Below are 70,020 nucleotides of genomic sequence, written 5' to 3'. Positions count from 1 at the left end.
AGGGGAGGGGACTGCCCACAGAGCCCTGGCCATTCTGGGGGTAGGGAGCCCCCAAGGGCTACCTGGGGGCCTCAGTCCCTTGTCTGGAAAATGAGGATGATGAGGCCCATCTTGTGGGCACGATACTGGCCTCAGTTTCCTCATCTGTAAAATGGTGTGGATCTGACTTGCCAGGTTACTGTAAGAATTAACCACCAAATAATAACAGTGCACAATTATTGAGCACCTACTGTGTGTCAGGTACTTTTTAGGGGCTCTGTGTGTATTAACACTTCTAAGGCTCATGGCAATCTCAGGAGGTCACTCTCTCTATCACCCCCATTTTACAGTTGAGCAAATAGAGGCACCGAGAGGTTAAGAAACTTCCCCAAACACAGATCAAGGCCTTAGTACAGAGGAGGCCTCGGTAAAGGTTAGCTTTCTTTCTGTTCCATTCCCTCCAGGATCCAAAGCCAGCCCCTGCTCACACTCCTCGCCCTTCCTGTGTCTTCTGCCTCCTTCTAGACAGCGACAGAGGGTGTCATTCGTGTGATCACCAAATGGACGGAGTTGCAAATGCTTTTACTTTGCCTGAAGTTAGACAGCAGAAGGAACTTCCCAGCCCTGGGGCTTATGAGCAGAAGAGTGCGTCCCCCATGGTCAAGGCTGAGGGATGCTGAGATATAAACGTGTCCCCAGGGAGCAATAGGAACAGGGACAGGTGGCCATTCCAAGTTCCTTCCAGCACTAGGATTCTAGAAGCAGGACTGCAGTGGGGCCTGTATGGTGCCATCTTTTTTGTGTTTCCTTCTGGGGTTGGAGAATGCCAGGCTACTGTCTGGCACTGGGGGAGGGGGAGTTCCTTGGTGACAGGATCCTGGGATTGGTGAAGACATGCCCTTCCCCACCCCATGCTCGCCAGCCCCCCAGAGCAGCTGGGCAGCATTGCTGCTGTCTGTGGGCTCATTTATCACTCCGAGGGGGGCATCACCACCGAGAGGTCCCCCGGGACAGCTGTGCCGTGGCCCCGTCTGATTGAAATCCAGGCGCAGTGCACATTCGGCCTGGGGAAGTGGCCCCCCGGAACTCGAAATAAATAATACCACGGGCAGGAGGCACAAATCCGCCGCTAATTACGGCATATCCTGATTAAATGGGGTGCGTAAATAAATATTTCAGCTTGGAAGATGAATCGGCCAGGAGGGCTGCCACGGCCAGCCCTGCTCTGAGCCTCTCTTGTCCTGTTTCTTCTGACAAAGGACAGAGCCTTGGCCCCACTTGTTGGGTGGCTCAGAATCACTCACTCCTTCCCCTTGGCCTCAGTTTCCTCATCCATCAAACGAAGTGTCAATCAATGATCACCCCTCAGCCAAGCTCATAGGTCTGAGGTGAGAATCTGAAAAGGTTGGGGTCATTTGGGGTGACCAGGTTTTGACAGAGCTGAGGAAGCAGTGATCATGAATAGTAAAGAACAAAGAATTCGGGGCCAGGTGGTCTTGGGTTTGCATCCCAGCTCTGGGACCACCCCTGTGCCTCAGTTTCCCTTTCTGTAAATTGAGTGGACGTGAAGATCCAGTAAATGCTCTGAGCCACGCCTAGCACTCAGCATAAGTGGAAGCTGCTATAAGGATAATGAACACCACACACTTGAGTCCCCACAGTTATTGTCACTAAACGTGGAGGTCCCCTGAAGACCCAGCCTTGAGCAAGGTCCGCACTCTCCACACCGGCTCAGAGGCCCTGCCTAGAAACTTCTGTCCTCACAGATGCCACCTACTCATTTCCGAGAGGCAGAGCGATAATAGAATTGGGGGCCCAGGGGAGGGGAGGAGGAGGGAGGCTCATCCTGGAAAAGTTTAAATCAATTAACTCCCTTCCAGAAAACAGGCTGGGAAATGTAATGGAGAAATAATAACTTTTCTCCACAGGATGAAATGACATAGACCAGGGCCCAGCAAGGAATCGAGGAGGCGGGTGCAGGAGCCCTGTCTGTGACTGCCTGTGTGGCGTCGACCAAGTCTTTGTTCCTTCTCTGAGCCTTAGTTTCCCCCTCCGTACAAGGGGAGGGCTTGGGCCAGCATCAAGAATGGCTAATTGATGGCATGCGTCCTGCCACCCTCCCCTCCCTTGCCATGGCAGGCATCACTAATCCATTGCAGCACTGTTCTCATTGAACCCAGATGGGATCGCAAAACCAATCCAAGCCAGGGCTCCAGGCATGCCATCTGGGTGGGTCAGAGTTGACACAGAGGCACCAGACTGGTTGAGCAAGCCGTCCTCTGTACTAGGTCAATATTCACCAACAGTGTTATTATTGCTGCAGTGAACTCTGAGTCCATCAGATCACTCACAGCAAAGGTTAACACTCACTTGAGCGTTAGCTGTGGGCGGGCACTGTTCTAAATGCTTTCATATATTAACTTGTTGAAACCTCATCACCAACGGCTTAGGCAGTTCCTATTGTCATTATGCTTATTTTACAGCGGAGAAAAGCAAGGCCCAGAGAGGGGAAGTGGTTTGGCTCAAAGTCACACAGCTACTAAGTGGGGTCAAGATGTGAACCCATGCCCCTTTCTTAGGGCAAACAGTCCAGATGGGGTAGTGGACCCTTCTCTTCTCTTTTAATTGGAGTCTGGGGAAGAGAGCTACCTTTCTCCATGCCAAGCTCTGTGCCAAATGCGTCACATCCATTATCCGGTTGGACCTGCAATTATCCTCATTTTCCAGGTGGGGAACTGAAGCTCAGAGGGGTGATGGGACCTGCCCAAGGTCACGTGGCTGGTTGTTTGCTAGGGGTGGGGTGCGGTGGCATTGTTCATTTCCCACCTGCCACTCTCCCTGCAGGAGTGGTGCCCGTTTATCCTGGACTCTCCAGTGCGCAGCCCAGGCCCTGGCACACTGGAGTCGTGGAATGAGTGAATGAATGAACGACACAGCCAGTGCTAGAGGAGGTCCAGGCTGAGGGTACACACCACCTCTCCCCTCGCCAGCCCTCGGACCCCTAAGCTGATTCACTGTCCCTGTCCTTTGCTAACCCACCTGCCCTGGCTGGGTGACCTCTTACCTCTGCTCATGGCCCTGGATGACCCTGGGGGATTCTGGTCGGGGCCCAAATCCATCATTCCCGAGTGGTCTGTCCCAGCCCTGCCTCCTCCCATCCATCTTCCCAGCCCAGCTAGAGAGAACGGGGTGGTGCTGGGATGGAGGGGGAGGGTCCTGCTCTAGGAAACTCTTGGCCCCAGTGACATCACCTCCAGGATCCCCACATCACCTCCCAGACAGCCACTTCCCACCTGCAGAACCCTCTGGAACTCAACATACAAGACAGCCAAAGGCAGAGGGCTGGCTGGCGGGTGCAGGGTGTGGGAGAGCCCTGCCTGGTGCCCGACCCGCTCTCCCTCCCTCCCAGCAGCCCCCAGGGTGGAGACCCCAGTGAACCTCCAGAAAGCCACAGAGAAAACTCTGCCCTGGGGGCCAAGAGACCTGGGTTTGAATTCCTGCCCAGCCACTGGCTCACTGTGTGACATGGAGCAAGTCCCTTCCCCTCTCTGGACCTCAGTTTCCCCATCTGCAACATGAGAGGATTGAATTCAGCGATTTTCAAACCTTTATGGTTGGAATAGCGGAAACTATTTTTCAAATTAAATCGCACGCCGAGCTCCAATAGGAAAAAGAGATGAGACTGAACGTGCTCCGGTTAAAGTTGGCAAGGTGGGCATGGAGTGTGGACCCCAGAGCTCCATCTCTTCCATCTCCCCCTGCCCGCCTCCACCACCAAGTAGTGGTCCCTGATGCATCTTCCTAACACCCTAAGATTCCTAGAAAAATTTTGAAAATATAAGAATAGATATTTTTTTCAGTCATTTGATTATGAAACATTTAGAACATACAGCAAAGTTGAAAGACATTTCCAGTGAACACTGAAATATCCACTACCTGATGCTACCGTTAATATTTTACTGTACTTGCTTTATTAAATAAGGGCATCCTCTCAGCTCTGCAAAATTCCATGACTCAGAGACGGGCATGCTGTGGGGGGTTCTGAGTCCTTTCTGGGAACCGCTGTGAATATGCAATGGCAACACAGCTGCTGTAACAAATAGACCCCGGCACCTTAGTGGGGTAATTCAGAACTTCATTCCTCGCATAACAGTTCAAAATCTGGGGTTGGTCAACAGGTGGGCAACTTTCCTCCACAAGTGATTTAGGGGCCCAGGCTCCATCCATCCTTTTGCCCTACCCCGCCCTAGAAGGGTCGACTGTCTGCCTTGGGGCAGAACAGAAAACTTGTATAGAAAGGGTACATCCACTTCTGACATCATGCTTGCTCACATTTCATTGGCAAAAGCTACTCACACAGCCGGGTCTGGAAATGTGGTCCCCAGCTACGTACCCACACTGGGCTCTGCTTCCCGTGTCCACTCCATCCCGTGGAACGGGGTATGAATTTCAGGGGTGAGCAGCTGTCTCTGCCATACCCAATGTGTCTGGAAGCCCCTCCAACCATCCTGGATCATCCCAGCCGTCCCCTTGTCTCCGTGCTACCCCATGCCAGATCAGAGGCGGCCTAGCCAGCTCTCCAGAGAAGTTTAACTTTGTTCCACAAACATGTATTGAGCTCTTACTGTATACCTGGGCTCTGTACCAAGCCTTGACCATACAAAGATGAACAAGACCAGGCCCCTCTCCTTAAGAACCTTCCAGTAAATGGAACAGACAACTCTTTCCTCTTGAATCCTCCCTTCCCTAAGAGAAAGCCCATGAGATTTTCCATTTTGTGCGGGTGGGTATGTCTGACATTGGAACACTAGAGGAAGGATCTGATTTAATAAATTTTTACTAGGCACCTTCTGTCTGCTTAGAACATCCACATGGTTGAGCTCATTTCATTCTTCCTTTGCTCTTGCAAGGCACTTTCCCAATTTTATATAAAGGAATGAATGCCAAGGTTCAGAGTGGTAAAGTGACTTGCCTGAGGTCACACAGCTAGTGGTGGAGCTGGGATTTGAACCCACATATCTCTTCCTAGTTTCCTGCTCTTTTCTGCTCCATCAGGGTGGCTGCTGGAACCGTAATAGAAGAGAGACACAGAGGATTAGCTTCCTGATGCAGGACCTAAGCTAGCGGCTTCACACGTGTCCCCTCATTTCTTCCTCCCTACATCCATGAAGTTGGTGCTGTTATTCTTGCCATTTTAAAAAACAGCAAGCAGAGGCTCAGAAAGGTGAAGTGACTTAGCCAAGGCTGCACAGCCAGTTTGGTTTCATATCCTGGTCTATCTGACCCAATGCGGGCACATCTTGATGTATGGGTGTTTTATGGCTAAACATAGAGACAGCGGGATTGCTCCTTGTCACAAGGATGGCTTAAAAGGCAAAGGGATGCTTTCTCCATTAACAATGGCACGAACATATTTTAAGGCAATGGAATGGCGTCTCTGAGCAATAATGGTTTACAAAACGACTGCAGACAGCTGGCCCTCCCTGCTGGATCCCGGCCAGAAAGGGGCTCTGGGGCAAGGGCGGAGGCAGCTTCTTGGAGCTCTCTGGGTCTGAGCCAGGGGCTGGGGCCGCGGGAGGGAGCCCAAGGCGACCGGGCAGGAAGCAGGGACCCGGCCTATCGCCGACAACGAAGGGACCAATCAATGCTATCTCCCCAGGCCATGCCTGGGCAGACATTGATTTCTGCCGCTGTTGTTAACTCCCTGTTTATGTAACGCCTGAACTTTGCACAACTGAGCCGTTTCATGTGCAGAAGAGGGCCCGTTGCCATGAAAACCAGGCTGCACATGACAGCCGGGATGCGGCGGTATCCCTGTTTTATTGGCCTGCGCTGAATGTATTTTAACCTTGATAAGTCAATAACTTTTGGTACAAAAGGAGATCTGCCAGGCGGGCTGGGGAGGGCCTGCTGGCCTTTCCAGGCCAGAGGGGAGGCGGGCCGGGCTGGGTTTAATCCCCTGGAAGTCTCCCTGCCACTCAGAGCCTGGGAGAACCAAGCCCAGCTGGCCAGAGAGCAGCGACGACCTTGGGGGGACCACCCCCACTTCTAGTCACTCTGTCCTCTTTGTTAAGGCCTCCAGCTAAGTCAGAAACCCTCTACGGCAGAGAGACCCAGCAGGGTTCAAATTCTAGTCCCACCCACTCAGGAGCTTGATGCCACCATCAGCAAGGCCACTGACCCCAGCCTCAGAGTCCACATCTGTCACACGGGTCAGTGGTTCCTCTTCCCGTATATGAAGCACCAGGGGTAGTGCCTGGTCCATAGTGGGGCCTCACTAGACGGATGTGATGCTTATTCTTGTTGCTATATTTTACAATCATAATCATTGATTATATTTGTAGATCCCATTAGGCTTTTGGAAATGTTATACCTATTTTCTCATTATAGTCCTTGAGATAGGCAGGGCTGGGGTAGATGGTCCCAATTTTCAGATGAGGAAACTGAGGCCCAGGGAAGTTGGCTGACTTGCCTGGGGGTCACGTGATAAGATGGGGATGCTGATCAAAGCGTCCTGACTCCCAGTCCAGTGCTCTTTCAAACTCCACGCATAGGCATAGCCCCGTGCTGCTAGTTCCCCAACAGCCAACCCCAGACTCTAGCAGACATCACTATTCCATGGCCGCACAGCCACTCTTTCCCTTCTGAGCCTGGGTGCAGCCTCAGAATCCTACTCAACACAGAGTTGGGGTTGGAGATGAGACTCATAGGGAACTGTATGACCCCAAAGGGCTCTGGGTTCAAGTCCCACCTCTGGTCCAAACTTACTGCATGACTTTGGGCAACTGCCTTCCCCTTTCTGGGCCTCCTGACCCCCAGGGGTGAAACCAGGGGGGCATTTAATGGTTCCCAGATTCTCTGAGGGGTCTCCTAGGTGGAAGGGACCCCTACCACCTCATAGTTCCTGTCCCAACAACCCAGACCCCTTGAACCCTCCCCAACTCCATCAACAAATATTGACATCAAACCTCCTATGTGTCCGTTGACAATGCAAGGTGCTGGGGACACTGCAGTGTCCCCAGCTCTCTCCCAGAGCTGACAATCTGGACAGGGAGACAGAAAATAAACCCAGTCAACCCATATGTGCTTGGGGAATTGCTGACAGTAATAAGTGCTGGGAAGCAAAAAGCAAAAAGGAGGCGCTCTGGGGAGAATAACGGCAGATGGGGTAGTCAGGGAGGGCTTCTCTGAGGAGGTGACATTTGAGCTAGTCGTAAAGTACAATAAGGACCTAGCTGTGCAAAGAGCAGAAGGAAGAGTGTTCCGGGCAGAGGGAGCAGCTTGTGGAAAGGTCTTGAGGTGGGAAACGGTTTGGCACCTTCAAGCAACCAAGAGGAGGCCAAAGTGGCTAGACGGGAGTGAGGGTGGGGTGTGGTCAGGGAGCTTAGCAGGGGCCAGTCCCGGAGGCACCTGGGGCTCCTCAGCCCCCTCCTCTGGCCTCCTTACCCCATCCCCCTAGCTGTGCCCCAGAGAGAAGCTCCAGGTACGGGAGGGGGGCAGGGCCGGGTGAATAACAAGGTTACACGTGCTGCTTCTTTCCCCTTTTCTCCAGGAGGAGCGTAAAGAGCTCTTTCTTTCCTGCTTATTAATAGCTCTGATTAAATTATCTCTGGAAAGCCTACGTGGTGTGCACCGATGGGGGCTCAGCTCCCTCCAGGCTCTGGCCTAGATTACAGCAACCAGGGCAGGTGAGGCGATGGGGGCTGGGGAGGGAGGCTGGGGCAGGCCTGCTCCCCCACCAGCATAAGGCCTCAGTCTCTGCCTCCTGGCCTCCTTCCCCAGCCCCAGCTCGGCCCCTGACCCACCTTCACTCTAGCGACAGTCACAGCTCCCTCACTGGGGACAAGAAGCCTTTGCACTGGCAGTTCCCTCTGCCAGGAGCGCTCTTCCCTCACCTCCCCCCTTGGCTACTTCCTACTCGTGAGGGCAGCCATCAGCCTCCCCACCATCACCAGCCCACTGGCTGGGTCAGGGGCCTGCTCTGTGCTTTTCCCTCCCTGTTGGATGCTAACTGCTAGCTGCCTTCTCTGGCCCCCACGAAACTTGAATTCCATGAGACCACGGACTGTGTCTGGGTCACCACTGAATCCCCAGTGGCTGGCGCAAGGCAGGTCCTTAGGAAATGATGAATGAATGAGCAGAGTTGAAGGGGGAATAATCAGGCCTCAGCGAGTGAGGGCACGATTAACCTTATATACGTGGAGGGGTGGGAGGGAAAGTTCCACGTTCCAGGCCCCTTGAGCGCTGCCTATGTGGCAATTAAACCCGTTTTACAGATGGGGGAAACTGAGGCACAGAGCAGATGAGTCACATGGCTAGTAATCTGAAGAGTCAGGATTCAAACCCAGTCGGTCTGATCCCACTCCCTCCTCCTCTCCCTGCCCCTGCCTACAAGAAAACAAAACAAAAAGCTGGGCCATGTTCATTCACTCGGAGATTAATTTAACAAACCTTTATTGCCAGGCCTGTGCCAGGGATAAAGCAGTTCGCATGCAGCCCCTGCCCTCACAGAGCCCTCAGGTTGGTGGGGAAGACTGACAAATAAGCGGGCCATTGTAACACAGACTAGGTACCTCTGTGAAGGCGGAAGCACTCCAGCCTGGAGGATGGTAGTCAGGGAAGGCTTCCCAGAGGAGGTGGCAGCACCCTAGGTGAACTCTGAAGGAGAAGCAAGAGTTAACTACCTGCAGGAAGAATATTCTAGGTAGAGGGAACAGCATGGGCAAAGACCTGGAGGCTAGAGAGACATGTGGGAGGATGTGCAGGTATTTCCGCCAGGCTGGTATGTAGGGGGCATACAGGGGCAGTGAGGAATGAGGTGCTCTCTGCCCCCCAGCCCCCTCGGGGCCTCTTGGACCCCAGGCTGGAGCCAGCGTTCAGGAGCTGGCCCGCCTGGTGGTTCTGTGGACCGTGGCAAATATATCCTGACACTGACCCCATTCACATAATGCAGTTACCGGACATGACCAAGAGCAAGGGCAGGCTGGACAGAGGCTGGGGGCTGGGGGGCACTGGCATGTGGGCCTGACCTCAGGGAGGTGGGCATGTGAGGAGTGGTGTGGGGTGGTGGGCACTATTAATGGGGGGTAGGCATAAGTGAAGGCACAAGGCTGAGCATCTATGGGGGGCGTTCACCTGGCTGGGGGGGTGTGAGCGACAGGTGGAGGACTGAGCTCTTCACCTATGCAGCTACCTCCGAGCGTGCTGCGGCCTGAAATCCAGCCATTAGCACGGCTCACAGACCTTCAGAGATCTTCCAGGCCCGGGGCTGCACGTTGGAATCACGCGGAGATACTGAGGGGGCGGGGTTATGCCAGCTCCATAGAGTCTGATTGGCAGGGCCGGGTTATGAGCCCCACCCTCATTTTACAGTAGAGGAAACTGAGGTCCAGAGACAAGGAGAAACTTGCCCTCAAGGTCATACCCAGTCAATTAGTGGCTGGCCAGGGTGCAATACATCAAGGTCAGAGGCTCTGGTGTTTCTGACCCCAGTCTGTCACTGCGTGACCTTGTGCAAGTCACGTGGCCTCCCTCGTGTGTGAGATGTGGATAATAATCGAATAGACCTCACAGGGTTGCTGTGAGGGTAAAAGGAGGTAGAAATATGTGATATAAATAGCACTGCGCAGGAGGCCGGCACATAGTAGGTGTCAAGTCACTGTATCCTACAAGGGAAAAAAGTCCCAAACTTTGGAGAGGTGGTGGTGTGGCCCCGGTGCCTTCTTCACCCCTTCCCGCCCTCTCTTTCTCCCCAGGGTTTTGGTTGTCGCTGTCCCTCGCCCTGCACCCGGCAGGAGTTCGGCCACGCATTCTCCCCACCTGTCCACGCCCCGGGCGCCTCCAGCGCGTCGCCCCGGCAACCCGCCCTGACGTCACTGGCAGCTCAGGCGGCTGACCCCGAGCCGAAGCAGCTGGCGGCCGGATCAAGTTTCCAGGTAAATCCCTACCCCCACCCCAACTCCCGGGGGTTGGGTGGGGCGGCCGGGGACAAACAGAGCGGCGCCCCGAGGCCGAGGCCGGCAGCTGCTGGAAATGGCGCGCTTGGCGGCCGCTCGGCGGCGTGAAACAGGGCCAGCTCCTGCCCTAGATAAGGCGGCGGGTGGCCTACTTGGGCCGGCCCTGGGGCTCCCCCGCGGGCGCCCCTCCCAGGCTCTGGGTAGCGGTGACGTAGGCTGGGGCCCAGCTATAATCGGCTCCGAGTACATTCACCAGGGTCTCCAAAGCCCTCTACCTCTGGATGACCGTAGCTGGCACTTACTGAGCACTTGCTGTGTTCTGAGCCTTTTCCACGGAATAACTCACCACCACTCTGTAAGGTAAGAATTATGATACCCAGACAAGAAACTGGGCACAGAGCCACGAAGATAAATGTCCAAGGCCAACAGCTAGCAAGGACAGAGCTGGAATGCCCCCCAGGTTCCATGGGACTGGGCGGATCGCAGGGACATAGCCTGAGCCTGAGTTCTGGCTGCTGCTTTGCATTTCTCTAGGGATCCTGAGGTCTTTCCTGGAAAACTGGCTGCCCAACTTGCTGTGTGATGGACGCACAGCACCTGAGGGAACTGTCCCTCCCAGCACTCAGTTTCTCCAGCTGTGAAATGGGGACTGCTAAACGGCCACCCACGGGCTATCAGGCAGACCAAATGAGAACCTGTGAAGCTGCTTAGAAAGTAAAAGGCAAGGTGCAGCATAGTTTGATGGATTTGAAATTTGGACCCCAGGTGATACTCTGCCTCAGTTTCCCCATCTGTTAAGTGGGGGAGAATACCAATGCCTGCCTCCCATGTATGTGGTGTGGAGTCCATGAGATGGAGCTTTCAAAGAGCTCAGCACCTGCCTGGGTATATAGTTAGTGCTCCACAGATCTCAACTGTGATGCCAAAATCCAGTCTCTGCCAAAAATATGCCTGGGGGCAAAACAGGACAGAATGTCACCTTACATCTCTTAACCTCAATTTCCCCTTTAAGTTGGGAGTATAATAATAGTGCCTACCATATCAGTTTTCTCATCTGTAAAATGGAGGTGATAATAACACCTACCTCACAGGGTTGTCCTGAGGATTAAAGCACTTCCTTATATGTTAGCTTCTGTTATTAGTTTCATTATTTTTTTTTAAAGATTTGCCCTGAGCTAACATCTGTTGCCAATCTTCCTCTTTTTTTTTTCCTCCCCAAAGCCTCAGTACATGGTGGTATGTCTTAGTTGTAAGTCATTCTAGTTCTTCTATGTGAGCCACCGCCACAGCATGGCAACTGACAGGTGGCGTGGTTCCACCACTGGGAAGCAAACGGAGCCTCGCAAGCAGTGAGCGCTGAAATTTAACCACCAGGCCATGAGGGCTGGCTCCTATTTTCATCATTTTTAACAAATTCCTCAAAGGGTTTTTTTCCAAGATTAAATGAAACAATGCAGATAATGCAGTTAGCACAATGCCTTGTCCCAAATATGTGCTCAATAAATGATACTGGTTTTCTCACTCCCGCTTCCCGACAAAGGGACTACAAGTACCAGCATGCCCTGCGCCCCCAGTCAGGGCCCCCTCCGCCTGGCGGCGGCGCGCTGCATGTCGGGAGTTGCAGTCCTCAAGAGGCAGATCCCGCCTCGCCCCAGCTTGGGGGAGAAGGTTGGAGAGCCGCCCTGCCGGCCTTTGAATTTTGCCGCGAAAAGCGCGCGTGGTGGCCCCCGGCCCCGCCCCCCGCAGGACGCGGCGCCGCGTCACCCTGGTAACCGCCTCTCGGCCGCCGCTGATTGGGCCGGACCGCAGGGGGCGGGCGGGGGGCGAGACGCTGCAGCCGCTGCCGGCGCTCGCGCCTGTCAGTCGGGCCGGAGCGGAGCAGCGGGCAGGACGGCCAGCCCGGCGGCTCCGCGGAGAGGCTGCGCGCGCCTGCCGGGGGAGGCGAAGAGCCGGGCCCGCCGCCTGCGGGGCGCGGCGCGCGGCACCCGGGCCTGAGGCGAGGCGAGGCGAGGCGAGGCGCCGGCGCGCGCCAGGCGGCGCGAGGCGGAGGCACCGGGAGCCCTCGCGCGCCGCCCGGGGCCATGGGCGCGTGAGAGCCCGGCGCGCGCCGCCCCTGCTGCAGCTCGCGAGCTCGCACGCACGGTGCACCGTCCTCCGGGCCGTCCCCACGTTGGCCCTGCGCCACCCGGACCGGTTATTTCTCGGCGCCGAGGCCCCCGGGGCTGCATCCGAGGCTCCGCCGCCCGCTGCCGCCGCCGCGGCTGCCACTGCTCTCCGCCTTCCCCTCCCCCCACACCCGGGGCTCGGAGCAAGAGGAGGAGGGGCCGGTGCATTCTCGCCGCCACTCTTTGCAACCTGCGGGGGCCGGTGCATGCCCGGCGAGGAGCCGAGGCCGCCGCAGGTGCGTGCAACCCCGGAGGAGACGACCCCCCACCCCGGGGCGGACCAGGGGGCTGCAAGCCGCGGGCAGGCGGTCGAGCAAGAGGAAGCAACAAAGCCAGGCTGCAGCTGGCGCTGGCGAGAGGGGCCGCAGCCACCGGGCTCCTGGCGCGGGCGCAGAGGGCGCCCCGGGGAGCAGCGCGGGCCGAGCTGCAGCCCTGAGCGGGACCCCGAGGGGAAGCGCAGCGCCGCCCGCCGGACGCGGTGAGCACAGACCCTGGCGAGGATGCACCGCCTGAGCGCCCGCGCGGCCCAGGTCCCGGGCGGGCACGACCCCCGCTGAGCAGAGGGACCCCCCACTCCCGACTTCGGACAGCGCGGGCCGGCGCCTGGATCGCCCTTACCGACAGCGTTCCTTCCTACCTGGAGAGTGGCATCGGCCCCCAAGGGGGACTTCCTCAGGCAGCCTCTGCCACCTCTGCATGGCTGCCACCCGGCGAGCGGAGAGTCGTCGCCGCTGAGACCTGGTGCCCTTCGGCGGCCTGGCTCATCCGGTGAGTTCCGCGGGGCGGGGTTCCGGGCTGCAGCTGGGGGCACCCCCTGTCGTCGGGGCAGCCCGGATTGGAAATAAAAGGGCCTTGAGCTGTTGCGGATCCTGAAGCAGAGGTGCCTCTTGACTGCCCCTTTCCCTCCCACACACAACTTGTCTTGACCGGCCGGAGTGGAGATTGGGGGCCCTTTGTGGACACTCTGCGGAGCCCTGGGCGGGGCGGATGCCAGAGAGGAAAGGTCACCCCACCCCTACAGCCAACAGACAAAGGTAGCAGCTCTATCATCTGAAAATTCCCCAAGAACTCTTATGTTTTGAAGAGGTTGGAGGGGCACCCGGGATGGGACAGCTCGAGGTTCTCCTAAGTAGTCTCTGAGATCTTAAAGGGACATCAGCTCAGAAGGGATTGTGGAGTCCCGGCCAGGCAGGTGGCTGCCTTTGAGGATTATGCCCTCTGAGGCTAGACCGTAGCAGGGCCCCCTTACAGCCCGCGTTCCTACAAAAAACTCGCAGGGAGAGAGGGTTCCCCAGTGGGGCCGCGGCGTGACGTCACTGCCAGGCCTCTGACGTCACTGGGGTTGCCGTGGAGACGCGACTTGCCTTGACCCAAGGCCGAAGGGGGCGGGGCCGTGGTAATCAGGGGCGGGGCTGGATGCCTTTGGGTAGTGGAGGGGTGTAGGTAGACTCCCCCCACCCCCAACTGCAGTCCTCTGACCTAAATCCCCAGCGCCCCGTGAGGTGGGGGAGGGAGGCAGTGCCAGCTGTCCCTGCTGATGCTCCTTCCCCCAGGGACAGGTGTTCAGCTTTGCCCGTGCAGCCTGGCAGTGCCTGGGGGCTCAGGAATCCCAAACAGAGAAACTTTCTGCTTTCAAAAGGAATGTGACAGAGGAGACCTCCCTGAATCCCACGGTATGCCCAGCCAGCAGGCTGAAGTTCCCAGGGTCCCCAGAGAGATGTGGGCCCCCTGCCTTAAAACAGGCTACTTCTGCTCAGGAAAATGTGGGTGCCCCACCCCCAGCCAGGGAAGGCGCAAAGGAGTTGCTGCTGCTGCCGCTCAGGTCCAGGGGGTCCTCTGCTTTCAACACCAAGATGAGGGACCTTGGCCGAGCCTGCAGTCCTGATTGCCCCGCTCCGCTTTTGGTGTTGAAGATGATTTTGACATGCACAGTTGGTGCTCATTAAATGAATGGAGGGCAAGTCAGGCCCATCAGTGCCAAGGTCTGAATAAAGCGCGTCTCTGCCAGGGGCCAGCTTTGATGGGGGTCGGGCACCAGCCCTCTCTCCTCCACCACACCCCAGCACTGGCCCTGTGCCCTGTGAAAGCCCAGAGAACCCCCAGCCAGCATCCTGCTCCTGTCTCTTGGATTCCTCTGCTAAGTCGCTTCCAGCAAGTGCTGCCAGTGTCGGATGGGGTGAAACTGCTGTGATCACGTTTCTAGGAGAAGGTTGGAGGATGTGTCATTGCTTCAGCTGGGTGGGGTGAGAGCAGAGAGGAGTGTGGAGGGGTCATTAGGAGAAGCCAGGCCCCGGTCTCTCTGCAGCCAGCATTTGTTCTGTTCTCTTACCGGGCTCTCCAGCTAGATTAACAGGTCAATAAATATCAATGGAGCCGCTTTTGGGGGTTTGGCAGGGAGATGATATTTCCAGCTGAAATGGTGTCGTTAAACACACAGACTTCCAAGGACAGAGGAGCAACAGCAGATGGGGGGAAAGTGGGAGAGGCGGGCAGAAGGGCTGTTTGCGCTGCCTCTCGAAGCTTCCCAGTTTAGAAACAAACTCAGGGTGCGCTCCAGAGATCCACAAACACAGGCAGTTGGAGGTCCTCCGTGGAGTATTTACACTTCCACAGCCAAGGCGGGGGGAAAGGCTGTCAGAATTGGGCATTTCCTTCTGTTTCCTTCCCTGGGCTTGGCAGTAGCACCGAGCGCCGAGAAGGAGGGAGTGCCAGCTTACCCAGCATCTCTCTACGTGCCAGGCATTTCATTGGATCTCCGTGACTCCTTGCAGTGGCTCATGTGCTGGGGCCATTTTACAGATGAAGAAACTGAGGCTCAAACAGAGGACGTGACAGGCTACAGGTGCTCAGCCAGGCAGCCGCAGAGGTTTGGCTCTGAACTGCCCTGGCTCCAGAGTCCCCAGGTCTTCCCACCCCCTTCCATGGATGGAGGGGAGCTACCTCCACTTGTTGGACAGGGTCCCTGCAAGTCAGGGGCTGTTGGCTATGGAGGGAGTCTGTCCTCACTGAGTGCCTTGCCACACTGAAACCTGGGTCTCAATCCTGCTTTCCCATCACCTACAGAACAGTGTTGAGCGGAGCAGCAACTTTGGTCCTGGCCTTGTGGTCAGCCTGCTCCCCTCACCCCCTGGACCCCTTCCTCCAGCACTGAGGGAAGGAAGGTATGAAACCCGCCGGCCAGGAAAGGTTGAAGGAGCCGGCCCTGGGCTCCTTGTCGTCTGCCCCTCTGGGTTCACTTGGGGAAGGGCTGTGAGGCTGCCCCCAGCCATCCCGGGGACCCTCTTGGAGGGCACTCAGCTGGTGGGGAGGCAAGGATGTAGAGGGGGCCCTTGACCCAGCCAGAGGGTCGGGAAGGGCCCTCCAGGAGGGGTGCCATGTGACTCTCAGAAAGGACAAATAGGGATTCGCCAGGCAGAGGGGTGGAAAGAGAGTTCTGGGCAGTGGGAGTGGCCATGTAGGAGCCTGTGAGTGCTGGGGTGTGCTGAATGAGCAGCAGGGGTGGCCCCGGGTCGGGGGGGGGGGGGGGGGGGGGGGGGACACTGTGTCCTGGAGGCTTAGGTGGATGGGGGAGATTTAAGCAGGGGAGAGGATCCAGTTAGGGCTCCCTGGATGGGGACGGTGACCTGGACATTCCTTCTGGTCAGAGTGGGGGGGCCTTCTCAGTTCTCTGGGCAGTCCCCTCTCTCAGGGTTAGCTCCCTACCCCCAGTAATCCTCATCACTTGTCTAATTCCATGTAAGCTTGCCCCTCCCCTATGCCTTCTGAGCCTCACAGTTGCTCTGGGCCGGGCTGGGCTGGGCAGCTTAAGCCCCAGTGGTGGGCGGTGTCTCATGATTAAGAGCCAGGCTGTGGAGTGGGTTCACACTTGTTGGCTGTGTGACCTTGGGTGAGTAGCTTTGCCTCTCTGAGCCTTCGTTTCATCATCTGCGAGAAGTCGCTGATAATACCACCCACTGTCCCGGATCCTGGTGAGGATTCAATGAGGGCTTAGCACAGACCGAGGCATACAGTAAGCACTCCATAAACGCACATTCTCGTGGCCACTGTTAGCCTCATCCTTAGAACAGGGCCTTGAATGGCTCTCCCAGTCCCTCTTGGAGCCAAAGATCAAAGACCTCCGGGCAGCTCAGAGAACCCCACCCTTCCAGCTGCCTGCCTGGGTCTCCCACCCACCTACCCAGGGCACCCCACGTGGTGAGCACACGTTGCTTCCGTCCGAGCTCCTGGGAAGCTGGGGCCTGGCCAGGGGGCCCCTCTGCCCCCGCCCCCTCCGCCTTCACCAACCGGAGGAAGCGAGCGGAGGAGCTCACATTCATGCACCGTAATTCAATCAGGCGGCGATTCCTCTGGGCTCGGCGCGGGGGTGAGAGCCAGGAGGCGCGCACAAAAGGGCCGCTTTATTAGCTCCCGCGGGCCGGGAATTGCCGCGCTCCCCCGGCGGCGGCCGGAGCCGCCTTTATTGTGTTAACCCATTTGCGTGTCAAGAGCTATTGTGCGCTTTCTCCGCCGGTGCGGGGCGGGCTGTGGAGGAGGGCGCGCCGGCCGGTCACCTCCGCGGGCGCCGCCCGCCGCCCTGATTGGTTGCTAAGTGATTTGCATCCAAGGTAATCACTTTTATCTCAGAAGGATGTCGACTATAATTATAAGCTACTGACATCTTTTGAAATCTGCCTAATGACTATTTTAGTCTGCAAGGGCTGGGGGTGGGGAGGGGGATTCTGGAGGCTGGGGGGTAGGGAGGCTGGAAGGATGGATTCCTTCCACCTGGACCGTTGATTCGTTAGTTGAGAAATATCTGAGAGCCTACTGCGTGCCTCGAACAAAAGACAGGTCGCAGAGATGTTGCATTGCTGTGGGTGGAGTTAGTACCATTTCAGAGATGGAGAAATGGAGGCCCTGGGGAATGAGCCGCCTGCCCAGAATCACACACCCATTAAGTGGTGGGAACCTGAGTCTCTCCTACCCCCAAATTCATGTGCTGGCCACTCGAGTGGGGTGCAGATGGAGATGATAACGGTAACCATTCCTGGGTGGCGGTCACCTGCCTGGTACCTCCCAGAGTTTATGTCATAGCCTAAGAAATGTGGGTGCTGTTACTACTCCCATACGAAGGAGGAAACAGGCACAGAGAGGTTACATCACTGCCCAGGGTCGCACAGCCAGGAAGTGGCAGAAGTCTGAGGTCTGTTGATGGCCAGAAGTGGGGGTGCAGTGTGGGCAGTGAGAAGAGGGTGAAAGGGCAAGCCTGGGTTCCAGCTCCCCCCTCCCCCATCGCCTTGTGGTTCCACTCAGTGAACACCGGCCTCAGCCTGGGCGAGGGCACCTGCTGGCTACTGTCTGGGTGGAGAGCTCTAAGGGGTCAGATGGCCCACAGCCTCCATGGGGGTAAGATGAGTCTGCAACTAATTCAGATGCCGGACAGAGCCGGAGCAGGGCTGGAGGAGAGACACTGAGGAGGGAAGAACTGCGGCTGGTAGGGGAGGGCCTCCTGACGGAGGGGGCCTGTACTCTGGGCCCTGAGGACTGGGTGGATCTGCCCAACATGGAGTGAATGGGGATGTCGCTGGCAGAGGGAGTTTGAGAACCAAGGGGCATGACCAGGAAGGGCAGGGGGAGCTTATAAGAGCAGAGGTAAAAGGAGGGTGTGCAGGGCCTCGAGAGCTGAGCTAAGGACCCAGTGTGTCCAGAGGAAGAGCAGGCAGAAGCCAGTGCAGGTGTCCGGGAGGAGGGGTGCCATATGATCTGGGGGCCCTTGGGGGCCCTAAGGTTAATCCGACAACCTTTGCAGGGGCTTGGGAGTCGCAGATTGGGATGGAACCTCAGCTCCTGCACTCTCACTGGCTGTGTGTCCTCAGGCAAGTCACTCTACCTCTCTGGGCCCCACTTTCCTCATCTGTTCAAGGGAGTAATAGCAGTTTTCTCACATGCTTTTGGGTGGGATGAGTGTGAGTGCGCGGAGTGCTCGGGTGGGCTCCGCTGAGCCCTTCAGAGCTGGGTGGGCTCAGGCACAGGCCCCAGCCAGTCGTCCTGGCCCCGCAGCAAATCAGCATCCCAGCCACAGCAGCTGTTTGGAGCCCTGGGAGCCCCTGCCATTGTGCAGAGGGCAGAGGGGACAAAGGCCTGGGAGGTCAGGAGGTAAGGCCCAGGCTGGCTGTGAACAGGCTCCTGGGGATGGGGACTTAATGACGCAGAACTTAATGACCCAGAGTCTGTGGAGAGAGGCACCTCCCTCGGAGGAGGAGGGAGGTCCAGCTGCCAGCTGGCTGCTCCAGGATTCACTGCCAAGGCAGGGGCAGCTGCCCGCAGGGTCCAGGCCTGCGCTTGGCACGGGGGGAGGCAGAGGTGGCAGGGCCTCCTGGCCTGCAGGCTCCAGGCCTGAATGTGGGGCTTGGCCCTGCCCCTCAGCATCTGCGTGACCTCAGTCTCCTTATCTGTCAGATGGGCCAGGCGTCCACTTGGAAGGCAGCTGTGAGGCTTGGCAGGAACTGATAGCAAGCGGGCAGTAAACAGGAACTGCTATTTTTGCTCTTTATTTATCCGTTCATTCAGAGAGATTCACTGCTCCGTGCCAGGCTCCCTGCCAGGGGCTGGGGATGCAAAGATGAATAAGCCCGGTTGCCTTGAAAGGTGCTGAAGCCTCCGACACACCATCACAGGACAGTGGGTTAATTGCCACAATACGGGAATTCACAGTGTGCAGGCACTGTACCAGGAGTGGGGGGATGCAGCAATGAACAAGCCAGGTGTGGCCCATGCCCCCTGGGGCCCCCAGTCTCTCAAAGCACGCTAGGAAGTCAGAGGTGGAAACTGTTCCACCTGGGGTAGCCAGGGAGGGCTCCCTGGAGGAGGCGGCACTTTTGATTGCTGGCTTTGGGGACTTCTAAACACCTTTGCCTATTATGGAATCACAGGACACTGTTGGCGTCTGCTGTGTGCCAGACTGAGCTCCCTCCTTTGGCATTTTGTTGCCTCATTTAATGCTCCTATGGTTCTGGGAAGGGTGTTTTTATCCTTGTTGTGTAAATGAAGAAACTGAGGCTCAGCAAGGTGAAGCGACAGCCTGGGGCTACATGGCAGGTCAATAGAGTCTCTTTTGTTATCCATGCAAGCTTTTGCTTGTCCTCTGCCTGTGAGGCCGCTGGGCAGGGTGGGACTGTCACGAGAGGATCCTTGGGTAGGAGCTGAGGGGACCCAGTTCTGGGCCATCTGTTGCCTTTTTGAGCCACATGACCCTGAGCAAGTCACCCCACCCCAGCCCGGCCTCAGGTGCGTCCTCTGTAGAATGTCAAGGATGGCAAGTCCCTGGCAGGCCTGGTTTATCTTACACTGCTGTGCCCTTGACAGACATCACCAATCAATTACCGCCCTCTTCCCCTGCTGAGTTCTTCCCCTGACCTTGGATTCTTTCCAGGGCTCTTGGCAGGCAGCACCAATCAATCAGCAGGGCTTGAGCTGAAGCCCACTTGCCTGCCTGGCCTTGATGAGCTCAGGGGTCCCTCTCGCCCGTCTTTGTGTGGTTCAGAGGACCAGGGTACCAGAGTGAAGGATTTCTGGGGGATCTTCTCTGAGGTTATGGGTTATTCTTCAGCCATGAGAGCTGTTGAGGTGTGGGAGTCCATTACCTTCCTCCATCTCCCAGAGAGACCCGAGTCCCCATCCGTGCAGTGCGGCTGCTCCGGGCGGATTCTGGATGCATTCAGTCTGGATGATAACAGTGTTTACTGAGCTCTTCGTGAGAGCTAGGTCGTCATGGGCACCCTCTCATTCATCATTCTACAGATCACCTGTAGCGTGCCTCTCAGCACCTCTAGGAAGAGGTCTTAACCCATTTTAGAGGTGAGAAAACCAAGGCTCAGAGCTGTTGAGCAGAGTAGAGTCATGCCCTCACTGAGTGGCTGAGCTAGCATTCAAACCCAGGTCTCGAAGTCCACAGCCCAGGGCAGAGAGGGCAGCCTTCTTGGAGGAGGTGTCATTAAAGGCCAAGGCCTTAAAGGCTGGTGGGCTTCTGACAGGCAGGGCTGAGCTGTCTAGGAAAGGGAAGGGGGCCCTTTGAGGTGGAGGGAACAGCATGAGAAGCAGCTCAGAGGCAGGCAGGCAAGAGTGTTTAGATTGAGGGACTAGTATGTGGCTGGACTGTGGAGAGAGGGGGCTGTGGAGGGAGCAGGGGTGGTCTTGGCATTTGGACTTTGCCCTCCAATAGCAGGGAACTATGGCAGCTCTTTGAGCAGAGAAATGATCCAGTCCCTGTCTAAGTGTATTTATTCAACATCTCCATGAACGCAGGCTGAGGTCAGCGGGTGCTGGGGGCTACCTCTGGTCCACTGGAAGCTTTAGCAGAGAACAGTGCCTGGGACATAGTAGGTAGGCATCCAAGAAATGTTTGTTGAATGAATAAATGAATAAAAGCTTGCTGGGCTGAAATGCTCCTGACCTCCACATAGGCCCAGCTGCAAGGACAGAGGCCAGAGTCCCTCCCTCCAGGAAAAGTTGAGCACCAGACCTGGGGGTGGGGGCCGGGGGAGGGAGCCGGGCAGGTTCCTGGGGCAGGGGCTTCCCTCCCAGCACTCCCAGCCCTGCTGTCAGTCCCCAAGACCCCTCCTAGACCTTCCCGCAGGGCAGCCGGCCGTGCCTGGCAGGCAGCCTGGACCCAGTGCTCGCGGGGATAAAAGATGAAGGTTCGCGACCATTTTTTAACTCAATAAAGGGAGAGACAAGCTGCAGGCCGAGATATAATTAGTTCGCAGCAGTGGCGCTTTCTTGATTTAGCTTCTCAGAGAACAAGACAAGGATGTTATACCCAATTAGCAGTAACATCCAGTCGGAGCCTCAATAGGTAAGATAACAAGCTATTTTTATGACTTTTCTTTCCCAGCGTGGAGGGGGCGGGGCGAAGGACTATCAGGGCCTTATTTCTTTTCATCAGGGAACAATTATTAGCGATCTCAGGATTTCCCAAAGCCAAATGATGCATTTGTTAACCCAAACAAGCAAGGTCAAACAAGCAAGCGTCCCAGGGTGGCAGCTAGGGTGGCAGGCTGGCGTTTGAGGCCAGGAGTGGTGAAGGGGAGCAGGCCCCTCGCCCCCATTCTAGAAGCCCTCTGAAAAGGCTTCCAAATGCAGAGAGTCTGTTGGTTTGGCAAGGGACGCCCAGGCCCTTGCGATATTCTCAGTGCCTGCCTTGATTTCCCCACCTGCTTCGAAGAGGCATAAGGAGGCTGGGCCAGTTCCCCTGGGGATGAGGAAGGAGCCAGTTCGGGCCCCTGGCAGCTCTTTGTGGCTCCACTCTAGATCTTTCTGCCGACTGGGCCAGAAGTCCTGGCTCCTCAGCCTTGAACCTGCCGCTGCCCTCTGCCTGCTGGACCCCCATTATGGCTCGCAGTGCCCGACCACCCTCCTGCCTGTCCCAGCCCCGGTTTCTGGCAGGGGCCGAGTGGTGATCAGCCCCACTCTCTCCACCCTCATTGCCCCTGCAGCCAGGGCACCCAGCACTGGCCAAGTCTCTGGTGGGCAGGGAAGCTCTGCCAAGCCCCACCCCAGCTGCCTGGCCACACTCCGACTCCTGGCGAGGGCTGGGGATGCCCGGAGGGGGAGCTGGCATGGCTGTCCTGACACCCCATCGGGCCTCAAGCCCAGAGCAGGTTCCTGGCCTCCGCCCATCCTGCCGAATCTGACCCCACCCTGCCTCGAGTCCCAGCTCCCTGTCAGTGTGGAGCCCCATGCTTGCGGTTCAGACGACTGACAAAATCCAGCCATGCAAAGTGGGAGTTTAATTGCAAACAGTTTTTATGGATCATGGGCCCATCTGTGCCACCATATGCAAAAGGAAAAAAAAATCCCCATTTAAAAAAATATTTTCTCCCTGCCCCACCCCCCAGACTGACTCCAAAGAAACAGTTGCCAAAGTTTTTCTAGCTGGAGCCAAGCACGGAGCTGGACCCATCCTGGGGGCTTCCTGCAGGTGGGCCTGGCAAAGTCGGGGCCAGGTGGGGCAGGGGTGAGAGGGCCCCCTGGGGCCTGACTGCTGAGAGGAGGTATGGCCTCTGCAAACTGCCAGCAGTTCCTGAACCCACTGGATTCTTTTGCAGCTCCGGGCCTTTGCACGTGCCATGCAGCTGTCCGAGTACCTGGCGGCCTTTCCGAGGCAGCTTGCGGATGCTGTTTGCATGGCTCTAGAGCAGGATGTGGCATGGAGTGGGTGCCGCACGGTGTTGATGGAAATGCGGGAATGAGCGGTGTTATGGGGCCCGCAGATGAGGTACTTCCTCTCCCATTTCTAGTCCAGAAGGATGGGGCTGCCCAGGCCTCACAGGCTCCCTTCTTCCCAGTGGTCCAGGCCTCCTGCCATGGTGCCCGGCCCGGCAGATGTGCCTCACCCAAGGAGTGAACCCTCCCCCCGCCCTCAGAAAGGGCTCCCACCCAGGGCCTGAGTGGGCTGGTCGTCGGGGTTCTGAGGAGGACCCCCTCTGCCAGGGATTGATGGCTGGGCCACCTCGTCCCAGTTGGTGACTTCAGACTCGGTTCTCCCTCTCCGTGCCTGTGTTTTCCTCTGTAGAATGAGGATAAGAAGCGACGGGATCCTGCATATGAAGAGCTGCTGTATCTGTCTGCCATCTCTCTTCCCTGGGGAGGACCTTTGCTTGGCTCACTGATGTCTCCCCAGGTTCCTGATCAGGATACCTGATGTTTGCTGAATGAATGAGTGAGTGAGTGAGTGAGTGAATGAGTGAGTGAGGTACTTGGAGGACTCTCCGGGGAGGGACACTTGGCTTGTCAGAAATTCAGGGTTTTTACACCCTTTCTATTGGAGTCTAGAAACCACTCTGCAACTTGTGGGGATCATGAACTCCTTTCTGCTAATGAGGGAAACGGAGGCTGAGAGAGATCAAGGGACTCGCGCAAGGTCATGCGGCTGGAAGGGGGCCAGAGCTGGGCCTGGAACTGATCCATGCGACTCCAGCTGACTAAGTCCCCGCCCCTCACATTATAGGTGAAGGATAGGCCAGAGTGGGGAAGGGATTTGGCCAAGGTCACACGGCAAGGAAATAGCAGCCGGTGTTTGTGGGGCCTTCCCACCCTCGTTGTAAGATGAGGAAACTGAGGCCCTCGAGCCTCAGAGCCAGGCCAGCAGAGTCCCACTGCTCTTCCGTACCTCCCCTCTCCCCTACCTCTCCCCGGGTCCGCGCCCAGGCACACCGTGCCTGTGGGTTTCTCGGTCAACGTTATAAGCAGGTAGCTCGGCGTGTGCCAGCAGCCAGGCGCCAGGCGGAGGTCCCGGTGCCCAAGGCCTGGTCCTCCGTGCAGCCCTCCCGCAACAGGTGGCAGGGGAAAGTGAGACCCCTGGGACCTGAGCAGTACAAGCTGGCCAGACCCCTGGCAGGAGCCCAGGCCTGCCACCAGGCCGCCCAGCCCCGCCTGGCGGTGATCACCAGCTCCCGTTGTAATCATTAAAACTATTAGAAGGAAACGCTCGCTTGAAGCAAATGTCAGGCGCCGAGCTGTGCTTTGTAAACGCTCACAATTAATGCCAATCAGGCCCGGAAGAAAGCCGGCCCGGAATCCTGTCTGTTTCGTCTCATTTGTCAGCTGCTGCTGCTCCGTGTTGCACATTTTCATACAATTGCTATAAACATAAAAGGGGAACTCCACAGTGTTCCCGGGCGCCCGGATGGTGCGCGCCGGCTTAATTACTCGTATTCCGCTGTTCACTTGGCCGCCCCGAGCAGGTGGGAGGGAGAAAGGGGGACTTTGTATGGCAGGGTGAGGGCTCCTGGGGGTCAGCCAGGGAGATGGGTCAGGCTCCAGGCCCAGGTCTCCTGCCCCACCCTCAGCAGGCCCACGGAATGAGGACATCTGTGCAACAAGAAAAAACTGCTAAAATATGTTTGCGAAATCCTCAGGGAGAAAGAGGGGCTCAGAGTCCACCAGACTCGGCTTTGAATCCTGCATCCATCTCCTAGAATGATTCGCTGGCTTTATTGCCCGCCTCCTGCACACCTGCACTGATCCACTTGCCAGCGGGGCCTCAGTTTCCCCGTCTGTGAGTTGGGGTAATAGCCCAGTGGTCAGGGTTTCAAGCTTGCTGGGGCCGGGCTCCCGGCTGAGGGCCTCGAGCAGGCTTTTTCCCATTTGGTTGTTGCACAGACCCTTTGAGGGCAGGCGGCCCTTCTCAGCATCAGGGAGCGTGAGGTCAGAGTCCCACCGCTGGGAGCGAAGGAGCCGGGATTGGGACCCGGGTTGCTGGCTCCAGAGCCGTAACCATTGTGCCATCCTCCTGCGCCCTCCCAGAGTAGCCGTGGAGTTGAAAGGAGGTGATGCAGGTAAAGTCCCAGCACACAGGAGGTGTTTCATGAACAGCAGCTGCTGTCACCCCACTGCGTACAGATGGGCCAGGGGCAGTAGGGGGCTCAGACGTTGGCCTGGGGGTCAGCGCCAATACACGTGAACCTTGCTGGCTGGGGAGTGCAGGGTGGAGTGGTCCACAAGGGGCTGCCATCCCCTCCCCCTGCCCAGGGTGCTGGCCTCCAGGCTCCCAGGGTAGGGCTGATGCTTGGCCAAGGCCTAGGAAACCCCTGCCCGCCACCCCTTCCCCAGTTGCCCCTAATCTGGCTCTGAGTTGCTGGGCGCTGATTGCATCCCAGGCCCCACATTGCCAGCTGAACCCTTCACAGCCCAGAAAGTCGGGCATGTGATCATCATTGTCTCCATTGTACAGGTGAGAAAACCGAGGTCCAAACTGACCTAAGGTTACGTAGCTAGGAGGTGGGGAAGCTGGAGCCAGATTCAAGTTCATCCACTCCAAAGTCTCTTTCATGCCTTCCTAGCCCCCTCCCCATCGGCCTTGCCACCCACTGCGAACCCCACCCCAGGACCCTTGGAGCTCTCGAGCTCCCTGTGTACGGGGTCTTCTGAGGCCAGGCTGGCTCAGCAGGGACACACCGGCCTTTGTGTGGGCTTGGGTAGGCTCGGGCCAGGCGGGGCAGCCAGCGGAATGGGGAGAGGGCGGTGCAGCCCAGCCGGCCAGGGATAAATGCTCGGAGTGGGGAATAGAGGCCCCTTTGTGTGGTGCTCAGTGGGGGAGGAGGTGCTGCCAGCTGCCTCCCTCTGTGACCAGGGAGGCCCACGCCCTCCACAGAGGTCTGCTGCCACCCCCAGGGGACTGGCCAGGGTGCCTGTCATCTTCTCCCCTGCTGCCATTCTCTCCTTCCACCATTATTTGCCTTCCTCTTGTTTTCTGGGGGCCTCTGGCTGCTCTGGAGCCACAGGTGGCCATTCACCTGGTTTGCTGTGGGCCTACTATGTGCTAGCCCTGGGCTGGGCACTCCACTAACCTCCAGGTAAAGGGCAGTGGTCCCATGTTACGGATGAAGACACTGAGGCTCAGAGAGAACCGGTAACTCACTATCCTCACGCAGCTGGTTATGGGACCAGGATTTGGCCGACTTCAAAGCCTTTTCTTTCCACGGAGTCACCCTTTGTGCTCTGCTGGTCTCGGGTCCCAGGACCCAGGGCTGCAACTTGAGGTCCCTGCCTCAGTTGCCTGTGTAGCCTCAGGAAGCTGCTGGCCAGCTGTGTTCCCTGGGTGGGCCCCAGGTGTCCATTCCATCCCTCCGTCCTGGCCAGGCTCTGGGCTAGTGGCTGCAGCTTAAGTGGAGACCACACACAGGACCCTGCTGAGGGCTGCCCTACCCATTAAACCTTCTCTGAGCCTTGATCTCGTTAGCTTAAAAATGGGAATGAAATAGAGTCCACTCCCAGGAGCACTGGGGGATGTCGTGCCAAGACTCTGGTAAAGGTGAGAGGACAAGTTCAGGCAGTGGCCGGGTGGCAGGGCTGTGGAGTAACTCTTAGGAGCATATGCATGTTGCAGGGATTGTCTCGTTGGGTCCCTGCTGCAGCCCCATTTTACAGGGAAGCAGGCTGAGGCTCAGATAACTGGAGTGACTTGTCAAGGGTCCCAAGGAGTCCAGAACACAAGGAAGGTTGTTTGCCGGAAGGCCCAGCCCTTAGTTTCTTCCTGCCCGCCCCCTGGCCCATTGGGCAGCTGTCCATTGCAGACACCGACCAAGGCCCTTCTGGGAGCCCAGCCCGATGAGAGGCCCAGAACCGACCACAGGAAGCCCCCAAAGGCCGCTTGGCTTCCTGGCTTCCCACAGCGTATTCTAGCAACCTGGGACCAGCTGGCACCCACCAGGCTGTTCCCCACTCTGTGCCTCCTCTCACGCCAGGGCGCCACTGGGAGCGCCTTTGCTGTCCCCTTCCCCAACACACACACTCATGTGTGCACACACATGCGTTCTCTCCACTCACCTCTTCCCTAAATGCCCCCTGTCCAGTGGGGGCTTGGAGTCCCTCCGCTGGGTCTCGGACAAGAGCCCCAAGCCTTTTCACCTCTCTCCCAGCTCTTTCCACAGTGTGGCGCATAGTAGGTCTTCAGTGCAGTCTGAAACAGACATGCAGCCCCGGCCCTCAGGGACCTGGTCCCCGCCTAGCGGGAGAAACAGATACGGATCAGTGACAAGGCTGCCTGTCCTGGGATGGGGTGAAGTGCAGGACACCTGAGGGGCAGGAAGCTCCCACCCCAGCTCTCCCTCCTCTCCCGAAGGAGATGAACACCTCCGAGCCCTCCTATGCACCTGAAATCTCAGCCATCTCCTTTGAGTCCTCCCGAGGCAAGGCGGGGTTGTACAGATGGGACAGGAGGCCCAGGGAGGCAGACAGCTTCTGAGGGCGGAGCCTCGGACCATGGGACCCCAAAACCCGGGCCCTTCTCCAGGGTGGAAAACTCAGGTGCCCGCAGGGGCCACCCAGGTGACACAGTGAACAAGGCAGCTGCCACTTGCCTCGTGGGAATGTGGGCTCAGTGGTTCCAGAGCTGCCGTGTTTTTGTTTTTGTTTTTTTTCCCAAGAGAAACCAGACAATGAGAATTTTAGGTGGAATTTTAGTTTTTCTTTTCTTTTTAATATTGGCAACCATGTCACAGTTTTTTTAACTGCAGCACACAGGGCAAAGAAAAGATGTTTGTGGGTGGGATTTGCACTCTCCAGGGCTGTGGTATTGTCTGGGCGGAGGGCATGATGGGGGGCCCAGTATGTCTCAGCTTCCCCATCCCCAGCCAGCAAGAGCCCCCGGAACCCAGCAGCAGCTCCACGCACCCCTTGAGACGCCCCCAGATGCTGCCTTCACTGCCAGAGGCAGGAGGCAGGGCCCGAGCCCCGCGAGGGCACCACCCAAATAGCTATAATCAGCAGCCTCGCCAAGACTTCAAACTCACCCAATTATCCTGCGAGGGGAAAAAAAACACAAAATGAAAACAAATTAACATGTTTGCATAGAAGCTGCTGCAGCAACACACACAGCCGTGCGCACACACATGCTGGCGCATGCCCCGGCGAGGCTCTGAGACGCCGCCGCCGCCGCCACCTCCCCAGGCCTGGCACCCACCTGGTGGGCTGGGCTGGGGTGTGCCAGGCTGTGCCCACCGCCCTGGGCCCAGCGACTAGGTCGTTCCTGAACCTGATGGCACTGTCTCAGTCCACCAGCTTCCAGTTTCTGTTCTTTTTTGCAGTTTAATAAACACATGAATTTCATTGTGTGCCAAAGTTCAGCATCATTGATGTGAACCCCTTTCTTCAGATGGGGAACTGCCCAAGGCTGCACAGCTGGCCAATGGAAGAGCTGGGGTTTGAACCCCAGAGCTGGTAGACCAGCTCTAGAGTCCTCTCTGTAACCACCACGCCTGCTCCGTGGCTCCGTCTTGTCTGTGGGTGGTATGCCAAGACCTCAGCCTGGCCTTCAAGGCCCCTTTCCCACCTTAGGCACTCCAGCCTGTGTCCCTTCTTCTCTCACACACCCCACCCCAACTGCCGCCCCTGCCCTGCATGCTCCCTCATGCCAACATGCCAAGGGGCTGTGGGTGGGGTGGTGATGTCACGGAGCCAAATGGATATAGGTTCCAATCCCTGACCTGCCAGGGTCACTTTCTGTGCCTCAGTTTCCCCTCCTGGAAGGTTGGGATAATAATAGTCCCTACCTTGGGGAGGTTAGGAGGATTCAGTGAGTGAATGATTACAAAGTTCTACCTCTGGCATCTGCCCGTGGGGTGGGGTTCCTCCACCGGAATGCTCTCACCCCCCACCCCACACTGTTCAGTTGACCCTACGGGGCCTGGCTCATCAGACTCACTGGGCCCCGGTTGGGTGCCTTTGGGCTCTGTGCCAGGCGCTGCCCACGCCCCCAGAGCATGCAGTCAGCAGGTCCAGATGCTCCCTCTTCCAGGAAGCTGCTCCCCCTGGGAGCGACCCCTCTTCTCTGGGCTCCCTCGAAGCTCCTCTGACCTGGGGTTGGAGTTTCAGGGCACGTGCCTCGTCATCCCTGGTGCGTCTGATCCTTCTCCAGGTCCCTGCAGGCTGGCACACAGCAGGTGCCCAAGCAAGGTTTGGCGAATGGAGCCGGCCCCTCTCCCCCCTCTCACCTGGGCGTATTCGGGGCTTGTCCCTGGGAGCTGAAGGATAGACTGTGCTGCAGGGAGTTGGGGTTTGAAAGGTCTTGGAGATCCAGGGCTGCAGATGCCTCCCCAGTCCCCTCCTCCTGCTCTGCGTGACCACGGACCAATCCCTTCACCTCTCTAAGCCCCTAGCTGTCACCTCTGGCCTAGAATGGTGAAAGCTAAGGGTGAACGTGGTGGCACAGCGGGCACCCAGTGGGCAGTAGATTTCAAGGAGCTAAGAGGGCAGCAGTGAGAGTGGTCCCTGCCGTTGAGCGAGTGGCTACGCTCAATATACACGTCATCAGGCTTGGTCCTCACCACGGCCAGTGAGGAAGCTGCAGTCTAGCCTCAGGTTATAGGTGGAGAAACTGAGGCCTCAGGGGTCTCAGTGACTTACTTAAGAGAGTCCTGCTGGTAAGTGGCAGAGCCTGGATTTGAACCCAGCAGTCCTGGGTTTGTGCTTCAGCTGTGGTGCTGTTTGGCCGTTCCTGGATGCTGCTGGTCAGGGGCCGAAGTGGGCAGTGCCTCGCAGGTCTGGAGAGTGAGGACGAGTGGGACGCCGTCCTGGGGGTGGTGGGAGAGGGCTAACTTCACTGGCCTCAGGACGCCCCTTTGGCATCAGCCTCCTGGCCTATAGTCATGCCGACCACTCAGGGCATCTACTGTGTGCCTGACCTTGGAGTACGAAGAGACTAGAGATGGGTCTGTGAGGCCCCAGGCTCGGCTGCCTCACTGCTGTGCACCCCTGGGCAAGCCACGCAATCTCTCTGGACCCAGTCGCCTTGCACAGGGCTGTGGAGAGGGTTACAGTAAGATGACATTCAGTACCAGGTGGTTGAGAGCCTGGGAGTCTCACACTCAGAGGTTCAGACCCCCGCCCTGCCCCTTGGGAGTAGGGTAGGAGCCAGTTCCAGTGGCTGTCGTGGAGCTATGAGTGGCAGCGGGCATGGCTCCCTCCTGCTCACCCCTCTGAGGCTCAGAGAGCAGAAGTTAGGGGCTGGTGGGGTGCAAGAAGTAGAGAGAAGTTTCTATTTCCTCCCCCATTACAAAAGTAATATTCATCTTTTGGTATTTGGAAATGACAAGTCTGATGAAGAAAAATTCAGCCATCATCCAGCTGCCCAGAGCTAAGCACTTGGTCTCATGATGGGGACATTCTTCCCAGGTGCTGGGGAGTGTCTGAGTTCACCCTGCATGAATGACCCTCCCGGTCAGGCAGGGCTTATGTGAGTGAGCTGGTGCATGGACATGGCCGAGCCCAGGGCCTGGCCCCAAGGAAGGGCCCACTTCATGCAGAGAGCATCCTGGGCCCCAAGCTGATCGGCACGTTCTGGCCTCGGCCTCTGGGAGCCACCTGCCCGCCCGCCCGCCCAGCAGCCCATTGTCTGGCATGTGGGGGCTCGGAGCAGCCGTTGTTCTGCACACATCTGATCCCGTCTTTTCCACATCAGATCATTTGTAACCGTCACCAGGCAGTCGGGCCCGTCGCTGATTCAATCTCGGCTTTGTGCTGTCACAGCCGTTTTTCTGCACCGGGCTGATTTTGAAAGGAGGCCCATCTTCTGGGCCTGCTTTTCAGAAGCGGCGGGGAGAGCTGGGGGCGTCTTTATGTGTGTGTGTGTCTGTGTGTGTGTGCACGTCCCCCACACATGTGCATATACACACACACACACACACACACACACACTGGCCTCTGCTGCTTGTCACTGAGAGTAGAGTTGGGAATGAGGTAGGTGGACAAGCGCCCCAGGCTGCCACCCCCATCCTCATCCTCTACTACCTGCCGACCCAAAGCACCTACTGTGTGTGCCAGTGTGCCAAGACAGCAGAGTCGGTGCTCCAGTAGAGACAAATGCTAAACCATTTATCAATAAGATAATTTCAGAGTGGTAATGACAATGAGGGAACTACAGTGGTGATGGGACAGTGGCCAGGGCAGAGCGTTGCTGACTTAGACGGGGTGATCAAGGAGGGCCTCTTGGAGGAGGTGATATTTGAGTTGAGGCATAAATAAGGAGACGGAGCTGGCATGGAGAGCTACCCAGTCTGAACTGAGATGTCCTGTAAGTGTAAAATCCACCCCAGATGTCAAAGTCTTAGTATTTATATTAGTAATTTTTGAATATTGATTACATATTGAAATAATACTATTTTGGATGTATTGGATTAAATAAAATATATTATTAAACATAATTTCCCATGGGTACTAGAAAATTTATAATTATATTTCTATTGGAGAGTATTGGTGTAGAGTATTAGGTAGAGACAAAACTGTAAGTGCAAAGGCCCTGGGGTGAGACCAAGGTTGGCCTATTAGAGGACCAGGGTGAGCAAGGGGAGAGGGACAGTGTGGGGAAGGAGTGGGGAAGGGGTTCACACAGGGCCTCAGAGGATGTTGTTAGAAATGCTGTGGAAGCCAGTGGAGGAGTTCTGAGTGGGGAAGGAAGTGAGTTCCACGTGGAAAAGCTCAACCTGGCCGCTGTGGGATGGACAATATGGTGAAGGGGCCCGTGTGGAGGCCAGGAGGTGACAGGGCGTGTGGTCGGAGTAGGGGTCTGTTGTAGAAGAGTCCCTGACAGGACCTGCTGCAGGGTGGCTAGACCGGCTCTGGCTCCCCAGAAAGCTCACTGCTTCCCTCAGCTCCTGGATTTCGAAGCCTCTGGGCCTTCCCGTTCTCTGCCCCTCTCCCCAGCCATCCCCACCTTCCCTGGCCACCACCGCCTCCTCCCTGAGCAGCTTCCCCCGTCATGTCAGTGAATTTACAGTGCGCCCAGCTCCTCGTCTCCAGGGCGTCAGTGGTTGAAATCCCTTTCGAAAAGTTATTTTAAAAAAACAGAAGTGATGCAGGTTCACTGTAGGAAAATCAGAAATACAGAGAAGCACAAAGAAGAAAAACCAAACTCCCCAGAGACAGACACAGTCACAGAGCCAGGCTGTGGCAGAGCTGGGGTTTGAACCCAGGTAGTCTGGCCCCTGCACCCCAGCTCTAAAATCACGGTGCCCTGCGGCCAGATGACACAGAGGGAGCTCATTCACCAGAAAAGAGCTCAGAGACCCTGCACCCCGCAGCCCAGCTCACAGCCAAGCGTGACCCGGAGCCCTGGCCCACGCATGAGTGGGGTTTGGCTCTTGGGGGTTAATATATATATATATATATATTAGCGCTGTTGCTGGGCCTCAGTGTCCTGTCCTGTTTCCCCGCCCCTACCTGGAAGCCTCCACTCATTTCTACGCCAGCCTGACCCCCAGAAGCATCTGTTAGCCTTGGCTTCAGGCTAAAAGTCAAGACCAGCCTTCACCAGCCACTTTTATCCACTCCCCTGCACCCTCCCCACCTCGGCTTCTGTCTCCTGAGCGCTCCCAGCTATTCCTGCCTGGGACCCAGTCTTCTCCTCTTCCTCCTCTCCCCACGGGTCTAATCCTCAAGCCTGCTGGCCCAGGACCCCCTCTTCTTCTGGGCTCTCCTGCCCCCTCCACCAACCGGCCCATGGCCCTGGACAGCCCCTTCCGCCTCGGGCTCGGTTTCCTCCCAGGTGCACCAACCTTGGTAATCATCTCTTTCTGCTGAGCGTGGGTTGGGTTAAATGAGGTGATGTCGTAAAGTGCTGAGCCCATGGGGAACGCTAAAAATAAAAACTAGCTTCGATTATTGCTCTGATTATTAGATTTTCTCCTTCTCCGCTGCGGAGTTAACCCTGAACTGTGGGTGCAGGAACCGGGGAGGGGGGCAGGGAGAGTAGGCCAGAGGATGGCTGGGATCACCCAGCCCCTCCCGGCTCCACACTGGGTCTTACCTTTGCGCTTTGCACGCAATGTTCCCTCCTCCAGACCCGTTGTCCCCGAGTCATCTGGTAAGGCCCACTGTCCTTTTGGTCTTTGCTTATGTGTTGCTCCTCCAGGAAGGTTCTGTCACCTCCTCCAAAAATATGAGGTTGAGGCCTTTCCACTGAGCTCCCTAGCCCCCATTATAGCAGCCCCCATTAGCACTGATGACTTCAGTATTGATTCCTGGCATCACCCCCCGCACCCCTCCCCCACCCCGGTTGCTGTCATTAAAGAGCCAAGGCCGGAACTAGGAGAGGAGAAGCTTCTAATGACTTGTACAATCAGGCCAGCCCCAGACTTCCCACCTTGGGACCTGGCTCTCAGGGAAGCTGAGATTTGGGGGCTTTGCTCCCCCAGCTAGGTCTTCTGGAAGGCTCATTTGCATAAGAATGAGCCCCCCATTCACTCCCTAAGTACTGCCCCTGGTGGGGGCACCTTGGCTGTGGGAGAGGGCCAGCCAGGTCTGTTGCCAGTGGTAACGACTGCCCCTTCGCCCCATCACTGGAGGGGGCAGCTTTCGAGCCTTCATATGAGCCACCCGTCCACCCAGCACCTTCTCTTAGCCTTTCCCTGCCCTGAACCAGCACTGGTCCACAGGAAACAGATCTTCTGCCTTGAGGTTGGGGGTCCCTGCCCTGTCCCCTCTGTCCTGGTGACCCTGCCTGGCCTCGCACAGATGGGGTGCTCTCGATTACTCACCAAGAGGGTTCCTTCCCAGCAACCTGGAGCTGCTTCAAGTTCTGCACACTCACCAGTTTCTTTCAGGTCTCTATACGCTTGCCTGTGCGGTCCTCTGCTTGGGACCCCCTCCCACTGCTGCCTTCACGTGGCTATTTCCTGCCCACGTGTTGATAATCATCATAACCGCTGCTAATAACGCCTACCACTTAGCGCGTTACCGCTATGGCCCTAGCACTTTATTTGTGCTAATGCGTGGCAAGGAATTAACCTCTTTTTCAGACGAGGAAACTGAGGCTCAGAGACATGAAGGGATTTGCCCAAGGCCACAGAGCTAAAGGATAATGCTGGGAGTTAGTTAAGGGACAAAGCTAAGGCATCTGGCTCCGAAGCCTGGGATACAATACTGTCACCCTCCTCAGAGGCAGCCCCCTTTCGTCTCGACACCCCCAGGCTAGGTAAGGTGGCCCCATCATGGCTACCACTTATCACCCTGCCTTGTAATTGCCCCTCCGACGCCCCCCTCCCTTAAGGGTCTGTCACTGCCTCAGCATCTAACACAGGGCTTGGCACACAGTAGGTGCTTAAATTGTCATGTCGCCTCCAGAGTTTCGAGTGCTGCCCAGGGCAGTTAACGGCGAGTAGTTCCCGTGGCGACTGACGTCAGCACGCTCCCGCTCGGCCCCGCCCCTTTCGCCAGGGCGCCTTGCTGGGAGCTGGCCGTGGTGCTGAAGGGCCCCGGGACAGCCACCCACACCCAGAGGGCAGCCCTGTGTCTCCGTCGCACACTTCCTGACCCCCGCCTTGCCCCGACTCCCTGGGCCGGCCTCTCGCCCATCCTGCCTTCAGGAGACGGTTTCCTGAGGACTTACTATACACCAGCACTGGTCGTAGCACCGTGAACCCGCGGAGGGAGAGATCAGGGAGAGCCACACGGGGCTCTCCATTCATCCGATTAGTCATCAAACATTTATCAACCACCTTTATGTCTCTGAGAAGCCCTTGCGGAACCTGGGCTCCGGTTGAAAGCCGAGTAGAATTTCAAGGGGTAGAGATGTGGGAAGGGCATACAAGCAGAAGGGGTGGGCAAAGACCTGCCCTGTGGCGGTGAGAGGCATGTCTTGAGGGATGCCCGCCTCGGGACCCTGCCTCCTGCCATCTAGAGTTCGTAATTGTGGGTTCACTTTTTGGTCTCCCTTGCAGCCCAGAACTAGCAGCATCTGTGTTTCCGGTGCCCTGCTCAGCACCAGGCCCAGACAAGGTGCTAGGAACAGTCTGTGAGGACTGAGTGGAGAGGTGTGGCGTCTCTGTCCTGGGAACAGAGGGAGCCAGGTATGCTCCGTGGAGGACTTGCTTTTTCCAGAGACCTCTGGCCTGTGGGGGTAGGATGGCTGCAGCGCCAATCCTTGGCAGTAGATGAGGCCTCCTGTTGAAGGGGGCAGTGGCCCCCCATCCTCACCTTAAAAAAAGAGAGTGAAAATCCCCTTCTGGTGCTGAGGCCCAAATGCAGTGGGAAATAATCACTTTTCACAGGCCCCTCATCCACAGCCAAGCCCTGCGCCGGTTTAATCAGCAGTGCCAGTGTGACTGGAAGATTCCCGGGCTTGAGAGATCAGGAGAGGGGTTAAAGAAAATTACCCTTGCCTCCTCCATGCTAATGTAATCTCTAACCAGATCTGCCTAGCCGCAGCTCAAATTGCTTTTTAGATTAACATTTAATTATTAACAGGGTCCCCTGGAAGGCCTCAGGCTCAGAACAAGGATGAGGGAGGGAGCGGCTGGAGGGGGAAGTGGTGGGCTTCTATTCTGGCTGCCTTGCAGAGAGAGTGCGGGGGTGGTGGTAGGGGAGAGTGGGGTCAAGAAGAGAGTGAGAAAGGAGACAGCAGGAAAGGAGAAAGGAAACACCAGGACAAGGAGGCAGATGGAGTGAGGGACAGGGATAGAGACAGGAGGGGAAGAAAGAGAGACAGTGGATCCTTCTGTCGTGGGGGAGGGCTGTGCACCCAGATTGCCCGTGGCACTCCTGGGCAAGGGTCCCTCCGTCCTTCTGTCCTGCCAAGGGCAGGCAAATCCTGTCCCTCGCTGTTTAGGGGGTACTGAGCTTTCTGAGGCTTTGTGCTGGCCCAGCTCCAGGTGGTGGGGACCAATACAGAGAAGTGACCCACTCAGGGGGCTGTGACCCACACAGCCAGGATCTGACCCCAGCTCTCCCAGGCTCCTTGTCCAGTGCTCATGCCCCTCCCCAGGCCCTGGGCCTCCCGCCACCACTTCAGATTCTTCCCTGCATTTGGAGACAGGCTCTAGAGCCAGGACAGGGTGGAGGAGAAGGAGGCTGCAAGTACAGCAAGGGGGATGGAGGTGAGAACCGTGGGGGGGGGGGGAACTCCTGCCCCTCCCTAGGGAATAGCAGGTGTCTCCTAATGGTCCACTCAGCGCTTTACATGAACTGCTGGGTTCTTCCAGCTTCCTGTCTCGTTCCCACTCAAGATTGTAAATCCCTCAAGGACGGACTGCACTAGAATGCCTTTTGAGTGTCAGCAGGCCGAGGACCTAGCCCTGTGTCCTGTACACAGCTGGACACAGTGCACTGGATTGTGTTTGAAAACCAAATCAAAACATCCCCTCATGTCCAAGCTGGAAGAGCCACTCCCTGTCAATTCAGTGACGGAAACTGAGGCTCAGAGAGGGGCCGTGACTTCCGCAAGGTCACTCAGCCACTCAGAACCCCGGTGTTTGGCCCCGCCTGGCAGGGGCCACCCTGAGGCCACCAGGACCAGCCCTCCTCTCTGAACTCCTAGTCCTATTGGATGCCAGGAAGGGCCTGGTGTGACCTTCCCCTCCAAACCCCAGCCAGTCTTTGGCCTTGAGTAGAGCCACAGAGCAGGGAGAGAAGGACGGGGCTGGAAGTGGCACAGCCCGTGGCCTTCACAGGGTCACAGCATCGCCTTGCTGTGGAGCCCAGGTACGTCCTCACATTCTGCCATGACGAGGGGCTGACTGCTGACCTACGGGATGCACGAGAGAACGTTCCGCCCACCTGCCGCTTCGGGGAGATCTCAGAGGCTGGAGGGAGAGGCCAGGAAAGTGCGTTTCTAAGGGGCTGGATTTGCAGTGGGAAGTCAGTCTCATCGGATGTTCCCTTTTGGCAGGACATTCTTACCGATTTCTAAACTCCAGCACATGGCATGGGGCTGGCCCCCAAAAAATGCTCAGGGAGTGTTTGCTGCCTGCTTGCCTGAGTGAATGAATGAGTGAGTGAGTGAGTGAATGGGTGGGTAAATGACAGCCACCTCAAAGCCATTCCCCAAAGAGCTAGGGCCTGGGCTTTATTCATCTGAGTATTGTTCTGCCCGACAGAGGCCTCAGCGTTGTCTTCCATGAATGTTTATAGGATGAATAAGTGGCCTCCTGGGAACCCCTCCTCCTCCTCCCCCTCCTCTCCTCTGCCTCTCTGTGATCGCAGCCCCTCCCGATCCCAGCCCCTCCCGGAATAGAATCAAAGTAGACTCCGGCATTGGAGAGAAGCAGAACTTCGCGGCATTGGAGAGAAGCAGACCTTCGCTTCTGCTCCTTCCTGCCCAGCTGACAGGGAGCTGAGGGCTGATGGGCCCTCACCACGATGGAGCCAGGGGTGGGTGCCCTATGATGTGAGGTTAGGGGTACAGGCCCTGGCTGGGGTTGACACCCTGGGGCTCTGCCACCTAAAAGCTCTGTGACCTTGTGCAGATCACTTCCCCTCTCTGTGACCATTTCCTAATCTGTGAAATGGGGCTAAAAGCAGAACCCTCCACAGAGGCTGCTGGGAGGTTGCAGTGGGCATAGGACAGGGTGCACATGGGGCGTGGCACAGGGGGGCATTCAGTAAATGTGTGTGCTATTATTAGTACTAAGGTGTGCATTGTATGTTCAAGCTCCCCCCTCCCACTGGCCTGGGGGAGCCCCCTAACGCCCTCTGCAGCCAGACAGGCAGGGAGAAATGACAAAAGGCAGGCAGGGCCAAAGGCCCCAATTCCTTGTTCTTTTGATAAAAATAAAGACAGCTTTTAGATGTCCTTCTCCTACACATTGTTCTGCCAAGACGAGCAGCACAGACTCAATTCCTCCTCGGACTTGGAAAGTTCCTTCCTTTCCTTCCCCTCCCCTGTCACATTTCCTTTATCTAAATCCTCAGCTATGAAAGGGCATATCGACAGCTGGGGGCGTTATCTGGTGGAGGGGACCTTTCCTAGGGGTGCCTCAGAGATAAGGTGTCTTATCAGCCCCCATGTCAGGGCCGGTGCCAAAGCATTCTAATCATTGAGGCTTGTGACATTTCCCCCTTCCTCCTCCCTTTTTTATTATTAAAGTCACAAAAGACCTTGGGCTTATAAACAGCCTGATTTGCAGATAGGGTTTCAAAATGAGCAACTCTCCCAGGATGGTCCCTGGCTGGGGGAGTAATGAGTCGGGGTGGAGGGGGCCCCTGAGGGGCTGGCTTTCTGCAGATGGGAAAGTGCCAAGCAGAGAGGGGGCAGGGTGGGGTCATGGGAAGATCATGAGTGTTCTAGGCACTTGCTCCAGTCCTGTCTCCAGCTTGCTGTGTGACCTTGGGCAGGACGCTTGGCTTCTCTGGGCCTCGGTCACTTCATCTGACAATAACCAATTCAGCCATTCATTCAACACCTATTTATTAAATGATTCCTCTTTGCCAGGCACTGGGGAGAGAGAGACAAATAAGACATGGTCCTTGCCCATGAGAAACTCACAGTCCAGTGGAGAGAGACAAACATGAACATTGGCGATTACGATCTGTGTGATGAGGGCTGTGAGGGGGGATGCCCAGAGGAGGGGAGAGCTGAGCCCGAGTCTGAGTTGAAATGGATCAGGGCCCAGCACAGATAAAGGTTTGGAGGGAGGGCTAGGAGAGATGGGGGTGGGAGGGGGGCAGGTCGTGGGGGTCGTGAGGGCCAGGCAAAGAGTGTTGGGCTCTATTCTGAGGCCAGAGAGTTTTAAGGCCAAGGAGAGGGGTCTGACTTGGTCGTGTTTGTAGATAACAGGACGATACAGAAACTGGAGGTGGCAGTCCACGCATCCTCGTGCTGGGCTGGCTCCTGCCCCCCTCACACACTGGACCCCCACCTGTCCCAGCAGCAGGGCACAGGGTTCCTGGGAGAATGGGCAGCGAGTTAGGGGGATTAGGGGTGCAGGGAGAGAAGTCCCTGCTCTCCAAGTGAAGACAGTCTCTGAGGCTGCAGGGCCCTGCCTGCTGGTCCTCCAGAAACGAGGGATGAAATAAAAGATCAGGCGGTTGCACCAGAAAAGCTGAGTTGAGGCCTTAATGTGGATAACGTCTCCTTGGGGAGTCCTCTGTGGCCCCCTGAGCTGGGGCGGGTGACCTCTCTTGGGTCCCAGAGCTGCCCGAGCGTCCACCATCAGAGCACTCTGAAAACAGGAGCCCCACTGGGAGGGTGGTTGATGGGGTCCGGAGAGGCCCCAGGAAAAGCAGCCTGCCCCTCACCCCATAACCACTGCAGCCCCCAGCCTGCGATTTTCACCTGCAACACATGTGAGGGTATATGGGTCCTGGGGTGTTGTGGGGGCCTGGAGAGAGGCAGGGCTTCTGGGCCCTGGCACCGGTGAAAGGCCAGAGTTGGGGAGGACCTCCCATGGTGGGGCTGGGCATGGCCAGGACCCTGGAGAAACGTGACCTGGGAGGGATCATGGAGCTGCTTTTACAAGGCCAGAGAGGGCCAGTAGCTCCCCTGGGGTCACACAGCAGGCACTGGGGATGGAGGAGGTTCCAGGCTTCCAGCCCAGGTCTCCGGGCACCAGGTCACTGGCTCCCTTCTTCCTGGCCCAGTGCGGCCGTGGCCTGTGGGCAGCAGTGCAGCCCAGTGGTGAGGGCAGGCTCACCCAGCCCCTGCCTGCTGGGTGGCCCTGGGCAGGGTGCTGCTTCCCTCAGGCTTGGGCCTCCCATCTGTGCAGGGAGAGGCTTGGGCCCTGCAGCCGGCCGGCCTTCCCCGGCTCTCCCCTCTGTCCCCCAACCCCTGCGTCAGAGCCGTGAGAGGTGGACGCTGCCCTGGGCTGGAGCGAGGGAGAGAGGCCCGGCTGTCGGGGCGGCTGCAGGCCTCTTCTTACCTTCCAGGTGTGCACACGATCGTGTGTCCCCGTACACTGCCTTCACGTGGGTGAGAGGGGGCCAGAGGGCGTGTCACACGCTGTGAGCAAGGGTGTGATGGTGGTGTGCCCACCTGCAGGAGAACGTATGTGGTGAGCATGCACGGGCACGCAGATGCCGAGCATGGGGGGCGGCGTGTCCGCCTGTCCTCGGGTGTCCAAGCAGGGCAGAGTGTGCCCACGTGTGCAGGTGTGTCCTACAGAGCCCCAGTGAGCCCTGCTGCCACCACCGCTCACGTCCCCCATCCCCAAGGAGCGGCGCCTCACTCCACAGTCAAGGGCTTCCATCCCCGCCATAAGCGCCACTTCATTCCCTTTTTAAACTGTATAATTTCTGCCTGATTGTAATGGCGTATTTTAAAATTACCAGAAATCAAAGCCGGGAAGTGGATACTGCAGCTTTTATTGCATGGCTGCGTTAAGGCTGGCGAGTTGGGGGGAGGGGGATGAGAACCACTCCCCTCCCCCATCCATCCCCTACTCTCTCTTTTTTTTTTTTTTGAGACAGTAATAGGAGAAAATTGGTTTTGAAACTGAATAAAAGTCCCTTTCAGGGTAAATCATTTCTTTCAGGGTACCTTTGCTGAGAGTAAAATAGAGCATAATGAAAGGTGGTTACGCGACTGTCTCTCATTTACCGAGAGGCCAGGACAGACAGGAGGCTGCACCCGTCTCGGGAAATACAAGATTGGAATAATTGCGCCGTAACAAGGAGCTTGTTGTGAAATTAGTATCTTAAGAAAGTAGTGAAAAAAGGCTTTTCCTCATGAATTCTTCATTATTAGAAGAAAGAGCAGAATTTAGGGCTCCAGACACCTGTTTAGTATTAAATAACTTCCCTTTCTTCCCCTTAAACACACACCCCCTCCTCTGTCTGCTCCTTCTGTCTTAAAACCAGCCCGAGGATGGAGCTGGCCCAGCCTGGCTGCTCAGGACTTGGGGCTGGGGTAGGGTGGGGTCAGGAGGTGGTGGGGAAGGGGTGCCCGGCTGGGTGGACATCGGGGGTGTCCAGGGTTTAACTCACATCTGGGCTGCCTTCTCCTTACCGGGAAGAGGGAGGGAGGGGCCTGGCTGGGAACCTCCCACTCTCTCCCAGGGGCCTCCAGAGCAGGCCTGGCCTGTGTCATCAGGCCCCTCAGGGGCCCTGGGTTCTGGGAAAGTGGGTTTTGTGAAGATGGAAATGTGAGTTTCCCTGTGAACGAACGCTGGGCATCTGACTCCGGTGAGCAAGCAAATGTGGACCTGTCTGGAGCCGCATCTGAGCTGCCACCCATGGGAGACCTCTGCCCCGCCCGGCAGGGCAGAGCTGCCTTCCGTGGCCCTGCCCTCTCCGTTTGGGGTAGGGAGCTCACTCAGGGAGCCCCGGTGGCCCTTGGGGCTTGGACTCAGGGCTTAAGGCTCAGCACGGGTCAGGATGGGAGCACCCCTTGTTCTCCCAGGGCTGGCATCCTGGACATCTCCCTTCCAGAGGTGCTGTGAGAACGCCCCAGGCCAGGGGCAGACCAGCACTTCAATAAACTGGAACCCATTCGCCTACTGGCAGTTTCTGGGCAGCCTCCGTGTCGGTTCCAAAGATGACCCAATGAGGTCTTGGCCCTGGATGAGCTCAAGGCTGCAGGGGGCGCTGCAGATCTGTTCACCGTTGGTTACAAGAGAGCTGGAGGCCACCACTGCAGGAAAGACAGCCTGCTGAGGGAACACGGAGCGGGTGAGGATCTGACCAGGCTGGGGGCGTCAGGGAAGCCCCTTGAAGGAGGTGACCTGCATGCTGAGCAGGGCCAGGGCATGTCTGGTCACAGGGGAAGTCTACCACTCAAAAGACCTGGATTCTCTTCTTTCCTGTGAGGCCACAGATGAGCCTCTTGATGTTTCTGGGCCTTGATCTCCGCATCTGTCAAATAAGGGAGAAAGGGTGTCTGCTTTAAAGTCTCCAATGTTCTGCAGGATAGCGGGGAGGGAGGCTGCTGGCAGCGACTTGCAGCTGGGGAAGTGGGAGGGGGCGTGGCACAGCCCCATGTGACGAGCACCTCATCTCCTTCCTCACAGGGATCCTGCCGCAGAGCGCGCCCCACCGTGGGCCCCCAGCTCAGCCATGCTGGCCTGTCTGCAGAGGACCCAGAACCCACCGGGCCAACACCTGGCCTGCCCGAGCAAGAGCCTGGAGCTGCGCAAGTGTGAGTGGGCACCCTTGCCCTGCATATACCCTGCATGCCTCCCCGGCCCCTCCCCCTCAGCCCTCCCCTCCCTCTGCCCACTCTGAGCCCATGGGGACTTTCTCTCTGTTCCTGGACACACCACGCTTTTCCCACCAGGCAGGGAATGCCATCCACCCTCCAGCATGTCCACCCACCACGACCTTGTCTTGAACTCTCCGAGTTCTTCTAGGCCTTTGCCCACGCTGTGTGGCCTCCCTGGGGACCCTCCCCCACCATGGCACCCACTCCCTTTGTCCGGCCAACTCCCACTGGGCGTGACCTTCTTCCCAGCAGCCTTCTTGACCACTACCAGCACTGTACCCCCCACCATGAGCCATGTCTCACTCACCATCATTTTCCTGCATTAGCAGAAAGCAGGATAACGGCGGAAGCAAATGGTCCTGAACGGGATCCCAGCTCGGGGCCTGATTCGCTGTGTGATCTCGGGCATGTCCTTTCCCTCTCTGGGCCTTCCTCTTTCAATGTGTCAAATTAGGGAGCTGGACTTGGTGACCTCCAAGGGTCTGTCCTCCTTGACCACCTAGGACAGGGATCCCAAACCCTCTGATCTGATTATTTTTGACCACCATAGGGTTTTTAAAACATCTAAAGTATTTAGAAACATTTAAAAACAGGGAGATTTGTATAAAACTCTGGATTTCTAGTGCCTCTTGAAAAAAAATCAGAGGATCTGGTAAATAGGCCTGTGTTCCCATACTGCAGCTATTGGTTGGAACTGAACTATAGCCTCTTTAAAGGGGACACCCATCTCCAGTTCACCACAGTCCCCACCCCTCCCTATCGCCTCTGTCTTGTAGCACAGCATCAGTTGACATTTACCATTCTGCTTACACTGTTGCTTTTTTTCTTTTTTAATATGGATTTGGCTTTAGACATGGTAATACATTCATGTGGTCCAGTATTCAAGAGGAATAAAGGGGCGTACAGACAAAAGCGTCTCTGTCCCCACTGTTGCCCAGCCCGGTCTCCTGTCAGAGGCAGCTGTGTTGTCAGCTCCCTGTGTGTCCTCCCAGGAAATGTTTTATGCACATCCCAGCAAATACATGTGTACACACTGTCCTGCACCTCACTTTCTCACTCAGCAGTACGTCCTGTATGTCAACAGCTAAAGAGCCCCCTCATTCTTTTGCCATATAGCTTTCCATAGCAAGGATGATCTATAATTTATTTGACCAGTCCCCTAAGTACCACCATACCCAACCTGTTGCCATTACAAGCAATGCAGCAATAACAACTGTGTATGTGTCCCAAAGGTGTGAACAGAACTATAGGATAAATTTCTAGAAGTGGAAATTCTAGATCAAAGGTATGTGCGCTTGTAATTTTGATAGACATGGTCTGACTGACTTATCTATGCGTCTCCTTGGTCCTTTTTTCCAATTGGGGTCTTGTCTTTATTGATTTGTAGGAGCTCTTTGCATATGATGGAAGTAGCCCTCTGTCTGTCATGAATCGCAGATGTTTTCCCCAATTTGTCATTTTTCTTTGATTGTGCCATGGGGAGATTTTCTCTGTGAAATTTGTATTTCCTTTTATGGTCTTTGGATTTTGTATCATACTTAGAATGTCCTTCCTCAGACTGAGGTTATTTAAAAAAACAAACGAACCAGCTCCCTAAGGTTGCTTCTAGTTCTTTTATGGTTTAACTTTTAAAATATATGATCTCTGATTGTTCTGTAATTTATCTGGTGTGAAATGTGAGGTGTGGCTCCAAGTATATTCAAGTGTCTGTGCAATACTGTTTTAATTGTTGTAGAGTTAGAATACATTTTTAAAAATTTTAACAGCTTTATTGAGATATAATTCACACACTACACAATCCACCCATTTGAAGTGTGCAATTCCATGGTTTTTGGTATATTTACAAAATTTTGCAACCATCACCACAGTGAATTATAGAGCATTTTTATCACTTCAGGAAGAAACCCCTTACCCATTAGCAGTCACGCCCTTATCCCCCCACCTGCTTCCGTCTCTATAGATTCCTCCATTCTAGACTTTTATAAGAAGGGAATCATTCAGTACGTGGCCTTTCGTGACTGGCTTCTTTCACTTAGCGTCATGTTTTCAAGATCCATCCATGTTGTAGTGTGTGTAAACACCTTTTAGTATTTGCCGGTGCTTCTTCCTTGTTAATCATCATTTCCACATGCAGAATTTCCTTGGCTGTTCTGTTTATTTTTCTGTATGAACCATAGAATCAACTTATCTGTGTAAGAACAAAAGTCCTATGTGTGTTTTTACTGAGATTGCATGAAATTTATAAATATAGTTTAGGAAGAAATGACATTTTTATGATGATGTCTTTCCCTCCGAGAACCTGACATATAACTTTCCCTTTCTTCAGACTTCCTTTTGTGACCCTTGGGAATGTGTTAATATTTGCTTCATTTAGATCTGGCACATTTTTTTAAGTTTACTTCTGGATAGTTAACCTTTTTTGACTAGTCTTTTCTTCCATAAATGGAGATTGTTTATATAAAAGCTATTAACTCCTGCCACCTCACTGAATTCTTTTATTGTTTGTAATGGTTTTCCAATTTAGTCTCTTAGGTTTTCCAGTTATACTATCATATCATTTGCAAATGATCATTTTACCTCCTACTTTGGAAGTTTTATACCTTAATTTCTTTGTCTTATTTAATAGTGTTGGCTACTGTCCCTGGAACAAGGAAAAATAATAGTGGTGGTAACAGACATTCTTGATTTTGTCCCTCACTTTAATGTGAAGCTTCTAGGATTTCCCCATTACACAAAATGCTGGTTTGGAGGGCAGATTTTTCATTAGTTTAAATAAGTGTCCATCTATTCCTGTTTTATTAAGAACTTTACAAATCAAGAATGGAAGTTGAACTTTACCAAATGACTTTTCAGTGTCGATGAAGATGATCATATGGTTTTTCCTTTGACCTATTAATATGGATAATGATATAGAGTTCTTAATGTTGAACTATCCTTGCATTCCTGGTTGAATCCCACTTGGTTACAGTGAATATTTCATTATAATATACTGCAGGATTGGATTTGCTATTTTATTTAGTTTTGCTTCCAATTTCATCAGCGAGATTAGTCGTTTTTTTTTTTTTTTTGGAACAATTTTTGTTGGGTTTCGCTATTGGTGTTACCCTTGCTTCATAAAGACAGAGGAGGCTTTCCTTCTTTCTCTGTGCTTTGTAACAGTCTCAGTAGAAGTGGATTATCCGTTCTTTAAAGATTGGTTGATCCTTCATGAGACAGTCTGAGCTATTGCATTTACCTGGGGTGGGTGGGTAGCTCTTAAATAATGTTCTCTATCTCTTCTGTAATAATTGATCTGTTTTCATCATTCTGCTTCTTGAATGAGTTTGGTAAATTACGTTTTTCTAGAAAAGTGTCCATTTTATCTAGGTTTGCAAATTTATTTGCATGAAGTTGCACAAAATAACTTGTTCTTTTAAATGATTATTTCACCTTTATTTCTCATATTGTATATTTTGTGCTCCCCCCCCCCATTTTTCTTGATTAGGTTATTTAGCTAATGAGGTTATTGATCCCCCTTTCCCAAAGATCCATCTTTACGATTTATTAGTAATTACCCTTTTCTGGTTTCTAATTCATTCATTTATGCGTTCATCTTTATTAAAATTCTCCTCCTGCTTTTTTTTTTAATTTCTTGAGTTAGAGGCTTAAATCTTTATACTGATAAACAGAAAAAAAAAATTAAGGCTATGAATTCTCTGAGTACTGCTTTAGCTATATCCTATAGATTCTAATATGTAGTATTTTTTATCATCATTATTTTCTAGATATTTTATAATTTTGGCTTTGATTTTTTTCTTTGACCTAAAGCTGAGTTCGACCTATCCACCCAGATAATAGGTGCTTTTGCATTTTGTTATTTCTAGTTTTATTGCATTATATTCAGAGAATGCTGTCTATGATTTCTGCTTTTTTGGACTTTAGTGAGATTTTCTTTGCGATATATTCTATGGTCATTTTGGTGAGTTTTGTGACTTTTTAATGGGGATGCAAAAAGAAGATGTGGCTCTGTTTTCAGGACTCAGACTTTGGTGGATACCAATTATATCTACCCCATTAATTATGTTAGTTAGGTCTTCTATACCGTACCTGTCATGGACAGAGAAATGAATTAGATGTCTACTGCTAATGTGTTCCAGTCTATTTCTTCTTGTAGCACCTATAGCTTTGGCCTTATGAGTGGTGATGCAATGTTATTTAACACATAGATATTAACACCTTAAATCTTCAGAGTGAATTGCATCCTTCTTTGCCATATTTAATACTTTTGGGGCAGATTCAATTTTATCTATTAAGATGGTAATCTCTGCTTTTTTAATTCACATTTTTCTTGAAACTTTTCCCAATTCTTTTATTTCAACCTTTCTGAATTGCTTTGTTTAGACATGACTCATATACTATAGAGTTGGATTAAGCTTTGTGATCCAATCTGAATGCCTTTTACAAAATATTTTAATGAGAGAGCTTAGCCCATTTTCATTTATTGCTATGACAGACGTCTGTAATCATAAGGAAGGTTGGTGTTTTTAATTTTAAATAATACCCTAGTTCTCTATTTCTTTGGAACAGTATCTATTACTTTCCCTAAGATGAACAAAATGATAAAATCAGCGCACTTCCTTTTTCTCTCTACAGCATCTTCTGGGAGTTCACTTTTAAACCTCTGTTACCTGACATCAGCTTTAAATGGTACCTTTTGACCCCAGCCACTGAAGATGAGAACATCGTGAACTTACACCACCATCCATCTCTCCCCTCTTCTGCTCCCTCCTGTCATTAGCAATACCATGACTCTATTCCCCGGGCTTGTCATGTCAGCATCTGGTTACATCACCAAAGTCCCACAGCTGTTTCCATCTCAGCCTCCTGGATAAACAGGGTCAGTGCTCACCACCAGTCCTGTGGCCTTACTTTCCCATCATCTGAAGTGGGCCCTCGAGTCTGTGGCTTAAGGCCTCCTGTGAGCAACACTCCTGGAGTTCCTGCACGTTCAGAACGGTCTGTCCATCGCCTTTCTACTTGAATAAGTGAAAAATCATCCCTGGGTTACTTTGTTTCCTTGAAGATTTTTATAGACCTTGTTCTCTTCTCTTCTAACGTTGAATGTTGCCGTGGAGAAGTTGAAGCCCGATTTTCCCTCCTTTATATTTCATTTTGATCTTTCCATATCTTTCATGTCATCACCTGACTAGCATGTGTCTTGGGGTTGACCGTTCATGTCTGTTTCTCCTGGAACACAGTACCGTGCCCTTTCGACAGGCAGATCCAAGGCTTGTATTATTTCAGGTTCCTTCTTTGGGGGCCCCAGTTAAGCACAGACTGGCTGTCTTTCACCCGTCTTCCCTGTGTTCCCTCTTCTGGTCAAGCCTTTCTAACCCCTTACTTGCTTTTCATTTTGCTCACTTTTCTTCCTGTGTTTTCTGTGCCTTCTTTTTTTTGCCTTGTGCTTACTCCATTTCCTCTTTTACTTTTATGATGAGTTTTTCCCCCTACTCTTGTATATCCACTTTGTGTTTTTGCTTTATAGAAACAATTACTGCGTTTTTTCCTTCACCAATGAAATCGTTGGCCATAATCTTCATCTCATCTGTGACCACACTTTTCTGATGGGAAGAATTTTTTGCCAACCATTACTTTATTTACGTTTTGCCTTTCCTTCATTTTTCTTACATATTTGGATTGGGTCCTATGCTGGTTCAGTTTTGATTGCTAGCCTTTGGAGGAGGTGAGTTTTTCCCAGCCCAGCTGTTTCCCTCCAGTTGCCTCAGAGACAAACAGGTTCCTACAAATATGGTGTGTCTGCAGGATTTCTTATTTAGCCCCACCTCCTTTGCTCCTCAGAACCAGGTAGGTTTAGATACCTACCGCTAATATGTTCCAGTCTCTTTCTTCTTGTAGCACCTATAGCTCTGGCCTTATGAGTGGTGATGCAATGTTATTTAACACATAGATATTAACACCTTAAATCTTCAGAGTGAATTGCATCCTTCTTTGCCATATTTAATACTTTGGGGGCAGATTGAATTTCATCTATTAAGATGGTAATCTCTGGGGCCGGCCCGGTGGCGCAAGCGGTTAAGTGCGCGCGCTCCGCTGCAGCGGCCCGGGGTTCGCTGGTTCGGATCCCGGGCGCGCACCGACGCACTGCTTGGTAAGCCATGCTGTGGCGGCGTCCCATATAAAGTGGAGGAAGATAGGCACAGATGTTAGCCCAGGGCTGTATTCCTCAGCAAAAAAAAAAAGAGGAGAATTGGCGGATGTTAGCTCAGGGCTGATCTCCTCACAAAAAAAAAAAAAAAAAAAAAAAAAAAAGATGGTAATCTCTGTTTTTTTAATTCTCATTTTTCTTGAAACCTTTCCCAATCCTTTTATTTCAACCTTTCTGAATTATTTTGTTTAGACGTGAGTCATATACTATAGAGTTGGATTAAGCTTTGTGATCCAATCTGAATGCGTTTTTAAAAAAATTTTAATGGGAGAGCTTAGCCCATTTTCATTTATTGATATGACCGATGTTTGATCTTAGTTCAGTCATTTTGTGCTTTAATTGCTTTGAAAAGTGTTTCCCTCTGTGATCTGTGTTCTAGCCAGCCAATGCACCTCTGGTTTCACTGCTGCAAAGAAGAGGTTTAGATTTTGTACCTCAGGTGTGTCCCTCACATTTGGGGGTTGTACACTGCTGGCGCTTTCTGAAATAGACAGCTGTGACATCTCTCTGCTTCCTCCCTCAGCCCCACTTGATCTGTGTTGCTTTGGGCAGCCTATACACCTGCTTTTTTTTCTTTAGGGGTTTAGCTGTCTCCTGGTTTTGCCAAAAATGGAATTTGTATTTTTATACCATGTTGCTTTCAGAGTATTTCCAGAAAGGAAAAGGGGACCTAAGATGTTATATCAACATCCTCACAACTCAAGGTCCTCTGATGGTTTTCTTTCATTATCTATTAGAGAAATATTTGTCTGTGTTATCAAAAATAGAACAATGAAGGTAATTTGGAAAGGGCTTTGGTTTCAAGGAAAAATGTTCTTCATGCACAGTCCTCTTCACTCCTTTACGTGACCTCCAGGAGGAACATCGCATTCTCTTTTATAAAATTAAGTACTTCACTGAACAGATTGTCCATGGCACACAATTCAGAAAGCATAAGAATGTACAGTGAAAAATAACTCTCCTTCCCAGAGGAACCAGCGTTAGCAATTTCTTAAATCCCCTCCTGAGGGGCAGTAAATACCCTTTACATAAACATTCACACCCCTACACTCTTCTCAGCTCTGTGCCTTTTTTCCTTTTTTTTTCTTACCAATATATCTTGGAGATTATTCCCCATCTGACTGAAAGAATGCCCTCATTCTTTCTAACAGCTGCATTGTATTCTGTCCCATGGTTAAAGAATGGTAACACGTTTACCCCTGTTGGTGGACATTTAGGTTGTTTCTAGTCTCTTGTGATTCTGAACTGTGATGTGATGAACATCTTTGTACATCTGTGTTTGTATCTGTGCAAAAAAATTCTTCCTGGGTGGACTTGTTGGCTCAGAGGGTCTGTGCATTTTAACCTTTGATTGTTTACTGAGCAGCTGGCTAGAGGCAGGGGCTTGGCCCAATGACTTGGACTGATTGTTCCTTCCCATTCCAAGGCCAGAACTAGAGTGTGTGGAAGGCCACCAAGGATGTCCTGCTTCCCCTGCCCACTCAAACCCTTTGACATCTCTGCACTTACTGGAAAAGACACTGACTCTGCCTGTAATTAAAGAGCACAGGAAACAGGGAGGCAGGAAGGGAGGGAGATAAGCAAATTGAATCGGGTGCCCTGCCGCGGTCAAGGCCTGGACACTTGGCAGAGGAGGCTCCTGCCCTTTCCTCCTGTGCGTGACTCTTGGGTGACGAGGCCCTGAACCGACCCTCTGGTCCCTGTTGCCCCCAGGCAGACCCAAGACAGGAAGGGCTGGCCTTCAGCTCTGTGACCAGACCTCATGCTCTGCTGGTTTCTCACCAAGGAAGAAAGGTCTCCACTGGGCCGTGTGCAGCATGACCTTGGACAAGCTGATCAACCTCTTTGGGCCTCTGCTCCCCTTCTGTAAAGGAAGGGGTCAGATCAGGTGGAGCTAAGAAGCCATCCAGCTCTGACCATCTGCAACGATACGTCAAGAGCCCAGTAAGGGGAAGACGTGGCCCGGTCTGAGACCCCCTCCCTCCTCTTCCTGGAAAGTGGGCTCAGAGCAGCCTGACTACACAGGGCTGTGACGAGGACTGGCCATCACATACGCCCAGAACATGGCCAGTGAACTGGAAATGGCTGCAGTTCACCTCCCCGGGACCTGAGGTCAGGCAGGCAGTGGAGCCAAGGGCACGGGTGGCCATGTGTCCAGGAGCCCAGGCGGCTGGCTGTTGTGGCCTGTTCCAGGTGACTGGAGAAAGTGATCTGCAACAAAAGAAAGGAAAAAAGGTGTGGAGGGAGGGAAACTCCATTCCCCCTCCTCTATCTCAGGCCCAAGATCTTGGGCTACTCCCAGCTGGCCAGAGTCCCTGAGTCCCAAACAGGACCTGCCCACCCCTGGGACGGAAGCCTGTTTTTCTCAGCTGCTCAGGGCCTTCCCCGCTAATAAATATTTGATTTTCTCATCATGGTGCTGATACATAAACTTTGAGTCACGCTCCACTAAAAGTACAGGCTGTGCAGCGCGCCCCAGAGAGGCACCGTGGGGGCTTGGCCGGGGGGCAGGGAGCTGGGACAGTTACCCAGGAGACTGACAGCAGCTTCTACCCTCGCTCTGCTGAACCTGGGGGAAGCAACGCAGCCTCTCCGTGCCTCAGGCTGCTGCTCTATAGGTGAAGGTAGCGTGCCCACCCTGCCCTCCTCCCCATGAGCCCCCAGGGCACAGGCTTTGGGACCAAGATAGTCCGGGGCTCAAATCCTGGCTGTGCCCTGGATGTGTGTGCGCTTGGGCAAGTGAGTGACCGGCCCTCTATGGGCCTCAGTTTCCCCCACTGTGACGTGGGGATAAGAACAGAAGGAGAGAACCCCCCAGGGCCTGGTAGCACTTTACTTTACTTGCCCCCACACCCATACCCACAAGGGAACAAGAGATTCCTTGGCCTCTCTCTCTCATCATGGATGAGACGCTTCGAAGGGCTTGCTAACCTAAGAAGATCAGGGAGCTGCTATTATCCCAACTCCCACCCCTCCCCCCACCCTCCCCCAACAACCCTGACCCCGAAAGGCTGGAGCCACAGCCCCTCGAGCATTCCTGCAGGTGCAGCTGCTTCCACTGACACTAATAAAATACGGAAGAAACAAAGCAATTTAAAATTCCAATAAAATTAAAAACAAACCTTTGGCCACACAGCAGATTCAATTATGTAGCTGTTGCTGAGTGCAGCCTGGGGGATGGAGGAAGGTCCAAGGCTGCCCCTGCCATGGGACCCGAGCCTGGGAGAGGACAGAGGCTCAGAGACGAAGGGCCGAGAGAGGGCCGGACGGAGTGAGCCCCCTTCTATAAGCTCTTAGGAAACTAGGAAGGCAAGCAACTTCCTTCATCTATTAGGGTATCCAACCACAATCCACAGCAAACCAACCCGAGGTTGATAAAATCCAAATCCCTGCCTTTCCACCCTGTACAGAGGTCCTAGCCAGCTCAGCAAGCCAAGGAAAATCAATCATAAGTGCTAAGGATTAGAAAGAAGTAAAACTATCTGTATAGAAACCCCAAGAGCATAAGAATTCAGCAAGACTGCGGATGTAAGACCAACACACACACGCAATTGTATTCCTCTACAGCAGAAGTTGGCAAACTTTCTGTAAAGAGCTGATACTTTCGGCCCTGCAGACTCTACAGTCTTGATTGCAACTCCTTGCCTCTGCTGCATTATAGCGTGAAAACTACGCAGGGAAATGAATGGGCGGGGCTGTGTTCCAATAAAACTTTATTTACAAAAGCAAACAGGAGGCTGGGTTTGGCCCCCGTGCAGTAGTTTGCTGGTTCCTGCTCTACACCAACAGCAAAGAGTTGGAAAATCCATTTTACAAAAAGATACTATTACAATTTTGTTGGTAGCTTTGTGTGTATGGTAACACATACCATACAATTCACATGCTGTACAATTCACCCATTCAAGTAAATACTTTTCAATACTAGTCAATACTTTTTTTTAGTATAAATTCACAGAGTTGTGTAACCATCACCACCATCAAATTACAGAACATTTTCTCATCACCCCACAAAGAAACTCCATATCCATGAGTAGTCACTCCCCATTTGCTCACAGCCCTAGGCAACCATGAGACTACTTTCTGTCTCTAGAGATAGACCTATTCTGGACATTTCTTATATATAAATGGAATCATACAATATGTGTCCTTTTGTGTCTGGCTTTTCTCATTTAGTATAATGTTTTCAAGGTTCATCCACGTAGTATCATGTGTCAGTACTTCATGCCTTGTTATTGCCAAGTAATATTCCATTGTATGGATATGCCATGTTTTATTTACCATTTATCAGCTGATGGACATTTGGATTGTTTCTACATTTTGGGCTCTTATGAAGAATGCTGCTATGAACATGCATGTACAAGGTTTTGTGTGGACATATGTTTTCATTTCTCTTGCATATATACCTAGGAGGGGAGTTGCTGGGTCACATAGTAACTCTGTGCTTAATTTTTTTAGGACCTGCCAGACTGTTCCAAAGCAGCTGTGTCATTTTACATTCCCACCAGCAGTGTGTGAGGGTCCAGTTTCTCCACATCCTCACCAACGCTTATCATCTTTCTTTTTGATTACAGCCATCCTAGTGGATATGAAGTGGTATCTCGTGGTTTTGATTTGCATTTCTCTAATGGCTAAGGATGTTGAGCATCTTTTCATGTGCTTATTGGCCATTTGTATATCTTCTTAAGAAATGTTTATTCTGCTCTTTTGCTCATTTTTTAATTGGGTTGTCTTTTTATTATTAATTTGTAAAAGTTCTTTATATATTCTAGATACCAGTCCCTTATTAGATACGTGATTCGCACATATTTTCTAGGGTTGTCTTGTTCACTTTCCTGATGGTGTTCTTTGAAGCACAAAAGGTTTTAATTTTGATGAAGTCAAAATTTCTTTTGACGCTAGTAGTTTTGGTGTTGAATCTAAGAAGTCTTTGCTTAACCCTAGGTCATGAAAATTTACTCCTATGTTTTTTTCTAAGAGTTTTCTAGTTTTAGCTCTTATGTTCAGGTTTATGACCCATTTTCACTTAATTTTTGTGTATGGGTCCAGCTTCATTCTTTTGCATGTGGTCATCTGGTCCCAGCAACATTTGTTGAAGGGACCAATCTTTCTCTATTGACTTATTTTGGCACCCTTGGCAAAAATCACCTGACTGTAAACGTGAGGGTTTATTTCTGGATTCTCACTTCTATTCTGCTGACCTGTATGTCTGTCCTTATGCCACTACCACACTGTCTTGATTACTGTAGCTTTGTAGTAAATAGTGAAATCAGAAAATGTGAGTCCTCCAACTTTGTCCTTTTTTTTTCAAGATCGTTTTGACTCTTCTGGGTCCCGTGAATTTTGGTCTCAGCTTGTCAATTTGTGCAAGGAAGCCAGTTGGGATTCTGACAGAGATCGTGCTGGATCTGTAGATCAATTTAGGGAGCATTGCCATCTCGGTATTTCATCTTACAATCCATAAACATGAGATGTCTTTTTATTTATTTAAACCTTCTTTAGTTTCTTTCAACGATGTTGTGTAGTTTTCAGATTCTAAGTTTGGCTCTTCTTTTGTTAAATTTACTTCTAAGTATTTTGTTCTTTTTGATGCTGTTATATATGGAATTGTTTTCTTAATTTCATTTTGGATTGTTCACAATTGGTTTTTGTATATTGATCTTGTATCCTGCAACCTTGCTGCACTTGTTTATTCTAACAGTTTTTGAATGGATTTCATAGGATTTTCTGCGTGAAAGATTATGTCATTTATGAATACAGATAGTTTTACTTTTTGTTATTTAGTGTGAATGCCTTTTATTTCTTTTTGTCTAATTACCCTGGCTGGACTCTTCAGTACAATGTTGAATAGAAGTGGCAAGTGTGGACATCTGTTTTTCTGATTTTATGGGGAAAGCGTTCAGTCTTTTACCATTAAATATGATGTTAGCTGCAGATTTTTCCTAGATATTCTTTATCAGGTTAAGAAAATTCTCTTCTATCCTAGTTTGTTGAGTGTTTTCATCACAAAGGGACCTTGGATGTCAGATAATCCAATTTCTGTGTCTACTGAGATCATCATGTGGTAGATATCCTTTATTCTATTAATATCATGTATTACATTGAGTTTTGGATGTTAACCCTGCATTCCTGTGATAAGTCCAACTTGGTCATGGTGTATAATGCTTTTTATAAGTTGCTAGATTGAGTTTGCTAGTATTTTGTTGACTTTTGCGTGTATATTCATAAGGGATATTATAGTTATTTTGTGGTGTCTTTGTCTGGTTTTGGTATCAGAGTAATACTAGCCTCACAGAATTAGTTTGCAAGCATTCCTTCCTATCCTCTTTTTTAGAAGAGTTTGTGAAAAATTAGTGTTAATTCTTTAAATGTTTGGTAGAATTCACGATCTAGGCCTGGGCTTTGCTTTGTGGGTAGTGTTTTGATTACTAATTCAATCTCTACTTGTTACAGGTCTATTCAGATTTTCTATTTCTTCTTAAGTCAGTTTTGGTAGCTTGTATCTATCTAGGGATTGTCTACAAGTTTATTCAACGATATTTTTTAAAGATCTATATGAACTTAGACATGGGTAACATGCATGGACAGATTCAATATGGAAAAAATTCAATTCAATTCGATCCCTACATCCTGACCATTTGTGTGTGTGTGTAACCTGAAGAGCTGAGTCTGACATTGATAAGGAACAAAGGGCCAAGAATAGCCAAGGCGCTTTTGACAAAGATGTGTGAGGGTGGGGCAGGGGCTAGTACTGCCAGGGCTTCAGGCTGAGATGGTAGAATCAGCACAGGGACAGAGGCGAGCAGGGGATGGAGCCAAGCACCTAGAAATGGGTCGATGCACATGTGAGCTCAATCTGGGACAAAGCAGACCTTGCAGATCACTGGGGACAGATATGCAGTGCTGGGACAAGTGGTTATCCACGTGGAATAAATGACACTGGAGCCCTACCTCACACCATACACAAAAAGGACTTCCAGGCAGACTGAAAACCTACTACCATGGAAAGAAAAATCATACCATTCTTTAAAGAAAATGACAGAGTGTATCATCTTCAGGATAGGAAAGATTTGCAAACCGAGAGGAAAAAAAGCACCAATAAAGCAAACAACAGGTTGGGCCACATTAAAATTAATAACTGTGGCTCAGCAAAATACCCCATTAAAAAAAGTCAGGACAAGCCAAAAATTGAGAGAGGGTGTCTGCAGCACTTATAATGGACCAGTGTCCAGAAGAGAGAGCCACAGATGTGGCTGCAGAAAGATGGCAGCAGGGATGGGCAGGGAGCTGGGGGTGGGTGGAAGGGGCGAGGCCGAGACTGAGTGCTGGACACGGAGACTGGAGTGAGGAACGAAGGGGTGGATGAGTCAGACCAACGTGGACGTGGATGGAGGCAGACGGGAGTAGGTACACACATGGCCAAAAGGAGGGAGAGATGAGACAGCAGCTCCAAGGGCAAAGACAGCCACTACGAAGACAGAGACAGGCAGCAAGGCAGCAGTGCAAGACGGGGACATAGACAGAGCCAGGGGCCTGGGTACAGGGAGAGAGTGGGGAGTGGGCTCCTGAAGATAGAGCCCGGTCAGAGAGCAGGAAAGGGAAACTGAGGTGCAGGTGAGGGGCAGGAAAGTCAGGCTGGAGAGGGACTGAAGTACTCCCAGCCCCCCCACAGGGACCCTCAGCCACGCCAGGGCTCCGGCCAGGGCTCCAGAGGTGTGGAAGGCGTGTGTGGATACATGCGTGTGCCTGCGAGCAGCTGCCAGTCTCTGCATGTGCAGGACGTCCTTGAATGTCCGGGCACCTGTGGCTCACACGTGTGCTCCTAAGTTTCTGAGCGTGTGTGTGTGTGAGCTTACATGGGTGCGTGCATACACATGGTTAGAGAATAAGAGAGGATCCTTGTGCAGTGCCCAGTGATAACCACTGCCCTGCATGGCCCAGTCTGGCCCAGAAAGAGCTAGAAGGCAGGCAGCCAGCCTTTTCTGAGCACCCACTATGTACCAAACCTTCTGACATGCATCCTTTCATTGAATCTTCCCTCTGTCCCCTTAGGGGAAATGGAGGCCAGAGAGCTGTCATCACTTCCCTGAGGTCCCCCAGCTGGTCCTGGGGCACCTGGATTCACACCCAGGTCTGAACTCAGATGCCCTCAGGCTGCCATCCAGGTCAGTGGGCTGGGGACAGGTCAGGGTGGTTGGCAACCACCCTGCCCCTCCTCACATCTCTCCCAGCGGAGGCCGGAGAACAGCTGCGTATGCCCTGGCCCAGCCGCCTCCCTCCACCCCCTCCTGGGCAGCCTCATTAGGGATTCAGCTGGTGCCACCAGCTAATTAGTGTCACGTTAATTGAGCATTCAGGAGGCTGCCACCTCCAAGGGCAGAGTGTCAGCAGCGAAGGGGAATGCAGATGTGGGCTGCTCCTCCCCGTGGGCCGGGGCCAGGCCTTGTGTCCAGGGACCCCTTCTGTCCTGGACTCCTCTCCTCCCCCCCATTTCAACACAGATAATGCCCACTGTGACTTCCTGAGCGTTAAGGGAAGAGGCAGTAGGCAAAACTTGTGACAGCATGAGAAAGAACGGCATTTGCCAAACACCCACCATGTGCCTGGCACATCTTTAATTCTCCCACCCCTCCTATGGGAAAGCCACAGTTAGCTCCATCTTACAGTCAAAAAATCTGAGGTCCCTGAGGGAACAAGTTCCCCAGGCGCATGTCCAGTGGACCCGTGGAAACCTGCATTTGTCTGGACAGTACCTGGAGGGACTGGCGTATATCCACTGCGGATGCCGGAGGGCCCACACCACAGAGAACCCTGGAGTGTGGGAGCAGGAATTCTGGGCTGGCGTCCTGCCCCTGCCCCGTCCACCTCCGTCCCCACCTCCACCTGCCCCCGCGATGAGCGAGGACCACGTGCCCTGCCGCGCAGAGTAAGGCACTGACTTCAGTGACCCGGGACGTGTCCACCCCTTCATCCCCTTACAGACGAGAAACAGATGCACGTTAAGTGGCTGCCCAACGTCACTCACAGCAAGTGGCAAAGCTGGGTGTCAGACCGCCGCAGCCTGACTCCAGCCCAGGTCTGAGCTCCTCCCCTCTCTGTGGTCTCTACAGTAGAGCCCCCACCCCGCCACCTACCCTCCCCCTCCTCACAGCTTCCGAAAGGCCCCTGCCGAGTCCTGCTCTCATGTCTCCCTGTAGCAACATTAAACCCACTCAAAGGGCTGCTTTTAATTGGCTTAATATACTCGTTAATAACCACGTCTATTTAACGCACCTGTAAAAGGCCCATAACATTCCCTTAATGGCAGCGGCGCTCGCCCGGCTCTTGTAGCCAGCCTTTTCAGTTTCCCGACAAGGCTTTCACGGGGGCCAGGGCGGGCGGAGCAGGGGCAGGAGCGGCTCAGTTCACAGGGTGGGCGCCTTTGTTTCTGCACACTGGGCTCCCGGTTCTGTCTGGCAGCTGCCCTGCAGCCTCTCGAAGGCCTCAGAACGGGATGTGCCAGGCTCTGCGCCGTCCTTCCTGCGATGCTCCTGAGCACCTGCTGTGGTTCCGCGCGCATCGGGGTGCTGAGAAAGAGCGGGGCTGCCCTCAAGGCCTCCAAATCTAGCGCAGGAGACAGGTCAGCAGACAGCTACAGCATGCACGTCCGGGGACAGCACGTCGCGGAAGGCTGCCCGGATGGGGGCGCATCCCGGCTGAGACCTGGAGGGTCAAAGCCCGCAGACCAGGGGGTGTAAGTGACACCTGTTACTTCATTCCTCCAGCACATGAATCAGGCACCACTCTGCGGCAGGCACTGTGTGTCTGTCCCCAGATTCCCCACTCTGGATCAGGTACTGGGGGGACCCGAAGGTGGGGCACCTCCCACCGGGGTGTGGGGTGGAGGAGACAGACGGACACAGACCAGAAGAGCAGGGTGTCCAGGCCGTCAGCACAAGGAGGCATCCTTTAAGCTGGACTCTGAAGGCCCAGGGGGATTTTGGTTAGCGAGGAAGGCACGTCAGCTCGAGAGACCAGCCTGAGCCACCGTGTCTGTGGCGCCCAATGATTGAGAGCTGGGGCCCAGGGGACAGGTGACCAGGGCTCAAATCCTGGCTCACAGATCCTTCTCTGCCATCAGAGGGCTCAAACTGATGGCCCATGAGCCACATCCACCCACCAGGTGTGTGATTTGCCCTGCTCTGTGTTTGACTATTGTTTCAAAAGCGAACATCTCTGGGCGGGACACGCCTTCCGGCCCTCCTCAGTCCCTGCCCTGCCTGGGCCTTCTGGCTCATTCTCAGCCCATCTGTCCACCAGAGGTCAGCAAAAACACATGGAGATTTGCAAGTGCAACCCCTACTTGACACCCTGTTCCTTGACTGTCCGACCTCCTCTTCTGAGACCCAGGGCCCACCTCCCGAGGCTGCCGTGGGGACTGCAGAGGGACAAGGCCCTCCCTGCGTGTTTGGCACAATGCCTGGCCCAGAGGCAACACTCAGCAGTGGGTAGCTGTTGGCATGTGAGGGGAGGCCCGGGGACACCATGCACGCATCCAGGGGGCTGTGGGGAGGGAGGACTGCAGAGGAAGGTCAGGGCCAGGTGGCCGGGCCTCGAATGCCACCCTGAACAGCTGAGACTTCACACAAACAGGGGCTCATTGGAGGGTTTTACCGAGAGAGGGAGGTGGGGGCTTGGAGGTGGTGAAGGGGGCTTTAGTGAATTCATCACCACCACCAACCGTGGCACCCACTGAGGGTAGCACCCTTTACAGTCCTCACAAAAACTCTCCAAGGTCACGGGAGCAGCAGTAGCATCGTCCCCATTTTACACAAGAGAAGACAGGCTCAGAGAGGGGCAGTAGCCTGCCCGAGGCCACACAGTATGTGGCAGAGCCGGGATTTGAACTGAGGCTTTTGTGACTCAGCCTGCATTCGCCCCCCTGCAAGGTGGCGCCTTCTCAAAAGGCTGCCAACCACCGTCTGCCCAAGAGGGAGCACCTCGGGCTGCTCAAGGCCAGGGACGTGGAGGACGCAAACCGGGCTGCATGAGGCAGAGGTCAAGGGCCGGACCCCGAGAGGAATGGGAGCCACGCACCTGTCCCCCACCCGACAGCAACACGCGGTCGCGGCTGGCCCCTGGCAATGACAGAAAAGCACGGAGAAGAAAAATGCCCCTTCCCAGGCCGGGCCACTGCTGGCATCCGGGCTTTTCCCTTCAAGTCTTGGTTCAATCCCCTTCAAGAAGGAAGGCGGGAGACCAAGGCTCGTGTGGTACAGCCCCTCTGTAACCTCTTTCCACGTACCTGTACCATACACGTTTCCCCACATCATCAGAGCCTTCTAGAACCTAAGTTTTAATGCCCAGCTAGGCATATTTCTGCTGGGTGCCTCCTGGATGCTCTGTCTCACGGGACAGTCCAGCTACTCCCAGGACTATTTCCTGATGCCCCTTTTCCTGCCCTGTTTTCCACCAGGAGCCTGAGGGGTCTTGTGAAACTTACATCAGGTCATGTCTCCCGTCTGCTCCCAACCGTCCAGTGTGGAGTTGCCCAGGTCCTCACAGCGGCCCCCGAGCCCAGCCTGTCTGCACCGTGCGCCCCCCGCCTCTCCAGTCCATCTTCTATGACCCTCCCTCGCGGCCTCTGCTTCCCCGGACGCGCCCGTCCACCGCCCTCAGCCTTTCCACTTGCTGTCCCTACTGCCGAGACCGCTTTCAGTGACACCCACGTGGCTCGCTCCTTCACTGCCCACCGTGTCCAAACCAGGCGCCCCTCCACCCCGTCACTCTCGGCCCCTCATATCCCACTGTCCCGGTTACTATGGCTGCGTGACAAATTTCCCCAAAACTCGGTGGTGTCAAACAGGCATTTAGTATACTCGGGAATACAGACAGTGTCTCTGCTCCATGGTGTCGTGCAGGGCAGGGGTGGGGGAGGGGTCTGCTGGAAGACCCAGGCTGGTGCTGGAATCTTCTGAAGACCTGCTCCTCACACATCGGGTGGCTAATGCCAGCTATCGGCCGAAATACCCACACATGGCCAAGCCCAGAACATGGGCGGGTCCCAGGGATGGACAGAGACAGACAGACGCGCGCACACACATACACACACACACACAAACATACCTGGATTCCAGGCGGAAGCCATATTGCCTTCTACAATCCAGCCATGAGGGTCACACAGCGCCACTTCTGCTCCATCCTATTCAGCAGAATCGAGTCGCTTAGCTAGTTCATGTTCAAGTGAAAGAAAGTTAGACTCCACATTTGTGGGAGGAGTGTCAGAGAATTAGTGGACGTGTTTTAAAACCACTACACCTGCTTTATTCCTGCTCATGGGGCTTGCTGCTGCCTGGCACGTTATGTATTGTTGACCCCCGACTGTGTCGTCAGCTCCCTGAGGGCAGGGACTCGGTTTATTCTGACTGCTGCTGCGTCTCCAAGGCCCAGTACAGGGCCTGTGCATAGGAGGGGCTCGGGAACCATCTGGTGGAGGCGGGGCTGGAGGGAGGCTTCCGAAAGGCGGTTCTCCCCGGGGCTGTCTCTCTGGCTTCGTTCCTCCCAGGACGAGTGTCCTGACTGGCAGTGAACAGGGGATCCCAGGCTGGACGGGTCTGTCTGGCCACAGCCTCCTCATTCATTCAAGACAACGTTCCTGAGCACCTACCATGTGTCCTGTAGACAGTAGGGACGCAGCTGTGAACGAGCCAGCTCAGGGAGCCCATGTCCAGTGGGGGAGCAGGACAAGCCCGTGGTATTCAGACTCTGCCATGGTACACGCAGTGATGACGCCCAGGCGCTGAGGGAATCGGGAGGCAGGGAGGGAGTAGCATCTAAGGCAGGCCCTGGGGTTCCCCAGTGGATCCACGGGGCCACAGAACCCCTGCCCCACATTAATCCTGTGCATGCTGCCACTGCTGCAGACAACTAGCTCAGCTGGTTCCTCACGTGAGGCCTTCTGTGTCATGACATTTGCAGGGCTGTACCACGGCACTGAACATTGGCGGCTGGGCCCACCTCCAGGGGAGGGTCTGGAGCCTTCACCAAGCTGGGGTCAGGGGCCTGAGTGGCCAGAGGCCCCAAGTCACGGCCACTGTACTCTGATGGGAAAAGCTGAGTTTGAGGCACCCAGGGTGGCTCAGGAGAAAGCCCTCCAGGAACAAGGCGTAAAGTGGGGGCTGCAGACTCGAAGGCTCACGGGGACCACAGCAGCATGGTGACCAGGCCAGGTCTGAGACAAGGGACCCTGGTGACCTGCAGGCCCACGCCCACCTGAAGGCATTCACATTCAGTACACCGAGGAGCACTGAGCACACATCCAGGCAACACCTGCTCAGGGCCTCCAGCTGGCAGGAGGGAGAGCTGCCGGGCCGTGTGGCCTCTGACGGGTCACCTCCTGCCTCTCTGAGCCTCTAGGCTGATTTTACGGTCCCTCCTCAGAACTGTCCTCCTCCTAACTCTATGGAGAAAGAAATAGAGCCTCCTGAGTCAACTGGCTTCATCCGGGGCCTGCCTTGGGGTGCGGGTAGGGTGAGGGTGACCTGGAAGGCAAACAGACCGGGTCCCAACCCCAGCTCTGCCCTCTCGGTTGTGCAGTCTTGGGAAGCTCTGAGCTTCTGTTTCCTCGTCTGTAAAAGGGGGGCCTGAGGTAGTTATCTATTGCTATGTAACAAGTTACTCCAAAACCTAATGGCTTCAAACATGACTAATCATGTATTCTCTCTCATGGTTTCTGTGGATCAGGAATTCAGGAGTGGCTTAGCTGGGTAGTTCTGCCCTGTGTCTCTTATAATTTGCAGTCAGATGTTGGCAGGGGCTGCAGTCATCCGAAGGCTTGACTGGGGCTGGAGGACCTGCTTCCAAGAGGGCTCACATGGCTGTTGGCAGGAGGCCCCAGCTCATCTCCACGTGGGCCTCCCCGCGGCCGCTCCAGGGTCCTCACGTGGCAGCTGCTTCCCCCAGAGCAAGTGATCCAGGACAGAATGAGCAAGGAGGAAGACACAGTGCCTTTTACAAGCTCGCCCCAGAAGTCACACTCCTTCACTTCCACTGTATCTTATAGGTCACACGGGTCGGCCCCCTTTGGAGTGGGAGGGGACCACACAGGGGCGTGAATACCAGGAAGTGAGACTCACTGGGGTGGGGGGCATGGCAGATCTTGGAGGCCGCCTGCCATAACTTGTCTGCTTTCTTATCTGTAAAATGGGGACCACCTCCCACCTCTCAGAGCTGTTAGGGCTCCAAACAAGAGGAGAAAAGCTTTCGGCACGGAGCCTGGCACATACCAAGCACTCACCTGTCTTATGGTGCCACCACCGGCTCCAACAAAAGCTGGAGGGCAGCCCCCCCTCACTGAGCCCTGCTGACCCGTCGGGCCTCTTCTTCCAATGAATGGGAACTAGTAACAGGCACTGCTTTTTCTTCCCTCCTCCTTAAGGTTTTAAACACCTAATTTATTCCATCCATTAGACAGATTTTGTAGATTTAATCATTTTCACAGTTGGTGGCTCATTGGATACTCAAGATAAACTCCAGATGAAAGTATAATGGTGAGGACAAATGAGTTTTCACACCACAATGGCAGAAACTTGCTTGGGAAGACAGTTTAAGAGGAACAAAAATATATACAGATATAATTTTTTTTTCTCCCGGCAGCCGCTTTTGCTGACTCTAGTAGGTTACCACAGTTAATTTCACCAGTTTTGTTCATCTGTAAAATTGCATAAAAGTGACATTTTTGTGCTCATTATAGCAACTGCTGATTTATGGCTGGTAAATGAAGAGCTGGTCCCTTTTTTGCGGGACTCTCCGAGCGGCGCTAAGTGCCCATGAAATTGCTTGTATAATGTAGTTTAAATCCAATCTCGGAGAAAGATTCCCCCGTTGGCCAAAGCGACATTTCCATTCTCCACACCGGGTGTATTTCAGGCCACTTAGGAGGGGCTGCCCCAGGCAGGGTCAGGATGGGGGCCCAGGGTCGGCTTTACCAGCCCGGCCCAGGTTAGGCAGCAGGGGTGGAGTGGCACTCAGTGCGGCCCACCTCTTCCCTGCCTGCTGCCCCTCAGGGCAGAGGGCAGTGACCATTCTAACACACATGCCTGCCCTTGGCCCTGCCCCACCTCCTTAAATCCTCCCACGGCTGCTGATGCCTTGACGTGGGGCTCCTTCCAGGCAGCACTGCTGCCACTTGGGGCCAGACAGTTTTTTGTGGTGGGGGCTGTCCTGGGCATAGTAGGATGCTGAGTAGCATCCCTGGCCCCTGCCCACTACGTGCCAGGAGCACCCCCTCTCCAAGTTGTGACCACCAAAGTCGTGTCCAGACATCACAGTGTGCCCTGGGGTCAGGGCTACTGAGAACCTCTGCCTGCTCTGGCCCGGTGCCCCCCTGAGCCTCCTCTCTCTCTCTCCCTCTCTCCTTCCCCCTCTCCCTCGGTCTTCTCTCCTCCTCCTCTCTTCTTGGGCTTCTGCTCTTACTCTGAGTTATTTACACCTCCCAGCTGGGGCATGCTTCCTCGCCTCTGGACCTTGGCCCGAGCAGTTTCTTCTGCCTGAGATATGTTTCTCTCCCCACTCCTCACCCCCTCTACCATCGCCTTAGCTGGGAGGCTCCTTCTTCCAGAAGGCTGTCTCTGAAGCCCGCCGGGTGAGGCTCCCCGCATCCCCATGCCGCCTGCACCTCCCCATCACGGCACGCATTCTGCTCAGATTGGCTGTGAGCCCACGAGAGCCCATCTGGAAGGATGAGATGTGGAGTGTGGCCTTCCGATTGGTGGGGAGGCCTGGAAGGGGCTGGGGTCTGCACTCTGTCCCAGACACAGTGCCAGGCCCAGCCGTGCACGACCCATTCCTCTCCTGGGAAGGCCCGTGTCCCTGGCAGATGGGGAGGGTATGAACACACTTAGAAGGCACCTGCTTCTGCCAACAGGACCCGTTAAATCCTCATAGCCACCCTGGGACATAGCGTTAGCCACAGCATAACCCCATTTTACAGAGGAGGCAACTGAGGCTCAGAGTGGTGAAGCCCCCTCCTAAGACCCCCAGGAATCACTGGGAGGCCCCAGGGGTGCCCCCATGGCGGCAAGGAAGGCAGTGTTCCATGAGACCTTGTAGGGTCCTCCTCGCCCGAGGGCGCAGACAGGTCATGCTCTCCCAGGACCCAGTGTGCACCTCAACCCTGCTGGGTCCCTTGGCACAGTCATTCCTCGAGGCCACCCTGCAGACCCAGCATGATCATTATCCCCACTCCACAGGTGGGGAATCTGAGGCTTGGCCAGACAGCTTTCCCAGGGCCACACAGCCCCTCCATCAGGCAGGATTCCACCCAGGCCTGCCAGCTCCAAAGCCAAGTCTTTCCATCTGTGTCACACAAGGCCCCTGCTCCAGGGAGGGTCCTGGTGGCACTGAGGATCATCTCAGGACCAGGGAGGGGCTTTGGATGGGAGAAGGGGGTCTGCCCAACAGCAACCCACCTTCCCCAGGACAGGGGCCAGTTGTGAGAGTGGGGACAGTTAGCCTGTCACACAAAGTACACCCTTCAGCTGACATGCTGACAGCTCACAAAAAAGGCAGGGGCCACCATGCTGGTCCTGCAGGTGATAGGCAGATTTAGGGAGGGGATGGGCAGCCAGTGGGGGAAAAACCCCTCCTCCTCACCTGCCTAGTGATGGAAGAAGGGAATATGAGCCCCGAGATGAAAGCCAACAGCAACGGCCCCCACTTTCCCACCTCCCCACACGCCAGCCCCCATGCTGGGCTCTTTCCCATAGCAACGCACTTAACCATCCCTGAGGTCGCATGTCGTCATCCCATTTTACAGAGGAGGAAAGGGAGGCACCAAGAGGAAAGTGAAGCAGTGGGAGGAACGAACACCCCCCAGAGCGGTGTTCAAATGAAAGACAGGCCCCACAAAGCGTCATAGACTAGGGTCGGAGCCCCCCGGCACTCCTGCTCTGCCTCGGGGACGGCAGCCTGGCAGTCTCTTCGGCAAACCGTTGGGCATGTTCTCCTGAAGCTGAACCGTCACCTCCCCTGTGTCCCAGCAGTTCCGCTTCTGGGCATATTCCTGACACAACTCACTGAATCCGTGCGCCGGGGCCGTAGCGCCACATATCAGCCCCTCACTGGAAATGATGAAGGATGTCAGTTGTGATGTAGACACGAACACCACACAGCAACGAGAGAGAACGAACCACTGCCACACACGGCCACCGGGATGACTCCGGAAACGTGACCTTAAGTGATAGATCCCGATGCAAATGGGTGCGCACTGCAGGAGCCCCTCTGACCATGTAGACAGCGGCACAACTAGTCCACGCTGTCGGAGCAGGAGAGCCACTAACCCGGGTGTTTAGTGACTGCGAGGCACAGGCAATGTCCCGTCCCTTGACCCAGGTGTTGTCCAGTGTGTTCCGTCTGTGAAAGTTCAGCCAGCTTATGGTGTGCGCGGTTTCCTTTATGTACTCTACTCCTCGACAATTGCGAGGGAATGAAGGAAGGAGCAAGTGAATGCATGCAGAAACGAGCGAGGGAAGGGCGGCTGGTGAGTCCTGGGGAGCAGGGGGCTGTGGCCTCCAGGTGTCCCCGTGTCACGGGGTCGGCTCTCACCTGTGCTTCCCTCTCCTGGCTTGTCCCCGCAGGCGAGACGGCGGCCAGCTCCATGCCTTCCTCCCGCTACCCGAGCCCGGCCGAGCTGGACGCCTACGCCGAGAAGGTGGCTAACAGCCCGCTCTCCATCAAGATCTTCCCCACCAACATCCGCGTGCCCCAGCACAAGCACCTGAGCCGCACGGTCAACGGCTATGACACCAGCGGCCAGCGCTACAGCCCCTACCCGCAGCACGCCGCGGGCTACCAGGGCCTGCTGGCCGTCGTCAAGGCCGCCGTCTCGGCCTCCAGCGTGGCCGCGCCCGCCGGGCCCGCCAAAGGCGTGCTCAAGAGCGCCGAGGGCAAGCGGACCAAGCTGTCGCCGGCCGCCGTGCAGGTGGGCATCGCGCCCTACCCCGCGCCCGGCGCCCTGGGGCCCCCGGCCTACCCCAAGCCGCCCGAGGCGCCCGCCCCCGCCGCCTCCGTCATCCCCCTGCCGGGCCGCGGCCTGCCCCTGCCGCCCTCCAACCTGCCCTCCATCCACAGCATCCTCTACCAGCTCAACCAGCAGTGCCAGGCCCCGGGCGCCGCGCCCGCCGCCTGCCAGGGCGTGGCCGTCCCCCACCCCAGCCCGGCCAAGCACGGCCCGGTGCCCAGCTTCCCCAGCATGGCCTACCCGGCCACCGCCGGCCTGCCCGACTGCCGCAAGGCCACCGAGCTGGGCCAGGGAAGCACCCCGGCCCTGGCGCTGGCCGGGGCCACCAAGCCCGCAGGGTACGCGGACGGCGGCCTGGATTACCTGCTGTGGCCGCAGAAGCCGCCCCCGCCGCCGCCCCAGCCCCTGCGGGCCTGCAGCGGGGGCGCGGCGGCCAGCAAGTCCCCCGAGGCCTGCGGGGGGCGCGCCTTCGAGCGGCCCAGTGGGTCGCCGCTCGCCTGCGGCGCGGGGCTGCCCGCCGGCTTCGCCCTGGGCCAGTACTTCGCCGCCCCCTGGAACAGCGTGCTGGTGACGCCCACCAGCGACTGCTACAACCCGGCGGCGGCGGCCGCCGAGCTGGGCCCGGGGGCGGCCCGGGAGCTGGCGGGGCCCCCCGCGGAGGCGCGGGCCGGCCTGCCCAGCAAGAGCGTGTGCAACACGGCGGCGCTGAGCAGCAGCCTCCAGTCGCTGGAGTACCTCATCAACGACATCCGGCCGCCCTGCATCAAGGAGCAGATGCTCGGCAAGGGCTACGAGACGGTGGCCGTGCCCCGGCTGCTCGACCACCAGCACGCCCACATCCGCCTGCCCGTCTACAGATAAGGCCCGCCGGCGGTCAGACGGACAGGGGCGGGGAGGCAGGCGCACCCAGCCCCGCCCTGCGCCCCGGTGCCCACGGACGCCCGCAGGGAAGCCGGGCCGGCTGCTGCCATGCGGCGCCCTCGGGAGTGGCAAGGCGACCTCGCCCACCAAGGCCCCTCCCCCATCGGCGGCCCCAGGGCACCGGGAGGGCCCGGGGCAGCCGCTGACGTCCACGCCTCCCTCCCTCCAAGCTGGCAGAGGCAGGGAGAGAGAAACCACTTAAGAACAGGAATCGTCCCTTCTGGCTCTCCAGGAGGGGGGCTCAGGCCAGGGCGGGATGCGGGAGGAAGTGTGATGGTGTAGGGTCGGGGGGATCAGAGCAGCCCCCAGGGTCAGACAGCTCCTCCCCCCACGAGCTCCCCAGTCTCCTGGAAAAGGAGCACAGAGGGCCTATAGGAAGTCACTGGGCCCACCGTGTCCCCCACTGGCCCACCCAGGTGAAGACCACTCTAATCGAGGCTCCAGGGACCAGCGGTCCCCCTGTCCTCCTCCTCCAGACTCTCCTTCCCCTCCCCCCATTCCATCCCAACACAGAAAAATCACACCCCCATCCCCATTCTCCAAACCCTGGACTACATCTTTCCCCTTCCCTCTAGTACATCTTACAGGGCTGCTGGGCACAGTTGCGCAGGCTGTGCACTGCACAAGGGCACCTCGTCCAAGGAGACACCACTTTGCATCCTAGACTTGTATATTTATTATGGCGATTTTCCGAATCTTGAGGAAGGGGCACCCTTTTCCTATTCGCACAAAGGCTCCACAGGGGCTAACAATGGGCCTGCCACCCAATGGGCCTGCCACCTTAGACCCCATCACAGGGACCCTACCCTTCCTTCTTCAGGGGTTCTCCTAGGAGCCAGTGAGGGGGCAACCTACTGGTTTTAATGGGGAGACCCAATCTAACTCCTTTCCTGCAAGCCACCCTCAAGGCCCGCCCCACACCATCAGTACGGGGGAAGGCAGGCAGGGGTCCCACATTCAGTCCCCAAGGCCCAAATTCCCCAAGTCCCAGCCCCTCTGGCACCCCGGAAGCGGTACTGTATCTCTCTCCAAGGCCTGTTCAAGCACTAAGTGCATTTACAAATCTCTGAGAATGTTTTTTTTTTATACTAAAATTGACCATTATATTCTACTGTGAGAAGTGCAGTCTGCACTATATTGTTTTAAAAACGAAGAGAAAGAAAAAAAAAGGCAAACACAGATGGTGTCTCAGCTGTGGGATTGCTCTGTCGCTCCTGTTGGTTCTTTCTGTCCTCCTCCCGGCAGGAGTAAAGCGGCTGACTCCTCCGGGGCTGCGGGCTGGAGCCCCGAGGAAGCAGCCAGGAGCCTCCGGGCGCCTCCCGTGCCCGGCCACTTTGCCCTCGGTGGTTTATTTACTCCTCCAGCTCTTCTGAGTACATCTTTCCTGGACACCGTCACTTCCCCTGTGACCATGTCAGCCACCTGGTCAGGGCGGCGATCTGTCCATAGAGTGGCCGAGATGGAACGGAACCCGGGCCCCGCTGCCTCGTGCTCGAATTGTGTGGAGGTGGTCGGAGGGCAGCGTCCCCTCGCATCACTAAATTCCTTCCCAGCTCTTCCTCTGGGCCTGCCACACTCCAAGCTTCCATGGTGGCAGCGTGGCTGGGGACAGGCCAAAGTGGCTGAGCAGTGCCATCTCCCTGGCCAGTGCCAGAGGCCCCCGCCCCATGCCCTGGTGCCTGGGGATTTGCAGGAGCCCCACCCCCACCCCAGGATGCGCAGATTTACAGGCCCTTGCTGGGTGCTGGGCATTTCACATACACTGTATCTCGGTGGAGCCTCGCCACCCCTTGCAAGGTAGCGGGTGTTTGAGAGGAAGAAACTGAGGCTCAGAGATGTGGAGTGACCTGCCTGAGGTCACGCGGCAGGTCTATGGAAAGTCCATGGCATGGACTCTTCCTCACGTCCTGCCCTCACCTTCTCCCCTGGCCTGCCAGCCTGACATCTGGGCAGGGGGGAACTGGGGAGCCCCCAGTCTGACATGGGCCTCCCCTCCCATGCACGGAGCCCCATCCGGTGCCTGGTATGGTGAAGCCCAGGGCAGAAGAGGGGACAGAGGGGATGCCTGGACGCAACCCTGCAGTGGGGGCGTCCACCTCCCTCGTGCCAGGCCCCCAGGCCTGGCAGCACCCGGACGAGGAAACAGGCTCTGAGAGGAAGGGGCCGTGTCCAGGGCAGGACCAGGCCCTTCTGAGCTCAGTCAACAAACCAAACACATCACCCCACACCCTGGGGAGCAGGGGCAGGGGTCCCGCTGGGTCCGAGGAGCTAGGCCAGTCGGCGCTACGGAGAAGGCCGCTGGCAGTGATAATAAATCGGAGGCAAACAGCAGCTGACAAGCGCTTTTCTGACCTCACATAATCCAGTCCCCTAGCAGCCCCCTCACGTATGTAACACCGTCATCCTGTTTCCCAGATGAGGACACGGAGACTCTGAGAACCAGCCCCACGATGGTCAGAGGGAGCTGGGTGCTGGCATCCGCCTCCCAACGCTCCATCCTCTCCCCCGGCCCCCTCTAGACATGACTGCAGCCCGCCCCGGGCAGCACGCACCGGGGAGGCCCCTGGAGGCAGGCCAGGCCAGCAGGCTGAGCCTCTGCGGTGAGCCAGATGTGGGTTCGAATCCCGCCACTGCTTCTCTGAGTGGCCCTGAGCAGTCCGTCCCCAGCCAGAAGCAGAGCTGGGATTCAAGGAGACAAGGGCGCAGTGTGGGTACCGGGGAGGGGGCGGGGGCAGCAGGGTCCACAGCCAGGTTTAGGGCTGGTCCCAGGGGCCACCACTGGGACCACCTCAGCACCCACGTAGTGTCTGGGTAGCCCTGATCCCCACCCACCTGGCCAGGCCAGGTCCCTCACATTTGGAGACTGGGGCTGAGGAGCGGCCTCCTATGCTGGGAATCCTCCTCGTCCTCTGCGGGGGGGTCTGCATGCAGGGCGGGGGGGCACGTGGCCTGGCCAGGCCAGGCTGGGGTACTGGTCCTGGCCCCAGCTCCCTGGGGCCTTTGGCGGGTTCCTTCTCCCTGGGAGCAGAGCTACCTGATCTCAAAGGGCCCTCCAGCGTCGCCTCTCTGGCACGCGGCACCCCTGTCCTTTATTTATACAGTCACCTTTGATTGCACACTGGAGGGCAGCGCAGGTGACAATGACAACATTACTGTCATTGCTACAATTACCAACAGCCCACACTTACTGTAGGCAGACTGGTCACCAGGCTCGGCACTACAGGGTCTTTAGTCCTCACAGCTGTGCAGTGCATGTGATACAGGTGCACATGATACAGGTGCACGTTCCCATGTCACAGACCAGGCTAGTGAGGCCCAGAGAGGGGCAATCATTTGCCCAAAGTCACACAGCTGAGGATGGAGAACGGAGCAGCAGCGGGGACAGCACGGGTTCTGACTCAGAGTCCGAGCTTTTA

At 54.9% G+C, this 70,020-nt stretch overlaps 1 protein-coding gene across 2 annotated transcripts; it reads left to right on the top strand.

The window, feature by feature from the left end:
* Positions 1-12,818: 12,818 nt before the first annotated feature.
* FAM222A (family with sequence similarity 222 member A) lies at positions 12,819-67,363 on the top strand. 2 transcript variants are annotated; one of them, XM_058531616.1, is made up of 3 exons: positions 12,819-12,868; positions 41,293-41,420; positions 65,301-67,363. In XM_058531616.1, exons 2-3 carry the CDS (start codon positions 41,339-41,341, stop codon positions 66,542-66,544), a joined length of 1,326 nt encoding a protein of 441 aa, XP_058387599.1. In that variant the 5' UTR covers positions 12,819-12,868; positions 41,293-41,338; the 3' UTR covers positions 66,545-67,363. The 2 variants fall into 2 exon arrangements, with proteins under 2 accessions (XP_058387599.1, XP_058387598.1); XM_058531615.1 differs by lacking the exon at positions 12,819-12,868 and adding an exon at positions 13,083-13,134.
* Positions 67,364-70,020: the final 2,657 nt, after the last annotated feature.

Source organism: Diceros bicornis, chromosome 35 (genome assembly GCF_020826845.1).
Source record: "Diceros bicornis minor isolate mBicDic1 chromosome 35, mDicBic1.mat.cur, whole genome shotgun sequence".
NCBI lineage: Eukaryota > Metazoa > Chordata > Mammalia > Perissodactyla > Rhinocerotidae > Diceros > Diceros bicornis.
This window is presented reverse-complemented; position numbering and strand designations above follow the sequence as displayed.

Coding starts and splice junctions, on each gene's coding strand:
- FAM222A (XM_058531615.1), top strand. CDS start 13,088: ATGCCAGAGAGGAAAGGTCACCCCACCCCTACAGCCAACAGACAAAG. Junction 13,135..41,292: donor CCTACAGCCAACAGACAAAG/GTAGCAGCTCTA, acceptor CCTTCCTCACAG/GGATCCTGCCGCAGAGCGCG. Junction 41,421..65,300: donor GAGCCTGGAGCTGCGCAAGT/GTGAGTGGGCAC, acceptor TTGTCCCCGCAG/GCGAGACGGCGGCCAGCTCC.